This window comes from Marmota flaviventris, chromosome X, assembly GCF_047511675.1.
Source record: "Marmota flaviventris isolate mMarFla1 chromosome X, mMarFla1.hap1, whole genome shotgun sequence".
Taxonomy (NCBI): domain Eukaryota; kingdom Metazoa; phylum Chordata; class Mammalia; order Rodentia; family Sciuridae; genus Marmota; species Marmota flaviventris.
Window position 1 is genome coordinate 617,501 of NC_092518.1, and position 57,901 is coordinate 675,401.

Below are 57,901 nucleotides of genomic sequence, written 5' to 3' on the forward strand. Positions count from 1 at the left end.
CCTCCTTCATCTCCTCCTCCTCCTCCTGCCATCCACTCTTCATCTCCATCTCCTCCTTCATCTCCTCCTCCTCCCTCCATCACTCCTCCTCCCTCCTCCTCTCCTCCATCCTCCTCCTCCTCCATCTCCTCCTCCTCCATCTCCTCCTCCTCCTCCTCCATCTCCTCCTCCTCCTCCTCTCCTCCTCCTCCTCCTCCATCTCCACCTCCTCCATCTCCTCCTCCTCCTCCTCCTCCTCCTCCTCCTCCATCTCCTCCTTCATCCTCCTCCTCCTCCTCCTCCTCCATCTCCTCCTCCTCCTCCATCTCCTCCTCCTCCTCCTCCTCCATCTCCTCCTCCTCCTCCATCTCCTCCTCCTCCTTCTCCTCCTCCTCCTCCTTCTTCTCCTCTCCTCGTCCTCCTCGTCCTCCTCTTAGAGCTCAGAGCGCAGTCAGCGGGGACCCAGGGGTCCCAGGACTTGGAAGAGTCCCTTGCAGCTGGCTGTGATATCGTGCAGGGGACCTGCAGTGTTCAGGGACACCCGGGGGCGGGAGGCAGGATTAATCAAGCACTGGACTCTGACCTTGCTTTTGCGTTGGTGACCGCAGGTGGCCCAGCCCCACCCCGGGGGTCTCACCTTGAAGAGGAGCCAGCCGAGGACCCTCTTGACCAGACGCGTGCCCCAGAAGACGTGCCTGTAGAGGTCCGTGTTGACCACCCCGGGTCCACCACGTTGGCGGTCACGTGGCTCCCCTGGGCGGCCAGCAGCCTCTGGAGCCGGTAGGTGAAGAGGACCAGGGCCAGTTTGCTCTGCGCGTAGGCTCCGTGCGGCGAGTAGCACCCGCGGCTGCAGAGGCCACGGAGAAGACGGAGTCAGAGGACATGGTGCTGAGTGCGAATTCCCCAGCAGCCCATGCCCTGCCCACGTGGACACTGAGCAGGTGCACGCCCAGCTGAAGGGCAGCCTAGGGTCATGGACAATGAGCAGGCCACCAAGAGGTGGCCCAGCAACAGACCTGGCTTATCATTAGAATTATCTTTTTTTTTTGCAAACAACCAAGAACCTCAAGATGACGTTTTTGTAGCAACTACTACAGCTCAGCCATCCCCGGCTTCCCAGCCCAGGAAGGAAAGCCTGAGAAACCTCGTTTCCTAATCATTTACAGAAGCCAGGCGCGGTGGCACATGCCTGTCCTCCCAGCGGCTTGGGAGGCTGAGGCACGAGGATTGCAAGGTGGAGGCCAGCCTCAGCAACTTAGCGAGGTGCTTAGCAACTCAGGGAGACCCTGTCTCTAAATAAAATGCAAAATAGGGCTGGGGACGGGGGCTCATGGGTCGAGTGCCCCTGGGTTCAATCCCAGGTGCCCTAAAAAAAAAAAAAGTAGTCATTCGCAGACATTTCTCAGGCCTAATTAAGCCCCAGGACCTTGGCTCTGTCCTCTGCACATACGAGAGGTCAGCTGGCCTGTCTGTGCATGCCCGTCTGATTTGAAACTGGACAGGATTTGATTGGGTGTGCCCACGTGGAAATCTGAGATGGTCTGGGGTAAAATGTGCCATATAGTCCCGGTATGGGTCAGCCATCCGTCGCTGTGACAAAAATCCCTGAGATCATGTACAAGGAGGGAAGGTTTATTTATGCTGGTTCATGGTTTCAGACAAAATCGCTTGGTCCTCTGGGTTGGGCTTGTGGTGACGAGACAAAGGGGGGTGGACACAGGACTCAATTTATGCTGCTCAGGATGTAAAAAGAGAGAGAGAGAAAAAGAGTCTGGGGTCCCAGAATTCTCCTCAAGGCCACGCCCCCAAAGACCTAACTTCCTCTCACTAGGCTCCGCCTCCTAAAGGGTCCCCCACCTTCCAACACCACCACGTTGGGGAACCAGCCTCACAACACAAGCTTTCGGGGGCCCTCAGATCTGGACTATCCCATAGAGAGGGCTCTGCTCAACAAAGACAAAATATGGACCCTAAAGTGACCCGCCTCCTGCAGTCACACCCTGCCGATCTGCAATGAATACCGGTTAATCCATGCAAGTGGATTAATCCATTCAAGTGGATTCAAGTGCTGAAGCCCAAGGACAGCAAGAAAGGCAACTGGGCGGGGGGGTGGGGGTGTCATCAGGACATGAATCCATTTCAGGGCAAATCCACTGGCCCGATCTGAGGTGTAGCCTGGGCTCCGTTGGATTCCTGATGGAAAATAACTCGCAGATCCCCTGCCTTAGAGACAGACGGGGACTGGTCAGCAAAGGGCCATAAGGATGGCCACGGGCTGGTGCTAAAAAGGGAAAAATCACATCTCAGCATAAATGATTCGGGAGGATGAGGTGGAGGGTGTTTAGGGTTGCAGACTGTGCAATTCAGAGAAATAGGGCAGGAAGGACCTCCCGGGTCCCAGGAAGCCCTCCAATTATTCCCCTGGGGGGAAAAAAAGCCCCCAGGACACAGGACACATGCTGGGGGAGGGGGACAGGGGGGACAGGCGCCTCCTGCTGCTGGGGTCATTTCCATATCATCTCAAGCCACTGGCTCTAAATCACAGGGTTGGCTGGGGGCGAGGGGGAGGGTTCCTGGATCCTTTAAAAAGCAGAAAGTGACTCATAAAGGCAGGTTTGTGCCGGGGAGAGGGACGGCTCTGCAATTATGTGTGTTTGTCACGGTGGGACGGCCGCGGCAGGAACAGAAGGTCTTCAAATGCCACATCACGGCCTGCGCCGAGCTGTCTTGGAGACAGGGACCCAAGGGGACAATTAATTCCAGGAGACAGTCCCCCGTGGGTCTGGGAGGAGCAGGGTCAGATCACAAGGGGGAAGGGAGAGGAGGAGGAGGAGGAGGCGCAGGTCCCAGGAGCCGGGCAAGTGAAGCCCCAGGAGGAGGCGGGGACCGACGGGAGGCCCCGCCCCCAGGCTCAGCCCCAAGGCCCGCCCACTCTGCCCGGCTGTCAATCAACCGCCTCTACAGCCGCAGCCTCAGCAACAGGGTTTCGAATCCCAGGGAGCCCCCCCCCGCCCCGTTCAGGGCCGTTGCTCCATGAAATATCACTTTGAAGCCCTGAGGGGGACAGACGCGTGCAGATGGTGGACACGAGGTTCAGGCGGACAGTTCTATCAGTGGCCCAGTGCTGACCCCACAGCTTCCTTCCCAGAAGCCCTGCACCTGCAGCCCTGCCTGGCCTCCGGGCACAGCCTCCACCACCTTCCTCACACACCACCTGTGACCTGCAGGGGACATGCAGGCGGGAAGTCACGTCCCTGAGAGGAGCCAGGTGACCCTGAAGGGGGGACTTCTGGGACCCTGACACAGACCAGGTCCCAGGACCCAGGGACACGAGGATCCTTCCTCCAACCAGATAGGTTCTGTCTCCAGGTGGCTTAGGGCCTCGCTATATCGCTGAGGCTGGCCTCCAACTTGGGATCCTCCTGCCTCAGCCTCGCAGCCGCTGGACGCCAGGGCTGGCCCCGGCACCTGCTGCGTGTGCGAGCGTCCCAGACCTCCCCCTTGCGGGGAGGAGGAAGGAGCACCATGCCCCTCCGCCCAGCACAGCCACGCCCCCACCCACGTTCCGCACAGGACCGTTTTAGGCTGCAGAAGTCCCGTGAAGTCATTTTTGCACACGACGCACTCAAATCTGAGGACCCTACAGGCTCTGCATACCGGGGCGCGGTGCCTGGCCCTGTGTGGCCCCGGGGGACCCCCGAGCAGCCTGGGGGCTCGGAAATGCTGCCTGCATCTGAGCACAGGGACCAGCACAGAGAAGCCCATGGCGCAGCCCAGCGCAGCCCAGCATGGCCCTGCCCGGTGCGCACTGACCAGGCGGAACCCACCTGCCCTGAAGGTCATCCAGGTCGAGCTCCCGACGTAATGGGTGGCCGAGGACACGGTGACCACCCTGGCGCTGCAGCCCGGGGAGCCCGACTCCTTCAGCGTGTCCAGCAGGAGGTTGGTCAGCAGGAAGTGGCCCAGGTAGTTGACCCCCAAGTGCTCCTCGAAGCCGTCCTTGGTCTGCCGCTGGGGGACCATCATCACGCCAGCTGGGGGGACAAGGATTCCTGGGGACAGTCAGATGGACCGAGTGGCCCTTGGATGCTGGGGACTAGCCACGAAGTCTGTGCCTTCGTGTGTGCGTTTGGAACAAGGGACACTTTTTGCTTTTGGGGGGATTGGGGGATGGAACCCAGGGGTGCTGACCGGCTGAGCCGTGTCCCCAGCCCTTTTTATTTTTTATTTTTATTTAGCGACAGCGTCTCCCGGAGTAGCTGAGGGCCTCATTCAGTTGCTGAGGCCGGCCTCCAACTTGCCATCCTCCTGCCTCAGCCTCCCGAGTGGCCTTTGCTGAACACACGGTAAATACGGAGCCAGTTCTCCGCGAGGTGCACGATGCATGATTCTGGCATTTGATAAATGACCAAGGGAACTGACCCGGCCGCATCCAGCAGAGCCAGGAAGAGAAAACGGGGGTCTATAAATATAAAATGCCACCCAAAGGGGACTCCAGGTCCCGTGTGATCTGTTTAGTGTTTGCCAACGTTCGATTGTTTTCTGGAGGCATTAAAAAGACTCAAAAATAGAAAAATCTGGGTTCTGGGAGGCTCTTAGAAGTCTACTTCCAAGGTGCACACTTCTAATGCCGGGGGCATCGGAGGCTGAGGCAGGAGGATCGCAAGTTGGAGGCCAGCCTCAGCAACTTAGCAAGGACCTAAGCAACAAATAGAGGTCCCCAGGCCTCACTGCGGGGCCAGGTGTGCAGAACCCAAGAGAGAGCCACCCGTGGGCATCTGGGGACCCCACAGGACTGGTCCCACAGCAGCATCGTTAGGATGTCATGAGATTTGGGATCCAACTCCTAGTGGGTCCCCAGGCACCACACAGCCCGAGAGGACGCGTCTAAACATCCAGCACACCTGACGCCGGGGCTGCAAAGGACATTGGGGACACGGAGCCCTGATGTTCAACAGGCAGCCAGCCTCGGGGAAACTTTCCGGCACCCACAGGGAGGTGCCGGCCATCACGTCAGCATCCACCTGGACGCGACTTACCGTTGTTCACCAGGACGTGCAGCGGGACGTTCTTCATCTTGAACTTGTGGACGAACTGCCGGATGGATGTCATGGAGCCCAGGTCACAGTACAAAAACTCGACTGCAGGGGAACAGAGACACGGGGTTACCGCCAGCCTGCGCACCAGGCTCATTTCCATACAGGTTGGCCTCTCTCCCATTCGGAATCAGCCCTGGGTCAGGAAAAGTCACGAACAGTGAGACAGCCATGTCCCAAGGTGACCCCCAGCGAGGGACACCCTCTTCCTGAGCGTGGGAGAGAGAGGTGGGTTTGCCTGTGATTGACAGGTTGTGGACTGCACCATCTTGTGTCCAGGACGTGAGCGTTCGAGGATTTGGGTACCCCCAGGAGGACGGGGGACCAATCTGTGGGGACAGATGCCGAGGGACGATGTAAGTCTTTAAACTGGGAGACGAAAAAGAGGAGACTGGGTTCTGAGTGGACCCCAAGAGAAGAGTCTTAGGCCTGGTGGGGAGGGGCAGGGAATGGCCTCCTATTTGGGAGAAGTTGAAGGGAAAACTGAAAATTGATGCTGATGTTTCCGGGAGGGTCACATAAGGTGCAAGAGATTCTCCACACTCAGCGTGGAGAGCTGTGCACCCGTCGGTCCCGTCTGTGAAGACACGGAACACGCTAAGGCACCTCCCAGGGCATTTCTTATTGCCAAAAGGACATCACCCGCCGATTCGCTGACGCACGTTGCTTTCGACCAACTTTTCCCTTAAAGGCAAGCAACGGGGCCGGGGACAGGTCCCCGGTTTGCATGCTCTAGGGACAGGAGCCATTTTTAAGAGACGCGTGGAGACGCAGGACACAGGGCACTCTCGCCACTTTGCGGGTCTCTAGAGCTGGGGATAGAAGGATCGGTGGACCCACCCGTGCGGCCCCCAGAGGGCAAAGCGACTGGATTTTCAACCTCTGGCAACAGTGTTTCCCCGGGGCAGAGTTTTATACCCAGCCAGAGTGGCCGGCGCCACCTTCCAGGTGGAGAAATGTCACGTCCAGCTCTGCAGCCGGGAGTGACAGGGTGACCTGTGTGTCAGGGTGCCCAGGAAGGGACAGGGGGAGGGGAGGGCTGGAGGGGGTTTTGCATAATATATTAACGAGGCTAAAAATGCAAATGTACAAATCGGAAAGAGGACCCCACCACACAGCTAGCACCGCCCGGTCCTGACGTCCATTTCCTATATCATCTGATGAATGTCCCCAGCGTGTCCTTGACGGTCGTCAGCGCTCGGCTGCTGCAGAGTTCAAAGGAGCTGGCTGAGAGACGGTGGCACGTCCCTTCCCCACGGCGATGGTGAAGCGCGAGAGGTGACAGACGCACCAAGTGTCCCGATGGGGTTGGGATGTGACACGTGACTCTCTCAACCAGACATCCGAGTTCTTCTCAGTAAACACGAATGACGAAGTGACGTTGAGAACAACAAGAACAAACCCCAAAAACAAATTAAGAAACGAGGGTAAGGAACTGAGGGGTCAGCTCCGCGGCAGAGCAGTGGCCCTTCCACGGGTCTGCGTTGGTCTCCGAGCACCGTCACGGTCACCCCTGGGACACCGACCCCTAAGGACGAGAGGATCCCGGCAGCTCGAGGGTGGGAGGGTTTCATCCCCTGGTCTGGGAGATACTTGTGCTTCAGGCTCCATGGAAGGGATGGACTCATGGTGGACAGCGGGTGGGCGGCCACTCCCGCCTCCGAACTAGGTCCTGTGCCCAGGTTTGGGGATTCAGTGTGGAATTGAGTTTGGAGAGAACCAGCATCAAATCTGCTACGACTGGACACAGCGCCCTCCGCACCAGGTCCTGGGTCCAGAGGTGGACAGGACCCGCCTCTTACCATGGCGTCCAGCTCCCTCCAGGGCTCCAGGGGCTCCTCCTGCCTGTCCAGCTCCTGGGCTCCAGGTGGCCCTGGGCGGGTGGCCCCTCACTGCAGTCTCTGCCTCCGTCTCCACGGGGTCCTCCTCTGGGTCTGTGTCCCCTCCTCTGTCTCTTGGGAGGACACGGCCATTGCATGAGGGCCCCCTGACCCAGGAGGAGCCCATCCTCCACATGAGATTCCCACCCGAGGTCCCATCAAGGTCAGGCAGGTCCAGCACGGGATTCCTTAGACCGTCACCATCCTCCAAAGTGACGGCGTGGTGACCAGAGGTGGCTCAGGGCCCGCATCCAAGATGAGAAAGCTCAGACTCTAAACAGGAGCTTAGTGACCCGTTGGGTCAGAGCCTTGCCCCGGTCACCTCACTGTGTCGTCAAAGCGCAACCCGCAACGGCATCTCGGAGTCACCTTTACCGGGCCATCGTCACCCTGGACCTTCACCGGATGTCCCAGGGCTGGTTCTATTTGTAGCCCCTGGGCGGGAGGTCACCGTGGCTGGCGCTGACCGGCGAGCCCATCTGGCTGGCTCCTCTCTGCCTTTGGGGACAGTGTGGCCTTCCTTCCAAGTCCCCGAGCACAAAAATAGCTCCCAGGTCCACTCAGCAGCTGAGAAGCACAGGAGCCGTTCACGTCCTTCCCTGGGAACTCATGGACGCCCGGGCTGGACCCAGAAGGGACGCTGCCTCCCACGTGGCCCTGGGGCTCCATGTGCCAGATCAGCTCCTCCCCGTGTCCAGCCTGATGGCCGCCCGGCAGATGGAGGACGTCCCTCTAGGACTATCCCACGAGCCCACTTCTTTCCATAGACACACGTTTAAGAAATCTGTCCCTCTAGGGGACAGTGACCCATGCACACGGACCCTGCTTCCCTGGGACATCTTTCTGCAAAACCCTCATTTCCTGACATCGCTGTCCCTTAGGACATTGGGTCAGAGGGAGGTGACTGGGAAGAGTGAATCCTCCTGAGATGGGAACGTCCTTTGCTTTCTGCAGAGTGGACGGTTGTCCAGTCCCTCTGCGTAAGGGACACAATGAGCCATCGAGGATCCAACGCGTGCCCTCCGGGTCCTCGGCGAGCGCCCACCATCTTGTGGGCAAACGGGTGACCTTTCCACCACCCGGTTGTCCTGCCTGAGCTGCCCGCTGTCTGGCAACTGCTGTCAAAGCGTCTCCCCGAAATAGCACAAGTCCCTCCGTCCTCCTCTGGTGACCTCCTCCAGCTGCTCATCACCCTCAGCCTAAGTCATCCAGAAGGACGTCCACCCCCGAGTCTAACCCCTTTGTCACTTCTTCCCGAGGGCAGACAGAGTCACACAGCGTCGTCTCAGTACCAACGTCTCTGTTGCATATCACGGGTTCAAGGGCAGCCCCTGACCCCAGGTGGACCGTGAGCTGCCCATGGGGTCCTCCGTCCTCGTGGACCATTGCTCTGGTCAACGGGTGACCCCTCCTGCTTCCCCAGCTTCTCCAAGGGAGCGAGGGTCCCCACCGGTCCCTGCAGCTGAAGGATCTCAGAGTCGCACCTGCTGGAGATGCCCCTGCTCTGGTGGAGGTCGGCTTTGGGCCCAGGCTGTGTAGACGGTGGCTGGATCATGCAGGTGATGGGGGGGGGTGGAAAGGGATTATTCGGGTTCCTGTGAGACCCCGGCTGTGAGCAGACGCACCAAGGGGTGCTCAGCAGGGCAAAGTGGCATCCAGTGCCCTGCTCTCGACCTTCCTGAACTTCGAGCTAAAAAAAACCATTTTCTCTACACATGAAGGGGTCTCGGGTATCTTATTATAGCAACAGAAGGTGGACAAAGGGACCCACCAATTCCAAGCCCAATATCAGGCATGGAACCAAATCCAGGTCCACCCAGAAAAGACGGAGAGGAGGTCATCAGAAGGACGGGGAATGGGCATCCTGGGGGGCTTGGCTCTCAGGTCCTGGAAGTGGACATGGAGCTAGGGGAGGAGCTGACCTGCATGCAGGGGCCATGCCGCCCACCTTCTGGTTCCACGTGGGGTCAGTCCCTTGAGTTCTGACGCCCGCTGGGGACAGGCGGGTCTGTCTATTCATTTTCGTTCACTGAAAAAAGTGGAGGCAGCCTCAGGAAAATGGCAGCCAGAGGACCTCCCAAATTTTAAAAAAAGGAGCCGGCAGATGTTGTGTGGGAAGAGGCACAGCCCAGATGGGGATCCAGCACGAGAAGGGGCCAGATGTCACCCACGGTATAATTTTCTCCCCCCTCGCGAAGAGAGAAAAACAAGAGCCCTCGCAGGTACATTCTCACACAGCGAGGTGTTAGGAGAGGGGAGCTGACGGGAAAGGTGTCGTCTGCAGGGACGTCTCAGTGCGGGGAAGAGAACAGGGCGCTGTCACCAGGCTCTCGAATGCTTCCAGCTGCATCCAGAAAAATCAGATACTTGGGGATCTCTCCCAAGGACACGAGATCCAACGATGAAGACACATCTGTAGTCCCCAGTCTGCGGCTGCGCTATTGCAGATGGCCAGGACATGGACGGACACTCAGCCAGTGTCCGTCACTGGATGAGTGGATAAAGACAAGGGGGTACGAATACCCAGGGGAAGACGACTGAAGTTGATCTGGGGCTCGTGGATTCAGAGGTTCAGTCTGTGGTGGCCGACTCCATGGCTCTGGCCCAAGGGGAGCAGAACAAGATGGCGGCAGGGCCTGGAGGAGGAGAGCAGCTCAGGACAGGGCACCAGGGAGCAGAGACAGCTCTGTCACCAGGGACAGGACAGAGACCCCAAAGGCACAGCCCAGGGACCCCCTCCTCCAGCCACACCCCACCTGCTGCAATCTCCACCCAGTGAGTCCACTCAAGTGGATTAATCCACTATTAGTCTACACCTCTCGCAACCCAATCATTTCACCTCTGAATGTTCCTGCACCATCTCACACATGAGCATTTAGAGGAGGAAAAGTTGATTTGGGCTCCTGGTGTCCGAGGTTCAGTCCCTGGTGGCCGACTCCCTGGCTCTGGCCCAAGGGGAGCAGAACAAAATGGCGGCAGGGCCTGGAGGAGGAGAGCAGCTCAGGACAGGGCACCAGGGAGCAGAGAGAGCTGTGCTCACCAGGGACAGGACAGAGACCCCAAAGGCACAGCCCAGGGACCCCCTCCTCCAGCCACACCCCACCTGCTGCAGTCCCCACCCAGTGAGTCCATCCAAGTGGATTAATCCACTATGAGTCTACACCTCTCCTAACCCACTCATTTCACCTGTGAGCTTTCTCACATGGTGTCACATGTGAACCCTGATGGAACACCTCGTATCTACACCCTAACATGGATGATCTGAAATAATCAAACTCACAGAAGCAGAACCATATTTGTCAGAGACCAGGAGGAGAGAAGCGAGGTGATAAATAGGTAGTCAGTTAAGCAAGATGGAGAATGTGAAAGACCCTCCGCACACCATTCCTAGGTTGACCGTGGCGCGGTGAGCCTGACGTTTTTTCCCTGTTGAGTGTTGCTAACAAGATAAAATAGAGTCTAACAGAACAGGAGAGGTCAAAGGAGGTCCCGTAAGCACTCAAGCACACCACGCAATTCGAGCGAAGGCTGGTCACCGTTCCTTATCTGCTTTGACGAGGACACAGGGACGCTTGCTCTGCAGTATCCGTTACTGAAAATATCTTCCCGCTCCTATCAGGTGCCTTGACAGCTAGCGAGGCTGAGCCTGTGGCTGTCCCTGTGGATGGAGGGAGCAGCAGACACCACAAAACTTGTAGTGGGGAAAAAAACACCATTCGCATCCTTTGAGTAACGGGATCCAAGATGGCAGCCACCGCACGCTTGGACCATTTGGGACTACTGGGCACACAGCCTTACAATGGAATGCGGCCCCAAATACCTCAAAATACTTCCATTTGTTAACATTTTTAACCAGAATTAGGAGGCATGGTGTTGATGATTCTCATAGAATGGGTGGACCCAAGAGCCATATCAGTACCATCAAAATGGCGGAACTGAGTTACATCAGCGCTGTCCTGCGAGAGTAGGACACCCGATGACATCTAATGAAAACAAGGAGCTCTCTGTGAAGGACAGGATGACAATAATTAATCCAGAAAGAATAAATACAGACCCTTTCCATCCCTCACGCCCATTCAATAGAAGCACAGTGGTAAACTGATGTCTCCTAGACCTCAGAACATTAGACAAGATCATCAGAAGGACAGGAAATGCTTCTCAAAATACTCCTCGAGACTCTAGAGAAGATCATCAAGGACGGGAAATTGCCACCCGAGTATCTTGTCACCCCAGTGTCCTGTCCAAGAGAATGTCATCCAGTGGATCTATTTGTCTGTTTTGTGTTGCTATAACACAATACCTGAAGACGAGTACTCATAAAGGAAAAAGGGTTCTTAGCTCATAGTTCTGAAGGTCCCTGAGCACCCACTCGGGGACCTACTGGCTACACCACTACATGGCAGATGGCATCGTGGTAGGGAATGACCACAAAGAGTGACAAAAGGCCCTAATTATCTCCCCGGGGCTCCATCTCTTAAGGATTCCACCACGGGTCCATGGATCATCACGTCTGCAGCTCATGAAACACGCTAACCCACCACCCAACCCCATCGGTGGGTGTCATGTACCAGTCAGCCTCGTATCATTGTACCCAAGACACATGACGAGAACTTTGAGGAGGACAGGTCCCATTTTGGCTCTACGCCTGAGGTGACGCTGAACATCATGGCAGAAGGGCTTGGGGGAGGAGAGCTGCTCAGCTCTTGGTAGCCAGAAAGACGAGGGGGGACAGAAAGAGGGGAGAGAGAGAGAAGCCAGGGACATGATATAGTCTCCCCAAAAGCCAGGGACAAGATATAGTCCCTAAGAGCATGTTCCCAGTGACCTACTTCCTCCAACTATAACCCACCTGCCTCTGGTTTCCACCTTCTCCCAGTTGTGCATTCGAATTCTGAACCCATCAAACACACTGAGGAGGGCACCGTCCAATTATGTCACCTCTGAGCTTTCCTGGGCTGCCTAACCCGGGAGCTCTTTGGAGGACACCCAAAGTGCCAACCATAACCGGGACCCAGTGTTGGGGGTACGTAGCGTGAGTCGTCCTTGTTCCAAACCCTGAAGAGAAAAGCCATGCAACCTGAGCTGTCATCCTTCCCAGAAATGTGACAGTCAGTGCTTGTCTGGTGACCCCTTTGGGTCTTATCCCCGAGGGGAAGGGTCCGTTGAGAGTGTCGGTCCCGGGACTTATCTCGCAGGCTTTGTGACTAAGCAGATCCTTGTGCCTCAGTAAGACGATAACTAAGCCCTAAATTCCGCGGGATTTTCCTTCTCTGCACAAAATGACCAGAGTGCATGAAGCCATCGCCTAAATCCCCGGGACTTTGTTACATAATCACGTCTATGAAATCCCTACAGAGTCGAGTGTCTTTTTTTGCAGCCACCAACGACATAACGTCCATGGCTCTAGGGAGACAGTCGGTTGCCCTCTTGAACCTCGATGGAGGATTAGGTGGACTCATATAGACCGCAGGGGGATTGGCGATTTGGTGGCTTTAGCTACAATTCTATTCTTAGCTCCCTTGATGGCTCATAAAGCTCTAAATCTCTTGAGCTGGTCACTGCCCTCCAGGTCTGCCATGGTTTTTGCACGTGTGGTCTCTGAAATGAGGGTCCTGGAGATGCCCACCTGCCAGGTTCTCAACTTGGGCATGTTTCAAAATGGCGCCCAGGAATGGATGGCTCCAAGAGACTTGTTGGACAGGACGGTGGTTTGAATATAGTTTGCTGGAAGATGGGTGGGATTGAGGTGGTGGGACCTTGAAGAGGTGGATTAATGGTGTCCCAAGGGACGGTGTCCATCTCCTATGACGGAATTAGGTCTCATAAGAGTGGGTTGCTGTCCAGGGAGGCTGTGCCATGCACCACACTCCTAGTACCTCCTGAATGTACTTGGTTACGTTCCTCCTTCTCCGCCATATTGTAACACAGCTGGGTGGCCCTTGACACAGCCTGAGGAATGCCGTTGTGGCCTTCCAACCATCAGAATCCTGGGGTCTACCTTTTTTCTTTTTACTTTACCCCGCCTCAGGTATTTTGTGATAGCAACACAAAATGGATTATAACTGGTCACAGACAGTGGACGCGGGCAGCCACGGCACATGTTTCACTCCCTGCCCGCTGTTCCCACGTCGCTCAGAGACCCGAGAGATAATGCAAAGACCTCAAAACCACAGAGCTGGGTGGTCCCACTGGAGGACGGCTGAGCAAGGAATTAAAGAGTACCAACCCACATCCTCCGGGGGGCAAAGAGTGGACGTTCGAATAACTGCCCGAAAAGAGAGGGGGGAAAGTCATCTGGGAGCCCAGGAGAAAAAAAGAGACAAAATATAAAAAATAGAGAAATAATTGTATGTTAAAAATGGGTTCAGTTCACTGAGTCCAATGAAGAAAAGAGTGAAGGTGGATATGGTGGATCCCAGCAACTTGGGAGGCTGAGGAAGGAGGACGGCAGGTGTGAGGCCAGCCTCAAGCACTTTGCCAGACTCTGTCTGAAAATAAAAAGGGGTGGGGGTGTAGCTCAGTGTTAGAGCACCCCTGGATTCAATCCCAAGAATAATAAGAAGAAGAAGAAAAATTTAAAAATAGATTGAAAAAAACATCAATGGAGTCTTGAATAACAAGTAACTCTAGACCCAGTGGATTAACCGTTCAGATAAAAAGTAAGATATTCTGAAATACGTCGGAGCTCAGTCAACAAAAGCAATCTATTGCTTCTCCAAAAAAAAAAAATAAATAAAAAGAGTATCAGGAATATCGATGCAAATTGAGACCTCGCTTTTGGACAATGTCGCGCCCCGGATGAATGACTCACCTCAATAGCAGAGGTGATGGACTAGATGACGGACAGCCGTGTCCGTGTAGCTGGGGTGAGGCCGAGAGGCGGAAAACAGGATTGCTTTTCAGAAAAGAGCCTCGTGACCCCAGCGACGGAAGTGGCAAGCACCTGGTGGAAAGTTCTCCAAGTTCTGACTCTTAGACTCGAGGTTATGGGAGAGTCAGAGCGATGGGGTTTGGTGGTCCCCCCGAGATTGACTCAATAGATAAAAAAAACTCAGAAAATACGTAACGCAGAAGATCTAAAAGATAAAAGAAGAAGAGAGAAGGATCCCGATGCGTATTTCTTCAAAGTGGGTGAGATAAAGGCGCTTAGTCATAGAGAATCAAATCTAAATTTATTCTTAGTTGTAGAAAATCAAATTTTTTACGTAGATGGATTCAAACTCTCTTAAAGAGACTATTGAGGACGTTCAGAGAAGGGGGTGATTCTTGAGAGGACTTAAGATACCGGATGCACACGCTACCTCATTAAGAGACCTCATTAAACGACACTCGTTAGGAGACCAGGACGAGGAAGGATTCTGTGCACGTTCCGTAGAGACGATTTTCTTTTTGTTTTTTCCAGATATTTTCTCTCCGAGGTTGGTTAGCTCCCCGATGCGGAGGGTGGAATATATTTCATGGCTGAGTGACGGAGTGAGGATCTGAGCTCAGGAATGGCAGGTCCCAGGGCACTGGGGTTGGAATCTCCAAATGGGAAAGGTGCTTTCCCCCCCGTCACTGTCTCCTCTCGGTAAGTGATCACGAGGGCGAACCAGTCCTCCCAGCTCCTAATGGCTGGAGGCACACGCTGCAGGGGTGTTAGCTTCATGGAGGAAAAAAAAATCACCAATATTCACGGAAAGGACAGTTTTTGCAGGGACCTTGTGATAAAGGTTTTTAAAAGACTGTTAAGTGATTCTACTAAGGACACTACCGTGTTTGTGCCATGCACACCTTCTAGAACCTTCAGCTACCTGTCCATGCCTCCGTTTATCTGTTTATCTACCTACCCTACATCATTATCCATCCATCCATCCGTCTGTCCATCTCTTCATCCATCCATCTGTCCATCAACCCACCTACCCACCTACCTGACATCATTATCTCTCCATCCATCCATCTGTCCATCAACCCACCTACCTACCTACCTGACATCATTATCTCTCATCCATCCATCTCTCCATCCATCCATCTATCAACCCACCTACCTACCTACCTGACATCATTATCTGTTCATCCATCTCTCCATCCGTCCATCTCTTCATCCATCCATCTGTCCATCAACCCACCTACCTCCCTACCTACCTGACATCATTTTGTCTCCATGCATCCATCCATCCATCCATCCATCCATCCATCCATCCATCTGTCCATCCATCCATCTTTCCATCAACCCACCTACCTCCCCACTACCTGACATCATTATCTCTCCATCCGTCCGTCCATCCATCCATCAATCCATCTGTCCATCCATCCATCTCTCCATCAGCCCACCTACCTCCCCACTACCTGACATCATTATCTCTCCATCCATCCATCTCTCCATCCATCCATCCATCCATCCATCTCTCCACCTACCCTCCTACCCCCCTACCCTCCTGACACCACTATTGATCCATCCATACATCTACCTACCTACCCACCTCTCCTGCGTGTGGTTCTCCATCAGGAGCAATTTCGCCCACCGTGAGGCCATCTGGCACCAGCCAGACACGTCATGGAGTGTCACACTGTGCTGATTCCTACACGTAGAGACCAGATGCTCCTCAGCACGCTCCCGGGCACCCAGCGGTCCCCGGGATGAGATTTAGGCGGCCCCAAATGTTTGAAGCGTAAGGTCAGAAACGCTGGTCTGCAAATATTAACAGGTAAAAATCCACGCTTTCCAAACGCGCTCTGCGTGGACCGTCGCGGAGCCGCCCGAGGAACACACTCTACGGAGCAGTCGCCTCCCATCTGTTTGGACCCCGTTGCTTCTCGACTGGGGGCTTGTGTCTGGCGTCTGGTATAGGAGGTGAAGCCGTCTGGTCAGGTTCCACTCTGTGACGGAGGCTGAACCCTCCTCTCTCCCATGACCACAGATGGCGCCCGAAACTCAGACCGACCTTCTGAATGCACAGAGCTTTAACTTTTGGGGGCCGAGGTGCGGGTTCTACATTGTGAACGACGCCGGGCAAGGACGACTTCTCTGTCCCCTTCCACGTCACTGAGAATGGAGGCTAACGAGAGACCTGGCCGACCGCCACCCAACCCCAAGGACTTCCCCTGCTGCCATTTTGCATGGTGTAGACTCATAGTGGATTAATCCACTTGGATGGACTCACTGGGTGGAGACTGCAGCAGGTGGGGTGTGGCTGGAGGAGGGGGTCCCTGGGCTGTGCCTTTGGGGTCTCTGTCCTGTCCCTGGTGAGCAGAGCTCTCTCTGCTCCCTGGTGCCATGTCCTGAGCTGCTCTCCTCCTCCAGGCCCTGCCGCCATTTTGTTCTGCTCCCCTTGGGCCAGAGCCATGGAGTCGGCCACCAGGGACTGAGACCTTTCTAAAGCTGTGACCAGAACAGACTTTTCTTCATCTTCATTTCTCTTGCTGGGTCTTTTGGTCCCAGTGATCAAAAGGGTGACGGAAGCAAGTCCCATTGGCCACGTGCCACCTTTTACCTCGATAAGGTCTCCGAGGTCTTCTTCTAACAGACTGGAGAGCGCCTCCCTGGGTGCAATCTTAAAGCCTCTCCAGGTCACTTTTGAAACAACCTGGTGACGTGCCAACGCGATGTGTGCCCATCCACTTTCCACTAGTGGAACCCTGACCTCGGATGATTGACGTACAAAAGAGAAAGGGTTGAAGGCGGCTCTCGGTTTCAGAGATTTCAAAGTTCCTCGGAGCCATCGCTCTTAAGGATCATCGTGGTGGGAAGGATGGGGTGCAGGAGATCATTCACTTGTGGACAGGAAGTCGGGGAGGAAGAAGAAGGCACTGGAATCCCGCACATACACAATGGAATATTACTCAGTCATGAAGAAGAATGCAATGATGGCATTTGCAGGTAAATGGGTGGGCCTGGGGAATATCCTGCTCACGGAAATAACCCGGACCCCCCAAAACCAAAGGCTGAGTGTCCTCTCTGTGATATGTGGACGCTGACTCATGCAGTCACTGCCAGAGGCGGGCAGCAGGTGGACACTAGAGCTCTATCAACAGTGCACAGCAGGACCCTTCCTGTCTGCGTTGACAGACAGCATCTCCTCACCGCTTTCCCAGAGCCGTCCTGCCTGGGAGTCCCCCCAAGGTCCACCAGCGAACCCTCCTCTAAGCCCACGGAACCCACAGGGGTCCCCTCCCAGCCCCGCGAGGCCAACAAGAAAATCATCAAAAGGATCCTCAAGAACCCTATTTCTGCAGCCCGTAAAGAGACTCTGTAATACCGTTCCCACCCTTGACACATGTCCAGCTTACGGGGAGCCCAGGGCCGGCTCCTTTCACTCAGAGCAAACCTGAGAAATGACCGCAGCATCCCCCAACCCCAGTCCAGCGTCTCAACAAAGATGGCGCGACCCACTGTGGATGGGAGGTGCTCGAGGGACCTCCCAGGGACTCCCAGAGACGCTGGCTGGGGAGGGTCATTCAGGGCCCTGGCCAGTTGCCGGCCACCTCGCAGAGGGGGCCGTCGAAGTTCCAGTCCTCAAGATTGAGGACTCAGCTTGTGCAACGGCTTGCACACGTCCACCCAGAACGCTGTCCACCAGCATTTGACCAAGTTCTCGCACTCCTCAGCTTATACCATGAGGACTTAAAATGGGCACTGTCCAGGGACATGGCCACATCCATCTTCACGGCAGCTCGATTCACAGCTAAGCTACGGCCCCAACCTCGGGGCCCTTCAATACAAAAGTGGATAAAGAAACTGTGGTATGCATACTAAGTGGAATATTACTCGGCCATGAAGAGGAACGAAGTGACGGCATTTGTAGGTAAACGGACGGAGCTGGACACTCTCATGCTCAGTGAAATAAGTCAATCCCCCCCAAAAAAACAAAGGCCGAATATTCGCTCTGACATGCGGCCGCTGATTCACAATAAGGCGGAAGGAAGCGACAGAGCCTGACCTTTGCTGTTCAGGGTCTCTTCTCTTATCTTGCAGATGACTTCTTGGGCTTTGGCGTCATTGTTCCCAGCTACAAGGGAAAAGGAAAGAAAGAATTACAAAAAAAAAACATGCAAACCGTGAGTGACATGGCCTCCGACTTGTCATCCTCCTGCCTCAGCCTCCAGAGCCCCTGGGACGATAAAGATGAGACACGGGTTGGAGCTGACAGGGAGCTTTGACGGACAGGTGACCAGAAGCTCTTGGGGGCCTTCAGAGGGGCAAGGTGGCCCGGGACACCAGCCAGAATCGTCTGAACGGAAACCTCGGCCTCCATGAGCCGACCCGAACCTTTCCTCTCTCTAAGCTGCGGACCTCGGGTGTTTTCTCACAGCTCTGTCTCCATCACCACTGAGAGGCGGGAGCCCCGGCCTCGGGATCCCAGGTCCTTTTACTGCGCAGGAAGTGTCTGCTGCTTCCTTGTTCCTGTTGGGAGGACTGTGTGGATCTCGGTCAGGACGGCCGCTGTGGAAAACCGCCAGGAGCTTCCTCGATGAATTTAGGGTAGGTCGACCATGGGAGCTACCCATCTCCTCACCGGGCATCCAACCCAAATGGATCAGCGTGCGGGGGGTGGGGGGGGGGGAACACAGGCTCCGCCATATGCATTTCAGCAAGGTGCAGAAGCCAGTGACCTCGGTGCCTATCAACCACAGAAAGGACAGAAGTCGTCTATGGGTGGAATACTATACAGCCATGCAAAGGGACGCTGCTCTGTCATATCTCAGCAGCACGGGAGGATCCGGAGGGCCTTCCGCTAAGTGAAATAAGCGAAGTACGGAAAGCAAACGGGCAGGGATGTCCCGAGACTGTATCACAGTAACGAGATGGCAGACATTAAAAAGAAAAAAAAAATGTTAGGCGGGTGCACACCTCTCATCCCAGCAGCTTGGGAGGCTGAGGCAGGAGGATGGCAAGTTGGAGGCCAGCCTCAGCAACCGAGCGAGGCTCCAAGCAGCTCGGCGAGACCCTGAAGCAGATTGTGCATCCGCACGTCCCAAGGAGCTCGCCGGCCTCCGGGTTTCCCTGTCCCTGAATATCCACTTCCCGGGGTTTGCTCTACCTGACCGCTGGGTCCACCTGGAAGTGGCCACCTACAAGAGAAATCCCGAGTCCCCTCCCCGGGGGACAAGAGAAGCAATCATAAAGGTTCACCTATGATGACGTGCATGCCCAGCCTGGCCAGGTACTTGGCGGTGGCGAAACCGATGCCATCCGTGCCTCCCGTCACGATGGCCACGCGGTCCGGCTGCCGGCAGAAAACTGAGGAGGAAGCAGAAAAAAAAAAAAAAGGTTTAAAAAGCAGCGTCCAAGCCGGGAGGGTAGCACCCGCCTGTCATCCCAGGTGCTGGGGAGGCTGAGGCCGGAGGATGGCAAGGTGGAGGCCAGCCTCAGCCACTCAGCGAGGCTCTGAGCAATTTGGTGACATCCACACCCCTCCAGCTGCCCAGGTGACACTCTGGAACCCGACCGTGGGCAGCAACAACCCTTCCTTGTCCACGCCCTGGAGCACCCAGGTGCACACCCCCCAGGACCAGGATCCACAGAGAAGCAACGGGTCCCCACTTTGTCCCCGTCCTGAGCATGCCGGTCCTCATAGGAAATGGGCTGGCCCTCTGGGAGTTGGGTGGGCCTCACCCAATCAGTCGACGCAATGAAACGGGGTGAGGGCAGAGTGGGGCTCTCGAGCCAGCGGAGCAGTGCCCGACGCTGGGACCCGACCCACAAGGGAGCAATAGGAAGATGGATCGTGACTGCTGAGGAGTGCAGTCGCTCTTCTGGCACAGGGGACCTGGGACGCTCGCTGCTTCGGGGACGAGGACCCCGGGTCTCGCGCGGATGGGGGGTGGGGGTGACTCTCCTTTTGCTGCTTGTGGCCTGCGAATGAGCGAATCCGCGAGTGCAGAACGTGCAGCGCAGAGCGCCGACTGTATTCCCCCGCGTGCACTGGCGGGGTGCACCCGGGCGGGGTGCGCTGTGTGACCCCCAGGGGCAGCTCAGACCTCACTGATGGGACTGGGGGGTCAAGACGCCCCGGGATGGGATGGGGGGGGCAGGTCAAAGCTGGACACAGGGAGAGGGGACGCGCAGGTCCCTGCGCCAGGCCTGGAGAGCCACTGGGCAGCGGTGCCCTCCCCGGTCCCTCCCGGGCCTCCTGGCAGATTCTGTCACATTGTCCCCGGGGCTAAAGCCTCCGCGCCTTTCCCGCCTTTAATCTTGGGTTAATCCCGACTCCCAGATGTCGGCTCCTGTCGGGGGAGATCAGAGGGGACCGGCGGCTCTCCCAATTGGGGGCCAGCCCTGGCCACCTCCCCCAGCCCATCATGCAGCTGGTGTCCGGGGACTTCAATCTGCAGGCTCTGCGCGCCCGCCCGCCCCCAGGACCGTGTGCAAAACGATCCCCGATCCCCGGGCTACATTGGCGCTGGAGGCAACCGTGCAACTGGACAGACAGGAGACGCACCCACGGCCCCCCTCACCCGGAGAAGCCCGGGCAGGTCCCCTGCTAAGTTTAGAACCCGCTGAGGTCACGCCCCTGGGGCCAGTGGCTAAGCTGGGGGGCTGACCTCATGCCTTCCTGGAGGCCAGCCTCAGCCTGGGCGAATTCCCGGCACCGAGGGCTCCGCCCACCTGCTCCGCTCCCGCCTCCCTCTCCTCTGTGGGAAAAGAGGTCTTTGTAACCACCTCCCCGCGTGCAAAGGAGCAGAAAAGGAGCAAACAGTCCCCAGGTGTGCAAGGAAAACACGGGCAGGGGACATGGTGTGCAGCCGGCGCTTGTGTGTCATTCCAGGGGTCTGGAGGCTGAGGCAGGAGGACGGCAAGTTGGAGGCCAGCCTCTGCAAGTTAGAAACACCATTTCTCAAAATAAATAGTAATAATAATAATACTAATACTAATAATAATAATAATAATAATAGGGCTGGGGGTGTAGTTCTGTGGTTCAGCGCCCCTGGGTTCAATCCCTACCACAAAGAAAGAAATAAAAATGAAAATAAATAAAATTTCTCTGAGACCGCCCATCCGCGGGAGCCCCAGACGGGCATGGCCGTCACAGCAGAGGGTGACATCTATTTGAAAAGGACGAGAATGTTTGGAAACCAGGAAATCAGGATGCTCATGCACGTCTGCAAACGGGTTTAAAAAAAAAAAAAAAACAGCATTTTACAAAGTCCTAGGGTCTCCTAACTGGAGGTGAGGCCTGGGGGGGAGGGTAGTGGGATCCCCTGAGGTCCTGAGGGTCACCATTGGTGGCTCTGTAAGAGGAGACCTGAGGCAGCACGAGTGCGCCTCTCTCTTGGCCTTCCACCCTCCAGAACCTTCCAACCAACCTTCATTCTTTATAAATCACCTGGTCTCGGGTGTCTTGTCACAGCTACAGAAAACGAACCAAGAGGTCCAGGTGGGCCTGGGGGGGTCTGCATCTACCGGGGCGGATGGCGCATGCGCTCCCAGGGCAGGAGAGCTGGTGAGTGACAAGGGTCCCAGACGTCTGTCCAGTCTCTACACAAAGTCCTCGGGGACAGGTCCTTTAAGCAGCTGCTTCTGAGACACAAAGAGAGCAGGAGGGGGGCGGAGGCCCAGGCGCAGGGTCTGCAGAGCCTCAGCGGCTGCTCCCTGACCCCCGCAGCCAGAGCCCAGCCGCTGACCCCCAGCTGGCCTCCTGACCCCCACCAGCCTCGCTCAAAAGCTCAGCGGGCGGGCGCAGCTGGGATCCGGGCCTCTCTGCAAAAGCAGGAAACCGGCCTCAGCTCGGGAGGGAAGCGAGAGGCAGGAAACAGTGCAGCTCCTGCTGCTGCAGCCCAGCGCGGCCCCTGGACGCTCCGCTCCGCCGGCAGGAGCTGTGGGCGCTGCAAATGCCCGCGGCGGGCTCTGAGCATGTGCAGGAGAAAGAAGAGTCTGAGGTCCGGGAGGCCCGCACCACCACCGCCTTTGCCAGCTACTGGCTGCTTCCGGTTGTTGGATGTGTGGTTGGTTTTATTTTTTTCCCCCGTGTCCCTTGGCAGGGCAGGTCGGAATTTGCAAGTGACAACTGAGAACTAAAGAAAAATGCTAGAAAAAAAAAAAAAAATACTTAAATGAAGGTCTTGTGCACACGGATTTTTTTTTTTTTTGAGTGCTGCAGGGCTCCCTAAGAGTCTCCTGTCACAGTCACGTCGGGGCCGGACAGATTTGGTGCAAAATAGAAGAACTAACAGGGGGAAAGGAAGGGGGAAGCGCTTCCTCTGGAACCTTGGTGCAGCCTGAGTCCCTACACCCTGTGTCCCCAAGCCTCTACCCACCGTCACCTGTTTGTTTTTTTGGCACCAGGGATTGGACCCAGGGACACTTAACCACCGAGCCGCGTCCCCAGCCCTTTCTATATCTCAGTTTTAGAAATAGTTCTTGCTAAGCTGCCTAGAGTCTTCCTCATGCAGAGGCTGGCCTCCACCTGGCGATCCTCCTGCCTCAGCCTCCGTCTCCCAAGCTGCTGGGTTTATAGGCATGGATCACCACGTCCAGTCCCAAGTTCCCTTTAAAAGGACCCCGAACCCCCAAATGCCCCGATCCCTCTCAAGGTGGCCTGCGCTCTGCCCCACAGAGAGCCCCTCTGGATCTCCTAAATAAATCTCCGGGCATCAACAAGTGACCGGTGCCCACATGAGGTCCCCCTGTTTGGGACCTCCTTGGGCTACTGCACCCACCGAGTCCCTTGGGTATCTGACGCCAAAGAGAGAAAGAGAAAAGAAAAACGCAAAAAAAACCACATCTGAACTCAAGGCTGCAAGACCCAGGGCCAGACCTGAACTGTGAGTGGCCGGGACAGGTGTCCTTTAAGGCCAGCGAGGACCAGCCTGTGGGCAGACCCGAGGGTCCCGGGGACGGACGCCCGCGCAGCAGACGGAGCCCAGGAGCAGCGGCGGCTTTGCGTCTCTGGTTTATTGAGCAGAGTCCAAGGTCGGAGCTTCCAGGAAGGCAAGGGGAAACCGGCAAGAAGCGCAAAATCCCAACATTGTCGCGAGATACAAAAAGTGCCGCTGTCCACCTGAGCCTGTCCCTAGCCCAGCCCCGTGGGCACCCTGGGCGCTCCCAACTCGCACAAGGAGCTGGGTGCCTGGGGACCACGGAGCTCTGCGTTCCCTCTCTTACGGAATGGAGCAACGTCCCCAACGGGAAAAGCGGTCCTACATTTAGCAGCGCCTATCCAGGTTCCCGGGGAACCCTTCCCGTCAGCCAATTCCGAAAAAAAAAAAATATATATATATATATATTAAGTTTTATTTTTATTTTTTTGCAAATTAAATGCTCCCCCACGAGCTTGAGTTTTTTTAATAGAATTCAAACGTCTTCTCCCATCCGAGAACCTCAAATTCCCACCTCCATGGCGGGAAGTCGGCCTCAAGCAGGTTTAAACAAAAGCAGAAAAAGAAAAAAAAAAAATTAGGGGTCTTTTACTGCCCCCCCCCCCCCGAAGAAACCTAAAAATAGCTCACCTCTGTTCATGCGTCACAAATAAAACCCAGAACCGCAAGATGCATGAACTACACGGCTTAGAAGTGGCTTCAAGAGCAGGAACGCTTATAATCCCAGGTGCTTGCTCGGGAGGCTGAGGCAGGAGGATGGCGAGTTCAAAGCCAGCCTCAGCCACAGCGAGGCCCTGAGCCGCTCAGGGAGACCCTGTCTCTAAATGAAATGCAAAACAGGGCTGGGGACGGGGCTGCCTGAGGTCCCCCACCCTGTGTCGCCAAGCCTCTCCCCACTGCCACCTGTTTTTTTTTTTTTTTTTTTTTGGGGGGGGGGGGGGGGGTGGGCACCAGGGATTGAACCCAGGGACACTGAACCGCTGAGCCACGTCCCCAGCCCTTTTTATATTTCCCTTTTAGAAACAGGTCTTGCTAAGCTGCCGAGGGCCTCGCTGGTCGCAGAGGCTGGCCTCCAACTCTTGATCCTCCTGCCTCAGCCTCCCAAGCTGCTGGGATTATGGGCCCTGACCACCGTGTCCAGTTCTCGGGGTGGAAATCAAGCATCAGCCGTTGCCAGGCTTTTGAGGAAGCTGTGGCCGTTGGTTTGTGGAAGGTGACCGAGGACAGGGCACCCCCCCGTCGTGTGCGTCCTTCCTTCTCGGCTGGTGACTGTCCAGTGTCCACTGAGGCGGCCCCTAGAGGAAGCCCCCGTCCCTGAGCCCGAAGAAGCCGCCGCTGGCCGGGTCCCCCAGCGGGAACAGCTGCTCCGGGTCGAGCCCCCACTCGCCCTCGTCCTCGTCCTCGGGCTCGGCCTCGACGGCGGCCGCGGCGGCCCGGCCGTTCTCGTAGAGGAACACCTGCTGGTCCACGTGCGCGGGGGCCAGCCGGTTCCGCTTGGCGCTGACCACGTTGGCGGCGGAGCCGAAGAGGCGCTCGGGGGGGAGGCGCGTGGCGGCCACGCACCAGTACTTCTGCAGGACCTGGGGCAGCACGGGGAAGAGCGCCAGGCGGTCGGACCACCACTTGAGCGGGTCCTCGTGGAGGCCGAGGACCTTCTGCGACTTGAAGTTGCTCAGCTCCTCCAGCAGCTGCGCGTGCACCTCCTCCTGGTCCTCGGCGCCGGCCGCCGGGCAGAAGATCTCGGCCATCAGGCTGTGGATGGCGCTGGCCGGCCTCTTGGCCGGGGGCTCCTCAGAGCCCGCCGACGGCTTGTCCTCGGCGGGCAGCGGTGGCGGAGGCGCGGGGCAGCCGCTGTCCTTGGCCTTGTCCAGCAGGCCCTTGGCCTCCTCCACGACCCGGTTCTCCACCTGCTGCCTCTCGAAGGCCGAGAGGAAGGGCAGCCTCTTGTAGCGCGGGTCCAGGAAGGTGGCCACGTTGAGGAACAGGTCGGTCTCGGGCGCCTCCTGGTAGGTGCGGCTCAGCTCCTTGGCCATCACCTCCTTGGCCATGCTCAGGTCCTTGGGGTCGCCGTCCTTGGCGTGCAGCGTCGTGTTGAGCAGCATGTGCAGCAGCGGCTTGACCATGCTGATGGTCGGGTGCCGCGCGACGGCCAGCACCTCGGCCACCTGCTTGAAGGGCTGCAGCAGCTCCACGAGGCCGTCGATGGTGGCCCACTCGGCGGCCTCCAGCAGGAGGTGGTGGTTGTTGCTGTCCTCCACCAGGACGCCCGCGATGGCGAACTGCTGCTCCCGCAGCCGCTGCAGCATGGCCAGCGTGCTGCCCCAGCCGGCCACCCGGTTGCTGACCAGCATGCAGCGCGCGGCGCCCTGCAGCCTCTGCTTCTCGGCCAGCATGGACCTGGCCACCGACGACTGCTGGAAGTAGGCCACCAGGCGGCGACAGCGCGCCAGCAGCGCGGCCAGCTTGGGCAGCCGGAAGGCCTGCTGGATGGCCGCGTCGAAGGCGCGGCCCAGGCACGGCATGTGCACGGGGACGTCCAGCAGCGAGCAGGCCTGCGCCACGTCCTTGCCGCAGTCCGTGGTGGCGCCGGAGACCTTGGCGCTGACGCCCCACTCGATGAAGGTCTCGTAGAGGACGCGCGTGATGGTCTCGGCCGCGTTCTCCTCGGGCACCTCGAAGGTCTTCAGGCACCGCGACGCCACCGACAGGCAGTTGGGCGACGCCAGGCCCAGGAAGTGCGCGGCCAGCGTCACGTAGGCGCGGTTCTGGTTGTCGCTGCGCCACAGCTCGGTGGACACGCCGCACCAGGCGGCCTCCGCCAGCTCCTTGCGCACGGCCTCGCGCACCGCCCCGTAGCGCGCGGGCAGCGCCCGGCTGCAGAAGAACCGGGCGCTGGGCAGCTCGTAGCGGGGCTCGGCCGCCCGCAGCAGCGCGCGGAACGCGGGCTCGTCCACGGTGGACGCGGGGAAGAGCCCCTCGCAGAGCAGCGCCAGCACCGCGCCCGTCAGCTCCTGCTGCCGGCGGCCCTCCAGCCCCGGCTTCCCGGCCAGCGCGTCCTGCGCCCCTGGCAGCTGCGACGACGACGACGGCGGGGGCGGCGGCGGCGGGGGCTGCGACGTCGAGGGGGACGAGGACGAGGCCGCGGAGGAGGAGGCGGCGTCGGGCTTGAGCTTGGAGAAGGCGGTGGCGAAGGCCTCGCGCATCTGCTCCGTGTTGCTCTTGATGAACTCGCAGAACTCCTCGGGGTGGTTCTTCTCCAGGTGGTAGGAGAGGTTGGACGTGTTGCCCGAGTAGGCGATCTGCGACATGCAGATGCGACAGTAGATCTTCTTCCACTGCAGGATGCACCCCTCGGCGTTGGTGTCGAAGCCGAAATACTTCCACACCTTGCTCTTGGCGCGGGGGTGCGCCACCAGCTTCAGGTCGGCCTGCGACGGCTCCCCCGCCTTGCTCTCCATGGCGTCGTCGGCACGGCCGGCCGGGCGACCGCTCAGGCGCGGGCACCTGCTAAATAAGCACCAAGACAAACACAGCGTGAGAAGAGACGCGCGCCACGGCCCCCCGCCGGGGACACAGCCAGGCGCAGGGCAGGGCCGAGCGGGCATGCGCGGAGCAGCGCAGCCGTCCATCAAAGGCACCGCGCATGCGTCTCGCTCGCTTGCAGAGCTGGGAGCCCGACACTAGGGGGCGCGGCTCGGGTCACTGCAGACGCCCCAGGCAGCCCATCCGGCTCCAGGTCCCTGTCCAAGGCCTTGGGCCAAAGACCCAGAGGGTGCACCATGGGGAGGGAGTTCCGAGCGCAGGACGCGGGGAGACCCACACCCTTCAGGGCCCGCGGGGAGCAGCAACCAGCCCCCAAGGTCAACAGAGGTCAGTCCTGGGCAGCCCAGAAGCGGCAACGGGATGCTGCTTTGGCTACCAGGGTCTTGAGTCTGGCCACGAAGCGTTGGACCCCAACTTTTCATGCTTCCAAACGAACGCCGCAGGCTCAGGAGCAGCCTAAGTGCATCTGTGCTTGGGGACACACATGCACCTAGGAGCTCTTGGAGCAGAAGATTGGATGATCCGTGAGACAGCCACATCCCCCGGTCCTTGGAGCCGCCACCCAGGGTCCCCTCTGTGCGCAAGGACCTCCAACACAGCTCGGTTTTCTTAAGAGACACTGGGGACCCCTAAACCAGGCGCGGTGGCCCACGCCTGTCATCGCAGCAGCTCAGGAGGCCCAGGCAGGAGGACGGTGAGTTCCAAGCCGGCCTCAGCCAAAAGGAGGCTGGGAGCCACTTAGCAACGCCGCCACGGTCTCTAAATGAAATATGCAAACGGCTGGGGATGCAGCTGGCTCCGTGGTTAAGTGGCCCTGGGCTCAATCCCGGTTTAAAAATGAATTAAAAAATAAGTTAAAAGAGAGACACAGGCTGGGGACACTCACAAGCTGTCAGCGCTGAACTGAAGCCAAACCACAAAGCGGACCACGGAACCCACGACGCAGTGCTCAGAGCCAAGCCAAGAAATGTCCCCCACGGCCCAGGCAGGCTGCAGAGGACCCACCTCCAACCCAAGACCACGGCCACGAGGGAGCCGGGCCTCGGACCTCGTGTGCAAACAGGGTCTCTGCAGAGGTGGTCAGTGCAGGGCCCTGAGATGGGCTCCTCCTGGGGCAGGTGGCCCTCGTGCCATGGCCGTGTCCTCCCCAGAGACAGAGGAGGGGACACAGACCCAGAGGAGGAGCCCCGTGGAGACGGAGGCAGAGACTGCAGTGAGGGGCCACCAGCCCAGGGTGGGGCTGAGGACCAGGTTCCTTTGCAAGACCCCAGAGCCCTGCTTGTGCCGTGCTGGGGGGTGGGGAGAAGCACTCAGCAGGACACGCAGGTGGACTTCCAGAGAAGGGGACCCCTGAGCTGCTCACGACTAGGCCAGCGAGGGTAGCATACCCAGGGCGGAAACGTGGGCCAGGTGCTGGAGATGCCTTCCTGCTGGCCCAGGGCCACTAGTCTGACCCCTGCAACAGCGTGGGGCGGTACGGGCACTGCCCACTGGGTCCTCGTCACCACTGTTGTGTTCCTATAGAGTGACCACCAGGGCCACTTTTATGTTTTACATAAAACATGAAAGTTTTACATCCGATTTATTATTATTATTATTATTATTATTATTGCTATTATTATTGGGCTGAATAGGTCCCTGGTACCTGTAGGAAAGTTTCATATTTAATATTTAATTTATTATTATTATTATTATTAGGCTGAAGAGCTCCTGATACCTGGGAGAAAGTGATATTTCAATTTATTATTATTATTATTATTATTATTATTATTATTATGAGGCTGAAAAAATTCTGGTATCGGGAAGAATTTATTACCTGGTATTCAGTAATTATTTATTACTTACTCTGATCACCATTACTATTTGGCAGAAAGAGGTCGCAGAACATGAAGGAAAATTTTTAATATACAAAATTGGTTATTAACTTTATTATTTGTTATGATTTTTCTATTTGTTGCCAAGTGCGGTGGCACACACTTATCATCCGAGTGGCTCCGGAGGCTGAGGCCGGAGGATCGCAAGTCGGAGGCCAGCCTCCGCAACTTAGCAAGGCCCTAAGCAACTCAGGGAGACCCCTGTCTCTAAATAAAATATAAAAAGGGCTGGGGACGGGGTTCCAGGGTGAAGCACCCCTGGGTTCCATCCCTGGTACCCCCCAATAAATTATTTATCATTTTTGTTATTATTTGGAAATGAGAAGGCCTGGTACCCGGAGGAAAGTTTTGCATTCGATCATTCTTACTTTTATTGTTGTTATTGCTCTTATTTAAGTCCTGAACTTGGAGGAAAGTTTCCTACATTTTGTCATTATTGATCATTTATTATTCTTATTATTATCCCTTTTATTAATTAGGCTGGAAAGGTCTTGGCACCCAAAGGAAAAAACTTTTTCAATTATTATTATTTATTATTACTGATGCTAATATTTGGCTAAAAGAGATTCTGGTGGCGGTTATTATTATTATTATTAGGCTGAAAGAGATCCTGAGAGAGTTTATTATCATTATTATTAATTTTTATTGCTATTTTTATTAGTATTTGTTCAAAAGAGGCCCTGGTACCTAGAGGAGCATTTTATATTCATTTTTAGTTTCTCTGTTTCTTTTGGGGTATCGGGGATTGAACTCGGGGGCCCTCCACCCCTGAGCCCCGTCCCCAGCCTTATTTTGCATTTTATTTACAGACAGGGTCTCCTTGAGCTGCTTTGGCCTCGCTTTGGCGGAGGCTGGCTTTGAACTCATGATCCTCCGGCCTCAGCCTCCCCAGCTGCTGGGATGATAGGCGTGTGCCGCCGCGCCCGGCTTATATACAATAATTTTCAGCGTCATGATTATTCTGAACAGGGTCCTGAGGCCTGCAGGGCAGCGTGGGATTCGACTGTGGTCATTACTGTCATTATTGCTCCTGTTTGATTGACAGGCGCTGGTAGCTAGAGAATGTCTTATCAGCAAGTTACAGATAGGACCCGACGATGGCCCTGGGCCTGGAGCACGCCCCTGTCCTCGACCCAGCTTCCAAGGACCCCGCCTACAGGTGCCACCTGTCAGTTCCCCAGAACCTGCTGCCACAGGGACCCGGGAGCCCCAGCTGCAGGTACAGTTGGCTCCAGGCGCTCCCAGGCTGGTCTCAGGGTCCCTGAGCGGCTGCCCAGGCAACCCCCCCCGGGGTCTTGCCTTTTCTGATTCCTCATGTGTGAGCCAAGGGCTGCATTTTCCACATATTGTCCCCCAGACCCAAGCAAAGCCACAGTATTTCCTCAGGGACGCGGTGACCTTGAAAACCAAGTCAGGAGACTGCACCAATGAATATTGCCTACAGGGAAAGAGGGAAGGGTATAAAAAGATATCCCAGGAAGCTCTGGTGTCCATCACATGGGGAAGGAAGGAAGGGAGGGAGGGAGGGGAAGACACAGTGGCTTGGGAGGCTGGGGCAGGAGGACGGCAAGTTGGAGGCCAGCCTCAGCAACTTAGCAAGGCCCTAAGCAACTTAGCGAGACTCTGTCTCTGAATAAAAAAATAAAACAAAAAGGCCTGGGGATGTGGCTCAGGGGTTAACACCCATGGGGTCAAACCCCAGCACCAAAAAAACTAACAAATAAGCATTATGTCCTGTAAAAAAAATACATATTTTTTTTGGTCTGCGCATGAAAAATAAAATACACGTCTGCAGGGGTCGCTCCCTGGTCGCTTTGCAAACCTGAGGCCCTGGGTTCTGGCCCAGAACTGCAAAAATAAAGCAAAATTTAGAAATAAAACCAGTACAGAAAAAATGAGCATTAAAAGATGCTCATCTGCAACATAAAAAATGGGTCCTTTTCTCCCACTTTTGGAAATATTCACCTTATACAAAGGTCTGCATTCTTCACAAAGCCCCGTGTTTTCGGGCTCTTTATTAAGCGCCGTTGGCATACGGGGTGTGAAGTTTGTTTCCCTCAGGGTCACGTTGGGTGATTGACAGGCCTGCACCCCACACCTCTGCACCCGGATGCACTTTGGGCTACAAAATGCAATCATTCACCTCCCGCCTCTTACGATGTGATTGACAGGCCTTCCTTAAAAGGTGGGCCATTTAGATGCGGCCTCCAGGAGGTGGGGACAGACCCTAACTTGCCCCGCCAACCCCTCCCAGCTGAGGAATGCCATTCCTTTGCAATTAGTTTGCTTCTCGGCAGAACGCAGTTGAGCTGGGCTTGCAGTCAGACTCCAGGGTGGACTTTCCCCGCCCTCAGCCACACCGGAGGGCACAACCCAAGCTGGATGCAGCCCCTTTATTAAAAAAAAAAAAAAAAAAGACTCTGAAAGCCCGGTTTGTTTGCAATCCTCCTGCAAAGCCCAGGGTAAAGGTCAAGCTTTGCACGTTCAGAACGAATCAGAAGCTGGATCCACGGCACAAAATGAAACAAAGTGACATTTTTGAGCGGGGACGGAACATGGAGGCCTCAGGCAGAGAGGGCAAGGCCCGGCCTGCCCTGCCAGCTCCAACAATGGCCCAGGCGACCGGAGGGGAAGGACGTCACTTGGAGAATGCAAAAACTGTCAATCAAGGTGCACGAGAAGGGACCTCCCTCCAGGTGCCTGGGGCCACCGGTTCCTCTCCACCGAGAGCTTTTTAACGACTTTTTTTTTTTTTTTTTTGATCCACAGGTGGGACCCCCAGTGGCCCAAATGGCAGCTGCCCAGGTTCCCCGAGGCCGTGTCGGGCAGGCAGCAGCCCTCGCTGAGCTCAGCTGAGCGCATTCCCGCGCAGGCGACGCGGCTGTCGCCAAGCAAAGCTTGCACGGACGAGCACCGGCGGGCAGGCTGCACCTGGGCCCCGCCAGGGACTGCCCCTGGCAAAGGGACCTTGCCTCGCAGCTCCCTCCCAGGGCCAGTTCCTTGCACCACCCTCTCCCGTCACTCCCAAGCGGCTCAAAAATACTGAAAGTCACTTTTTCAGGAAGCAGAAAGGTGACCCCAGGCGACATTCAAATGGACCCTTCCCCGGGCTGCCAGGCCGAGCGCCCCACGTGGCTGTGCCTTTCAAGAGCGCGCGGGCCCCGGGAAATCGAGTCATTTCGTAACCACACGCGCCTGCCACCAGCCCGGCCCGCCCCGGGGTCGCAGGGGCGCCCTGCGCAGTTGGCCAGGCCGAGAGGCAGACCTGGACCCGCCCGCGAGACGCCAGGGTGCACGCTCGCGCCCGGAGGCCGGGGAGTGACTTTGCTTTGAGAGTGAAGCTGTCCTTGGGGGCACCGCCTCTCGGTGGCCTGTCACGCCCCGGGACTCTGTCCCTACAAACGCGCCGGCGCTGGCTCGGACCCCCGCGCAGAGCCGTGCAAATGCCCGGTGCGCGCGCACCCCGCGGCCTCCCCCGGGCCTCGCAGGCGGAGGCTGCGCGTCCCCCGGGCGCTCCCCGGAGGCCCCGGAACAAAGTTGCGCCGGCGGAAGCGCCGCCCCCCGCAGCCTCCCCGCGGCCCGCTGCGCCGCCGGCTCCACCTCCCGGAAGGCCCGGGTCCCCTCCCGGGGGGGACCGAGGGCTCGGGGCGCCCCCTGCTCCTGCCCTCCCCTCCCGGGACGCAGGGGGCGCGCGGCCTCCAGCAGACCCCCGGCGCCGAGCGCCAACCACAGCCGCCCGAGGTCGGGCGCGCACGGGCCCCGGGGGCTGGGCCACGGTCGCGGGGGACGCGGGCCCCTCGGACGACCCCCGCCCGGCCCCCCGCAGGGGACACGGCGAGCGCGCGGCCGCCCGGAGCAGGAGCGCGCGGGGGGCGCAGCTGCGCGGCCCCGACCCGCCGCCCCCGAGCGCGCGCCGCGGACCCCAAGGTCACCCCCGCCCCGCGCCCCGCTGACCTGGCTCCGCGAAGCCCCCGAGGCAGCGGCGCAGCAGCTGCGCCACCAGCACCGCGGCCCCCGCCGCGTACACCCGCAGGGCCGCCCGCGCCGCAGACAAAGGCGACATGGCCGCCCGGCCGCGCCACCGCTCCGCGCCGCCCTCCGCCCGCCCGGGACACGGCGTCGCCCAGCGGGACCCGGGAACGCCCCGCGCCGCACGCCCTCCGCGCGCCCGACCCGGAGCGCTGCCGCCCCGCCCCGGCCGCAGAGCCCACCCGACCCCGGGACCCCGACCCCGACCAGATCCCCTGCAGGGCCCCCAGACCTCACCCCGGGACCGCAGACCTCACCCCGCCCCCAGACCCCACCCGGACCCCGGGACCCCAGAACCCCTCCAGGGTCCCCAGATCTCCACCCCCCCAGACCCCACCTGACGCCGAGACCCCGGGACCCCGACCCCAACCAGAACCCCTCCAGGGTCCCCAGACCTCACCCCACCCCCTGAAACCCCAGGACCCCAGACCCCCATCCCGACCTCCACCTGGACCCCAGACCACCACCCAGGACCCCAGACCTCCACCCAGGACCCCAGACCTCCACCCCACCCCCAGACCCCACCCCACCCCCAGACCCCAGAACCCCTCCAGGGTCCCCAGATCTCCACCCCCCCCACCCCACCTGACGCCGAGACCCCGGGACCCCGACCCCAACCAGATCCCCTCCAGGGTCCCCAGACCTCACCCCACCCCCAGACCCCACCCGGACCCCGGGACCCCGACCCCAACCAGATCCCCTCCAGGGTCCCCAGACCTCACCCCGGGACCCCAGACCTCACCCCACCCCCAGACCCCACCCGGACCCCGGGACCCCTCCAGGGACCCCAGATCTCCACCCCCCCCAGACCCCACCTGACGCCGAGACCCTGGGACCCCAGACCCTGACCAGAACACCTCCAGGGTCCCCAGAGCTCCACCCCACCCCCTAGACCCCCAGGACCCCAGACCCCCATCCCGACCTCCACCTGGACCCCAGCCCACCACCCAGGACCCCAGACCCCCCCACCCCACCGGAAACCCTGGGACCCCAGACCTCCACCCCACCCCCTAGACCCCCGGGACCCCAGACTCCCATCCCGATCTCCACCTGACCCCAGACCCCCACCCTGGCCCCCCGGACCCCAAACCCCACCCATATCCCGGGTCCCCAGACCCCCATCCCAACTTCCTCCATCCCGTCCCCCAGACCCCCGGGACCCCAGACCTCACCCCCCAGACCCCTGGGACCCCCAAGACCCCAGACCCCAACCAGAACCTCCCCAGGGTTCCCAGACCTCAACCCTCCCCCCCAAACCCTGGGACCCCAGACCCCCTCCCGACCTCCTCCACCTGGACCCCAGACCACCATCCCGGGCCCCCCACCCCACCCGGGACCCCAGACCCCCATCCCGACCTCCATCTGGACGCCAGATCCCTACCCTGCCCCCCCACCCCAGACCCCACCCAAACCCTGGGACCCCAGACCCCCATCCCAACCTCCTCCACCCTGCCCCACAGACACCCCCCCCCCAGGGACCCCAGACCTCCCCCCTGGCCACCCCGAGCTGCTCCAGCACCAGACCCTGCCCCGGACCCCAAGGACAGCAAATCTCCATCCCAGCCCCCACCGGGACCTCAGAGCCCCTGGGGACCCCAGACATCCACCCAGCCCCCACGTGCACGGCAGACCCCCGCCCAGACCCCGCCCCGGATGCAGACCTCCCTCCTGACCACCCCGACCTGCCCAACAGCGGACCTTGCCGGACACCCCAGGGACCCCAGACTCCACCCAGCCCCCAGCTGCACCGCAGACCCTCAGGGAAACGGCAGACCCCCCAAGGACCCCAGACCTCTATTGGGAGGCCCCATCTAAGCAGCAGACGGCCACCCACCCTATCTGCACCCCAGGGGCCCTGGACGGGGAGGACAGTCCCCCCTACCGCACGGTTATGCTGCCTGGCGCCCCCTAGTGGAGGGGCGGGGAATGTCACCAAGATGGCACTGTGGACCGGAGGAGCCTTCTGAGGGGCGCCCCAGACTTTGAGGGGTTCACAAAACTGCTTTCAGTTAACTTGTCTTAAAATCTGAAAATAAAATTCTATTTAATCACAGCAAATATAAATAATGCATGGTTTGGGTTTTTTTTTTTTTTTTTTAACCACCAAAGTGGCTAAATTTTTAATTGATTTGAATCGTACAAATTTAGGGGTACCCCCGTTATAACTGGATGCACGGATATAGGGTGCCATGGTTAAATTAGGGCTTTCAGCAGTAGAACCTACTCTCATTAAGGAAAGGTGTCCAGAGAGTGTCCCTTGGGGGGACAGATCATGAAGCTTCAGGGTGAGTGGGCAGTCCCCAGAAGCTCCAGATATTTATTTTTATTATTTTTTTAAAAATTTTGTTGGTTTGTGGGGGACTGGCTTACTTCACTTCGCATGATAATCTCCAGTTCCAGCCATTTATTGGCGAATGCATTGATGTCCTTCCTCTTCATGGCTGAATAATATTCCATGACCACAGTTTCCCTATCTACTCCTCTGTTGAAGGGCACCTAGGTTGGGTCCACTGCTTGGCTACTGTGAATTGAGCCGGAGGGTCGGGGATTCACGGTCCGCCCCCTTTCTTCCCTGAAAACCCACTGGGCTGGTGGCTGGGCACCCCTTCAGCGTGGGGTCTAAGGTCCTCTCCACCCTGACCGCTGGACGGACGAGGTCACTTCTGGGCGTTTTCTTAAAAACTCTGCAGAATTTGACTCGTGCAATCGCAGGCCACCCAAAGGGCAGGGTTTGGGGAGGGTTTTTGGGTTTCTTGGGGGGTTTGTGCGTGTATTTGTTTTTTTTTTTTTTTTTTTTTTTTTTTTTTTTTTTTTTTGCATGTTGCGGGCTTGGGCAGGGGGGAGGCCCCCCACCCCGGGCGCCCACACAATGGTGTTTGTGTCTGAAGTCTCGAGAGGGCGGGAAGACAGGGACGGTGCCTTTGGAATCGGTTTCTAAATCCGCTCTGCAATTTTACTCGGTTCCTTTGTGCGAGGACAAAGGACGCACGTGCATCAGTGCCAGGCGCCGGGGCTCCAGATGCAGGGGCGTGGCGGTGTCTCCGCTCGTCTTGAAAGTTGGTGCTTGAAATAGCAACGGACCCGTTGGATGCCACCAAGGCTGCTCGGCCTCATCTGAGCACAGGTTTCTGTTTTCCCCCTACCGAGGGATTCCTGCCGGTCGGACCTGTTATCCAACCACGTGCTGGGAGAAGGAAGAGAGGAGGGAACTATTGACCTAACACGGCATAAAATTAAAATATGTGCATATCTATCTAGGCCTCAATTCTCCTCCTTCCCTTCCTCTTGGATCCCTGAAGACTCTGAGATGTCCACTCGAAAAAATCAGTCCTGACCCTGTGGCTCCAGCTGGGCACCACGGTGCACACTTGTTATCGCTGTGGCTCCTGGAGGCTGAGGCAGGAGGATCTCAAGTTGGAGGCCAGCCTCAGCAACTTAGTGAGGCCCTGAGCCACTCAGCGAGACCCTGTCTCTAAATAAAATATAAAAAGGTCAAAGGACAAGGACCCTCCTGGGCCAGCTCCCCACCACCCGTCCTCCCCACAGGGCTGGCCCACCCGCAGAAGCCTCGAAGGTGGGTTTGTCATAGTCAGGGAAGGACGTGGGTCAAGAGCATCCGATCTTGGCGACTCGAATGATCCCACCTTATTCATTTATTGGTACCAGGGACGGACCTTGGGGACCCTTGACCCCTGAGCCCCCGTCCCCAGCCCCTATTTTGCATTTTATTCAGAGACAGGGTCTCCCTGAGCTCCCTCGCTTGGGCGGAGGCTGGCTTTGAACTCGCGATCCTCCTGCCTCAGCCTCCGGAGCCGCTCCTGGGATTCTGCGCTCCTCCTGGGCGGCGCTGAGTGTCATCCATCTTCTTGCAAATTAAACAGTTTCTCACGTTTTTTTCTGCAGAATCTCCTTCTCAAAGCGCCGGATTCTCCAGGTGGAGAAGGAGGGAAAAAATTTAAAATTCCGTGGTGTGACAGTCCCCAACCTGGTCTCCCAGATGCGGCGCTGGGAGGTGAGGCGGTTCCGTCCCGACTGGATTTTCCTTTCTCTCCTTTTATTTGTTGGTGTGTTTATTTATAGCCAGCCACTGCCCTATTTTCCTCCCGATGGCCATGGCGGTGATCTCTGAAAATAACATCTGGACCTTTCTTTTTTTTTTTTTTTTTTGGTGAATTTTTCTTCTCAAGGTTCAATGCACCTGGAGAGAACTAGAAGGTTCCGCGGCCACCTGCCTCCTATCCGGGTCAGTTTGCATGCAAAGAATTTCCCTTGCACAATGTCCTTCTCCCAGGGACTACTGGACGTGCTGCCCAGTGGCTGGTGCTCATGGACCTGGGGGGGGGGGGGCGGGGGTCCTGGGTTCCGGGTTAGGCTTCACCAGAGCAGTGAGCTGGAATCTCCAAAATCATGCCCCGAAGTAGAACCTTTCGTCTCTTTAGGTGGATCGTCTCGGGTGCTTTGTCACAGTAACGGAAACCTGACGAGTACATCCGTCCGCCTTTGAGAGAGAAAACCACGCGCAGGGCTTACCTGAGGTCATCCAGGCAGGAGGGAGTGACGTCCCTGGGTGATGTGTCCCCCTGGAAGCGGGCGGGACTGAGGAGGGGTTCTGACCACTATTGTGGGCCTCAGGAGGACATGGGGACCGAGACGCGTGGTTGGCCAGTTCCCTTCACCCGGTGCATCCAGGGGACCTGTTTCGGGGCTGGCATCTCCGGGACCCTAAACCGCATCCCAATGGTCACTTTGTGCAAATAAATAAGGATTTTTCCAGGATGCCATCACTGGGCCTCTGTCGAAGGCAGCCGCTCTGGTACCGGACATGTCCACCCTGCACCCCGGGCTGCGCGGGGTCGCCCCCAACTCGAGAAACATTGGCACAAAGAAGAATCTCGTCGAGGTTTAAGGAGTTTCCGGGGGGTGGTAGCCCCTGACCTCGTGCCCTGGGCGGTGATTTCTGCATCAGAGGGAAGGTCCCTGGGCCTGATGCCCAGTCAGAGCGGCTCTTGCAGCAATGACCCCACCTGATGATTGGCAGGTCACTGTCCCCAAGAGGGGTGTCCTCTTCTCTCTCTCACACATGCACGGAGCAGGACATTCACTGGGGGCTGTGACTGGGACGAATCGTTCTCTGAAGAATTCTCAGCGCCTGCAGGGATGGGTCACGGCTTTCAACTGTGTCCCCTGGGCCCCGAAGGACGGACTGAGATCTGGACCCTGGGCCCCTGTGTGTGTTCTATGAGGGACCGCAGCCCGTGCACATGGTCTGGGGCCCCCAAGGTCAGCCCGCTGCATGGCACCAGCAGGTTGGTCCTCTCTGCAGGATGCTGACCCGGGTCCCCGGTGTCCACCCCGGGGACCAGAAATCCGTATGTGTTCCTCATGCATCGCGAGGTATATTGCTAAGATCCCCCCAAACCCAAGTGCGCACTAAGGAGAGAAGTAGCATCTCATTTAATGTAATGGTGACACCAGGGTTTTATGGTATAATTATATGTTAGGGTTTGATTTGGGGGACTTTGCAGAAATGTCCCCAAATTAAACCCTGAGAGCCAGTTTAGAGGAGGAGGACTTTATTGGGGGCTCACGGTGTCCGAGGTCCAGTCCCTGGTGGCCGACTCCATGGCTCTGGCCCAAGGGGAGCAGAACAAGATGGCGGCAGGGCCTGGAGGAGGAGAGCAGCTCAGGACAGGGCACCAGGGAGCAGAGAGAGCTCTGCTCACCAGGGACAGGACAGAGACCCCAAAGGCACAGCCCAGGGACCCCCTCCCCTGCTGCAGCCACCACCCAGTGAGTCCATCCAAGTGGATTAATCCACTATGAGTCTACACCTCTCACAACCCACTCATTCCACCTCTGAACCTTCTTGCATGGTCTCCCACATGAGTTTTGGGGACACTTCACATCTAGACATAAGTTCATGGGACTTTGGGGGGTCATTAAGCCACCAAATCGGGCGTGACACCTCAGATACCAGAATCGCGATGACGTCTGAGGTGTCCCATTGGCCGGTCCTCCATCTTCATCAGGGAGACTTACCGTCCCTGTTGATCTCTGTGTCCTTGGTCTTGTTTATTTTGGTCCCTGGGATCTGTCATCTATGGGAGAAAATGACTCTTCTGTCACTTTGATGGAGAGGGCGGATGCCGGGTGACGTAGCCTGTCCCCTTGGCCCCTGTCCTTACTCCGTCTCAATCACACAGGTTGGTTTGACCATCCCGGGTACCAAGGTGGTCACCTGCGTCACGTGGTTTAATAGATAGATATAAAACAAGCCACATCGTCACCCACTTTCAAGTTTTTATTTTGAGACAGGATCCCACTACGTGGCAGAGGCTGGTCTCCAACTGGCCATCCTCCTGCCTCAGCCTCCCAAGAGTCGGGGAGGATCAGCGGGCACCGTGGCGGCTGCAGATGCTGAAGATGTTCGCCGAGGCCGAGTTTCTTGGGTGCTCGGGGAGGACAAGCAAGAATCGAGTCGCGTGCATCCTCATATTTTGCATTTTATCTCCTTCCCCGGAGAGACCCGGGGTAGCCTCAGGCGTGGCTCAGTTTCCCGGCGTCTGGAATCGACCCCAGGTCGTTCGGTGGAAGGGTTGAATCTAGGCTCGGAACATGCTGTCACCCTCCCAACAGCCTCTTAGCCTCAAAAAAACAGAGCCTACAAGGATTTCCGTAAAAGAAGGAAAATCACAATTACCTTGACCTGGGAAATTCCTTTTTTAAAAAAGAAAATCGCTGGGGCTTCCCTTTGCATGAGACGCGATCCGAGCAGCTCATGATAAATCACTTTTCCCCCACGAATGACCTCAAGTCCCCTGTCCCCCAGCTCCTGGTAGGTCCTTAACGATGCATTAGCTTCTTGAGTGCGATTGTAATTCGGGATTCAGGACACAATAAACCCAATTCCCGTCAAACTCCTTCCTGTCACCTGCTCGGGTCATTTTAATCTTCAAAGGGACGTCTTCTGTATTCACACTCATTCACTTTTCCCATATAAAAGGGAATTCCTGCAGGGCGAGGTGGCCCACGCCTGTCATCCCAGCAGCTCGGGAGGCTGAGGCAGGAGGATCGCAGATTGGAGGCCAGCCTCCACCACAGCGAAGCCCTCAGCAGGTCAGGGAGACCCTGTCTCTGAATAAAATGCCAAATAGGGCTGGGGACGGGGCTCAGGGGGTTTATTCCTCAACAGCCCCGATTGCTAACCAGATCTGTCCCCAGCTGAGTCTGCAGGAGCAGAGAGCAAATGTGGTCCAGGCGGAGAGCCAGAGTCTCCTCCACAACCAACCGTGCTGTGCCCACTGCCCTTCCCACGCCAGGGGCTACTTCAACAGTAATAAATATTGATTGGGCTTCAGGGGCAGCTGTTAAAAAATGACCAAGGAAGCCGTGTGCACACATCTGTAATCCCAGCCACTGGGGAGGCTGAGGAAGGAGGATGGCAAGTTGGAGGCCGTCAGCAACGTAGATTCTGTCTGGAAAGAAAAACTGAAAAGGGCCAGAATCCAGCTCATTGATGGACTTACTATAAGTGACTCATAAGAATCAATAATAAACTGAATAATCAACTTGGCATGATTTAAATCTATGGTGTCCCCCAGAGGGTCTTGAGTTGAAGGCTTGGTCCTGGGGAGGCAGGGGGCAGTGATGGGTTCCTGGCGCTCTGACCTCATGAGTGAATTAATCCATTGATAGATCAATAATTGGAATGGAGTATTGATGGGAGGTGAGCACTCGGCATGTGGGGCTCAGTTGGAAGGAAATGAGGGCGGAGATGCGCTCCCATTGGGACTATATCCTGTCCGTGGCCCCAGGACTATATCCTATCCCTGGCCGGGATTACTTCGCTGGGCGGAGGGTTACATTCCCTGTCACCTCTCCGCCAGGCAATGCCCATTTCTCTGGGCAGCAACATAAATGTGTCACCTCCTTAACACCAATGGATCCCCCCCCCGTGGGTTCAGAAGGGGTGACTCACGCAGGTGGTGACATTTGCAAGTAAAAAAAAAATTAAATTAAAAATCAGAGACACAAACCCATAGAGAGAAAATGCAGAGCGTGACCTGTGCATAGTGCAAAGGGATTCTGTAGCTGGACCATGAGATGGACCCCGTGGGATCTCAGTGGAGCCCAGGACCTGACAGGAGGTCAAGGGGATGTTCTGGGGGTGACCTTGTAAACCCCTGTGACCTGGGAGTGTGAGTCGTGGTCTGTCATTTGTCTCTGATGGCCGCAGAGCCCCGAGGTGCTGCTGCGGATTCCCGGGGGAACTCTGTGCCGGGGCGCAAGATGCAGCTGAGTGGCCCAGAAAGGGACCAGCCCCGCTCCCTCCTTGGGGACCTCGGGAGCCCGCTTCGTGCTTTGGATGGAGTTTCCGCTACTTTGATTTTTCTTTTTGCGTTGGGAATGATTGGGTCCGGGGGCAGCTGGTTACAAGGCACTGACCAAGAGGACCTCAGGAGCCAGGAGAAGCTCTGTTCTCTGAATGACAGCAGACAGACAGATGGACGTGGGAGGTGGGACCCAAGGTCCAGGGGACAGTTCTATCAATGGCCCCCGGTGCTGACCCCACAGCTTCCTTCCCAGAAGCCCCTGGACCTGCAGCCCTGCCTGGCCTCCGGGCACAGGCTCCGCCACCTTCCTCACAGACCACCTGTGACCTGCAGGGGACATGCAGGCGGGAAGTCACGTCCCTGAGAGGAGCCAGGGGACCCTGAAGGGGGGACTTCTGGGACCCTGACACAGACCAGGTCCCAGGACCCAGGGGGACGAGGATCCTTCCTCCAACCCTGAAATCTGCAAGAACAGGTTCCACTGAGAACCAGGCAGCAGGGGCCAGGGTGACCCAGCGTGGCCATGGCCCTGGGGACTGGAGAGTGGGATGTCACCCTGCTGTCCGTCAAAGTCAGTAAGGGGACCTGGGCGGAGCTCTCTGGGAACTTCCCTGGGACCCCAATAAAACTGGAGGGCAGGAGGGGCATGCTGTCCCTGTCCTTTCTGAGAGGACCCCTCTGTCCCTTGAGAGTGTCACCTGCCTCTTTCCACCCCTTGAATACACTCCTGCCTGTCACTCTGAGTGACAGCTCTGACATCTTGCTGACTGGATGGCAGGAATCAGGGGTGTCCGATGGGCAGCGGGGCTCTGCCCCTGGAGCAAGACTCTCTGCATTTTGTGGCTGTCAACTCCCAGGAGGCGACGCGCCCTGATGAACTCAAGCGGAGGGACGTCGGGGACCGTCACCAACTCCAACTCTCTGGGTTGGCTTCGCCGGCTGCTCAGGGGCAGTCATTAGTCGCGGGCTTTGCACACGGTAATAGCTTCCAAATGCAATTTGGGTTGTAAAGATGCAATCTCGGTTCCTGGGCTGGACGTCGTGATCAGTCCTGGGTTTGAATTATTGACGACTCGCTGTAATGAGAACTGAGGAGCGATCCTCGGGGTGGGTCCCCGCGTAGGCGCCTTCAAGTCACTGGGAACCACAGCCGGAGAAGGAGGCCGACATCTTCCTGGCCAGGAGGGAGGGAGGGGGCCGGGCAGTTTTCTTTTTGTGCACCTCGAACCCGGCGTCACCTGTCACCAAAGCTAGGCTTCTGGGTGGACTGGGAGAGTCACTGGTCATGCTGGGATATTCTGTGACTCATAAACCGCTGGGGGACGGACGTGTGTTGGACTTGGGTTTCTTCTCCTGACTGACCCCCTGAGGTCTTCATGATTCGTGCAAAACCAGGCTCCACGGAGGGTGGGTTCCCACCAACCCGCAAAACAGACAGCCCCCTGCATCGTGCGTGGAGGTTGTGCTTTTATTTTAACTTGACACAGCTGATATCCTGATGCAAGAAAGCTCACAGGTGAAATGATCCACTTAGGAGAGCTGAGACTTAACCAGTGGATTAATCCACTTGGATGGACTCACGGGGTGGTGGCTGCAGCAGGTGGGGGGTGGCTGGAGGAGGGGGTCCCTGGGCTGTGCCTTTGGGGTCTCTCTCTCTCCTGTCCCTGGTGAGCAGAGCTCTCTCTGCTCCCTGGTGCCCTGTCCTGAGCTGCTCTCCTCCTCCAGGCCCTGCCGCCATCTTGGTCTGCTCCCCTTGGGCCAGAGCCATGGAGTTGGCCACCAGGGACTGAACATCGGACACCGTGAGCCCCAAATAGCACAAATGGAGGAAGAGAAGTTCACTTGGGGCTCATGGTTTCAGAGGTTCAGTCCCTGGTGGCTGACTCCATGGCTCTGGCCCAAGGGGAGGCAGAACAAGATGGCGGCAGGGCCTGGAGGAGGAGAGCAGCTCAGGACAGGGCACCAGGGAGCAGAGAGAGCTCTGTCACCAGGGACAGGAGAGAGACCCCAAAGGCACAGCCCAGGGACCCCCTCCTCCAGGCACCCCCCACCTGCTGCAGTCACCACCCCGTGAGTCCATTCAAGTGGATTAATCCACTATGAGTCTACACCTCTCATCATCATAGAAGAGATGGATAGAGAGCCAGGTGATACATTATATAGGCAGATGACAAACATGAGAGATAGACAAGTAGATCAATGGATAAATAGATGGCTACAGAGACGTGGAATAGAAGAGATGTATCCAGAGACGCCCTAATGAATCAATGACAGGTAACTCCATGGGCAGAGTCGATAGGGGGGATGGAGAGATGACAGGTTGATTGATGGGATAGATGGGTGGACAGATGGGTAGATCCATGATGGATAGACAGACGATAGCTGGATGGACAGATGATAGAAAGAGAGGTGGATGGGAAGATGGTTGATAGAGAGATATGATGGACAGATACATAGATAGACAGACATGATGGATGGATGGGTGGATGGGTGGATGGGTGGGTGGATGGGTGGATGGATGGATGGATGGGTGGGTGGATGGGTGGGTGGATGGATGGATGGATGGATGGATGAGTGGATGGGTGGGTGGATGGATGAGTGGATGGGTGGGTGGATGGGTGGATGGGTGGATGGTTAGGTGAGTTGATGGATAGATGGACACTTCTCACATGTATGAATCAATAGTTGCACAAACAAGTGGTCAGATGGATGACACTCCACCCCACGTCTTAATGCCACCTCTTCTCTGTCCCTCACCCTGTTTGCTGATCCCAGGAGATAAATACGGGTTGCTCTCTTGCAGCGCTTAAGAGCAGGAGTGCTGTTCTCAGCCGCCCCAGGCTGTGTTATCTTCAGCCGGTGAATCCACGTCTCTGTTTCCTCTGTGAAGTGCAAGGCAGAGACAGGCGCAGTGCTTGCTTCATAGGGTTGTTGGGCAGCAACCTGCGTCTTGATGGCGCCGTGAGAGCTGGGAGTGCAGAACCGTCAAGGAGTGACCGTCGAGTGTGCCTCTTCAAATGCACTTGACGATGTTCCTCTCCAGCGGCTCGGAAACGAGGTCAGCCGTTTCCCAACCGCAGGAGCCTGTGGACCTGACTCTTAAGGGACATCTCTTTCAATCCGAGGTCCCAGAGCCCACAGCTCTCTGGATGGAGACAGGTCACAAAGTGGCAGGGTTGTCATCCCCCATGGGGAAGACGAATGTCCTGTGTAAATCCCAAGGGGGTGACAAGCGGTGACGCCCCGTGATGCGCATGTGATGCTTGCTGCTGGGGACTGAGCTCAGGGCGCTGGGCAACCCAGCCGCGTCCGCAGCTCCTTTTACTTTTTATTTCGAGAGCAGGTCTCACTTAGTTGCTCAGGGTCTCCCTGATTTACTGAGGCTGGCCTCGACTTGCCATCCTCCTGCCTCAACCTCCCGAGTCACCGGGGCTCTAGGTGTGCACCCCCTGCCTGGCTCCGTGATATATTTTTTAACATATTTTTATTAAAGAGAACCTGTGCCAAGTGAAAATATTGGTGCCGAATTAATACCTTGCTTGATTATCTTAGAACCTGCACCAGGACATCGAGCCCAATATTTATTTTTTAACCTCCAGAGAGCAAATGGGGGCACATTAGCCTGTTTCTCTTCGGTTTCCCTACAGTGTTCTCAACTTCCTTAAAATGCTCTTGATCTTAAATATTTTCTTCCAAACCACCGTTTTTAATAAATAGGATCATCATAAGAATTTATTTGGGGGCTGGGGGTGGCACTCAGCGGGATAACCCTTGCCCTGCATGTGAGAGGTCCTGGGATCAATATTCAGCACTGAAAAAGAAAACAGAGTTTTCTTTTTTTTTCTTTTTGTGCAACTTTTAGCAGGAATTCTAAGCCCCGGGCAGGAAATGTAGGGTGTCCACGTCGCGGGGCGCGTCCCCCGGGATGGTGGGGGACAGTGCAAGGTTTCACCCCACCGCCATCCCTCACCCAGGGCATGGTTTAGGGACCGATGTTTCTATTTGTGTCTGGAACTTCTGCAGGAATGTGAGGTAACTGAGTGTCTTTGCACCTTCCTCCAGCTGTTCCACTCCGACCTCAAATTGAGATTTTTCATGGAAAAAAACAAAGTACTCATTTCCCACTGTGGGTTTCAGACTAGGTGGAAGGTGCTTTTTTTTTTTTTTTTTTTAATAAAAATAAGGCTGCACAGAGGCCCGCGGGCTTTGCTCTTGTCTGCTAACACTCAGGGGTCGGCTGGTCGCCGGTGACTGGTGACACAGCCCCGCCCCCGGGGTTGACAACATTCACACTTGCAGTCACACGTCTGTGGGTTCTGATTTGGTTCCTGGGGGGACTTAAAACATCCAGGGCCGAGGTGGCAGCGGAGGGCAGGTGTCGACAGCTGCTGTCCCACCCTGTCCAGCTGGGCCCGGGCTCACCCTCATTTCAAAATGGTGGCCGTAGACAGACCGTGACCTTCATGGGGCACCAGGTAAGTCACTTTCTCGGGATACCCCGGGATCATGTCCCCAGCATGGATTCCAGTCAAGGCAACTCAATCCGAGACCTCGAGGTTGGCTGGACACGGTACTGGGGGGCCCTGAGCCGTCCATCCATGGGGACTCCCAACGTCACCCATGGCTGGGGACACATGGCGGAGGGACTTTGTCCGCATGGAAATTGACGATGTATCAGGGACGTTTCTGTCCCTTTCCAAGCCGAGTTCTTCCGGGTGTCTCAGGAGCTGGGTGGTCCCAGCTCATGGGGAAGGGTGTCCCAGCCTCAAATGTCCCCCCCCCGTGCCCACACTGGGGTCCCTAATCACAGCACCAAGGCCAATACTTCTCGGCCATTGTCCCCTGTTCCCTTGGATGAGCCCCGAACAACTGTGTGTCACCTCCCAACCAAGTTCATGAAGCCCCAGAACCTGTCCCCGTCCACCTGTTCAAGCACCAAGTCATCTCGTGGCACGTGACCCAGTGGACACCGCGGAGTGGCCAGGCATTGGCCGTGGTTTCTTTCTGTCGGTTAATAAGTAGGTGACAGCTTTGGCTCCGTCCCTCCCAGAGCCACGCTGAAGCCCGCCCTCGCTGGCCCTGACCAGCTTCCAGGACCCGGGGACGTCCAGAACCAGGACTCGATGAACCTTTTTGTGCATTACCCAACCTCAAGCGTTTTGTGACAGTCACAGCAAGAAACAGAGGCCTAATGGGGGGACTTAGGAGCTGGCCTGAATTCTCCTGAGGTGCAGGGAGGGCAGGTGGCATTTAGGAAAGTGACCTCAGTGTGGCTCTGGGGCTCAGGTGACCATCAGGTGGGCGGGTGGCGGTTCGGTGTCACAGGGAGACCCAGCGCGGTTTCAAAAATATTTTATTTTCTGGAGCAGCCATGGGTGTTGGGACGCCTCAGCCTCGTCCGAGGGCCTCTCTCCGCACGAGGAGGCGGAAGCGATGGAGAGATGACACGGAGGGCCACACGTCACACCTACGAGACTCCACAAATGGCAGCTTTGGATGTAGAAAAGGCTCACGGGGGACACACGGACGGGAGGAGGAGGGGCCGGCGTCCCGTCGGCGCCGGGGACACTCCCGGGGCCACCTGCGTCCCTGCCTCTGGGCCTCCGCCGTCCAACGTGACGCACGCGTGCTCTGGAGTCCCCACGTCACCCCGGCTGGGTCTGCTCTGGGCACTTCCTGGGACTCTCCGGTGGCCCCGGGCAGACGGTCCCACCCGGGTCTCGCCCGGGGTCCCCTCCTTCCCAGGCGCCATCTCTCCTCTGCAACCGACTAGGTGACAATATCGGGGTGACGTGGCAGCGAGTCCCCAGGCGATGTCCCCGGAGCTGGTGGCCGCGTGGACACAGGAGGAAGCCGGGAGCGCGCGGGTCGCGGGCTGAGCCTGAGGATCGCGGTCGGGACCCAGGGACACGCACCCTAACGATGGCGATTCGTGGGCAGCTGATGGTCCCCCCTCCCCAGGGACAGGTGACAGGAGAAAGTCAGCACGTCCCCCAGGGGCCCCGAGGGCATGGGACCCCGTGTATTGCAACTATGGACCAGGGGACAGCCATGGAGACCTCAGACGGGGAGCGCCAGGCAGGCAGCTGGGCGGGGGTGGCTGGAGGGGACCACGGGGACAGATGGACGCTACGGACACCAAGATGGCCCCGGAGGTGACAGTGCCCAAGGCTCCTGATTGCCTGGAGATGGCTTGCCAAGATGAGTGGCGGGGAGATGGCCTTAATCCTCATGGACGGTCACCCACCCCGCGCCCCGGTGCGGCTGGACTGGCATGCTGGCCGGCTGGCGGTCCCCGGAGACGGGCGGCGTGGTGACCCGGGCCGGGCACGAGCCTCGGGTGCTGAGATGGTGCCCGCCGCGGGCTGGTCCTCCAGGGCTGGTCTCACGACTTCCCGGCTCCTGCCTGCCGTGCGATTTGGTAGAGGTCACCACCGTCACCTGTGCCCTCTGTCACATCAGACACCCTAGGTGACAGACAGAACAGAGGGAAGAAAAACAGGAATCAGAGACGGGGGATTAATGGTGGACCATGGAGACGCGCCTCCTTCCCGCTACTGAAAAGCCAATTCTTGTTTCCTGTTACCGTGTTGGACACTAGGGACGAGGACCCCCCCAGGGAAGCCCTGACACCTACAGTTTGGACCTGGAGTGTCCCCAGGAGGCCATGTGCTCAAGACTTGGCCTCCATGGTGGCCTGTGGCAGGTGGTGAGGGCTCAAGGAGGTGGAGCCTGATGGGAGGAAGTTAGGTCTTTAGGGATTGTTCTTAAAGGGGCTACTGGGACCACAGGCTCTTCTTCTTTTCTGTTTCCTGGACGTAAGAAGCCGAGCGCCTTTGCCACACCAAGTGATCCGCCATGATGTTCTGCCTCAACACGGACCCCAAGCCAAGGGAGCGGAATTGGGCGGAGTTCTCTGAAATTGTGAATGTAATATATATATATGGGTCCTCAAAAGTTGATCGTCATGGTGAGGACACATTTTTGTCACTTCTAGGACGAGGGTGTCCCTGAGCCATCTCGTAGGACCAGAAACTGGACAAATGCTCAAATCCATCCGCCCCAAAGAAGAATGTCTAAGAAACCAATATGAAGGCGTTCCCAGTGACCAAAGGTGGAGCAATTTCACCCAACAGTAAAGGAATATGGAGGAGTGACTCAAAATGTGACATAAATGTCCATCTAATTATTGACGAATAAATAAATGAAGGGGGCAAGACACGTCTCAGACCCAGATTCCACGTACTTTATGGAGCTATTCCACGTGACCCACATTCCTTCAGCCGTGGACCAAGGCCAGCGCCAACGGTGACATAATGGAATGACATAGCGCGTCCTGCAGACCACCAATGGGGTCACAACTGGTCTCCTCCACGAAACCAGCCACCCCCATCCACCGGCAAGAAAAACACACCAGACCAAGCCCAGTGGACGCCATTCCAGAGAATCCTGGTTATGTCCTTCTCGGAACTCTCAAGGTCATTGAAACTGCCACCAACCACCCAGAGTCAAGGGACTCTATGTCACCTGGGATGTTGGGACATGAAGAGAAAAGTGCAGAGTTTGGGTTGAAATGGGGAAGAAAGTCGAGCAGATGCACCTGAGCCACATTTTCCCATCGGCGGCCATTTTTGCATATGGCGGAACACGAGGAGCTCCACACGGTCTCCTAGACTCAGCGAAGCCTTTGGAGACCCTCAGCCGAGCGTGGAGGGAATTTTGGATCCCACCATCCTCGGGTCAGCCCGAGAGATAATGTTCACCAAAGAGATGGACCCGTCAGTCATGCACTCGGATGTCCCTGGGGGGTGTGGGAACGTTCGTCCACTGGGAATGATTTGGGCCACGTCTTGGGAACAAATGGATGGTTGAGGAGGAAGACGGAGGACATGCTGTGGAGACGAGGGACATGTCCTTCAGGACTGGGGCAGAGGAGTACATTTAAACAGCAAAAAGAAAAGCTTTTTGTGTGAGGGGACCAGCACGGTGGTGCACACCTGTCATCCCAGCAACTCAGGAGGCTGAGGCAGGAGGATCGCACGTTGGAGGCCAGCCTGGGCAACCTAGCAAGGCCCTGTCTCCAAAGTTCACAATAAAAAGGCCGGGAGTGCAGTCCAGTGGTCCAGCAGCCCCGGGTTAAATGGCCAGGTGAGCTGCGGCCCGTCGGCCGGAGGAGCCCGTCTCCCAGGAGGCAGTGAGGACCGTGCTGCGGAGGCTGGGGCTGGGTCTCGGGGCAGGGATCAGAATGACCACGGGGACCCATAACCTTGCCCTGTCCCCGCTGACCCCACTTTCCTAGAACCACAGAGAGGAGCTTGAGTGACAGTTCAGGGCTGGACTCGGTCCCCCACCCCCCAGATTCTGACCCTAACTCCCAGGACCCGGGATGTGACTGTCCTTGGAGACGGGGTCCTTAGAGGGATGATGCTGTCCATGAGGTCAGCAGAGTGGCCCGAGGCTGGGAGAAGAGGGGCTGGGGACACAGACGCGCAGACCGACGGACGACCTTGGGCAAACCCAGGAGAGAGCCCGCGGGAGGAGCCCGCACTGCCCACGCCTGGCCCTGGGACCTCCACCCTCCAAGACCGGGGGACAGTAAGTGTCCATTGTTGATGCCCCCCGTCTGTGAGACGTTCTGTGTTCCAACGGCTCCACCCACTAAGACCCTGAAGGAAGCAAACAGGGGCCCATCAGAATTCCACTGGCGCCATCCAATATGGCGGCCACCGGCCACATGGGCCTCCCTGAGTTTATCTGAACTCAATTTCAGTGACATTAAGCATGCAGGACCCCCCGTCACCCCATGGAACCGGAGCCTGGTTGTCACTCGAGGTTGGTGGCCCTCGTGCTACAAGTGCCTCTGGGCTCCCTGGTCCATCTTGGGTTGGATCCATCTCTTGGTCCCAGGAAAGAAGATACCACTGGTCCTAGCAGACCTCTGCACCAAACAACCCTCGAAGCTACTTGGACGTCCTTGGATGTCCTTGAAAGGGTGGTAGTTCTGTCCCCTACGGGGTCACCCTTCCGAGGTGCCAGATGGCCAGTTCCGTCGAGTTGCCATGCACCCGCCAGTCACCGCTCTCCCTGGCTGCCCCGTGACGCTCAGATCCTTGAGTCCCCTTGAGACAGGAGGGGACACCCACCACTTCTCTCCTCCAAAAGACCTTGTCCCAGGCGCCATTTTGTTTTTGCCATTGGGTCTGAATCTCCCCCTCCCCGTCTGTCTGGGTCCCCTAAACCTTTGGGGCCAAGAGCTGACTCCTCACGGGCTGCGATTTGGGATCTGCCATCGCACCCAAAGCCGTGTCATTAGCGGAATCTAGAACTTGGTCTACCAGCCCCATGTCCCAGGGAAGGTCCTCGTTCCTGGGAGCCTGGGAGACGTGACGGAATTCCGGGGCTGAGCTGCGTTCGGAGACTGCGTTGGAGAGACCAACAGGGACCCCTCTGCAGGATCCACACAGTGTCCACCCGGTGCTTCAAGGGGACGGCCAGACGCCGGGCCCCGCCTCTTCCAATGATCCTTTGGCAGCAGGGCTGGTTCCTGAGGTCTCATGACCTCGACCGCACCATGTCCAAATCGGAGCTGTCATTCCTGCGGGGACGAGGCCCTCCTGCCGAGAGTCCCCGAGGTGCACCCACTCCTTTTCTCCCTTGATAACATATGCCAAAGCCAGAAGCCGGGCGCAGTGGCTCACGCCTGTCATCCCAGTGGCTGGGGAGGCTGAGGCAGGAGGATCGCAAGTTGGAGGCCAGCTTCAACAACTTAACCCTGAGCGACTCAGCGAGACCCTGTCTCTAAATAAAAAATTAAAAAGGGCTCGGGATGTGGCTCAGTGGTTAAGCACCCCGGGGTTCCACCCCTGGTACCCCCCAAAAACCTACCTATCCAGGGCAGTTTTGCATCAGGACCCGTGAAGTCCAGCTGACCCAGACCTTTCCTGAAAAGCAAGACTGAAAAGCTCATTCACACGACCCGTCTGCCTTCCACTTACAGCGATTGCTTGGCTTTCCATTTGGAACCAAGCGTTCAAATTTGCAATCACGGGGACCCACGGGGAGGGGACACAGAAATGTCACCGGGTGGGACTGGCCAGCGTGCACCCAGATGGAGCAGTTTGGGGTGCAGGGGAGGCCACATCTGTCTCACCCGTGGATCTGGTGGCATCAGAGCTCGGAATGGCTGAAGCCAGCCCAGCCAAGTCCCCTCCACCAGGGAAGCCACAGAGGACCAGGGAAATGGAGGCCCCGAAACAGGTCACCCGGTTCCGACGGGAAGTAGCCTGTCTTTAGACTAAATAAAACCCGAGGCGTGGCAGCACGGACCTGGGGGACGTTTTTAATTCCGGTGGAAGAATAATTATCTGCTAAATATAACGCCTGCGGGGAAAGGGAGCCCCTCCTCCTCGGTCTGCACCCTAGAAATAACGGGAAACCGAGAGGATTGCAAATTGGCAGAGTGGACACCCCGCTGTGCATTCCTTTAAACTGAGGTGTTCGTCTACACCAAGCGTGAACATGTGCATCCAGAGCCCTTCCCATCCTTCCCGGAGGAAAACACAAAAGCAATAAAATTATAACAACAGTCGGACTCGGTGGCGGACGCCCGGTCGCCCCACCGAGGCTGAAGCAGGAGGATCGCAAGTTGGAGGCCGGCCTCGGCAACTTAGCGAGACTCTGAGCAACTTACCAAGACCCTGTCACTTGGTAAAAAAAATAAATAAAAATAAAAAGGGCTGGGGGGATGTGGCTCAAGGGGTGAAGCACCCCTGGGCTCAATCCCTGCTACCAATAATAATAATAATTTAAAAATAGGAGAAAAAAAAAGCCAATGTTTGATTGCAGTCAGTTCTACTGCAAAGCTACCCATATGTTGGTGCAAAGAACTGAACTAGGGAAAAAGAAAATAGAAAAAAATAACCCAGGGGTCAGGGTGACAGTCCACACACCAGCAACACACAAATCTTGCTCCCTGCCCAGATGACTCCCTGCCAGAATCGGGTGGCCACAAATCTGCGCTTTGCCAACAAGCATTGAGCGGAGGCCCCCGGGGCCGGCTTATTGATTCTGTGACCTGTTTCATGACTGGTTAATCTCCTGCGTGCATTTGGGTATTTATCAGTGGTTTTTTTACAGCCCGGAGACGTTCCTGGGGGACAAGTCTCTTTGTAAGCGTCTTTGCGGGAAGCGTATTATCTGCACCACTTTGCACTTAATTGCTTCTACCATTTTGGGGACAGGGGGTGTACAGCAGGTGCCTAATAAATGCACAAGTCCTAAACAATGCTGCTGAGGAGATCAGTCTGCAAAAAACACATTGCATCTGCCCCCCCCCCCCACCTCCCTGCTCCCGATTCTCTTCTCTCAGCTCTTTGGGACCTGCCTCCCAGGGCCAGCCTCGACCTCACCTCATGTTCACGCTATTTTGAGCTAAAAGCTACACTTATTAAATTGGTTTCTAAAGTTAGTGCCCAGACTTGGCTCCAGAGGAAGCTTAGGTCTTTCCAAAATCCCCGGCTGCGTGGACGGACCACGGCTTGGAAGGTAGTTTCCATTCTTGGCCACGGGCAGAGGCCGGGGGTGGAGGCCCGCCCCGGAAGGCCACAGAGGCCGCTGGGCTCAGCTTCCCTCCCCGCTGGGCCTCGCTGATTCGAGCACGGCCACGAGGTCCCCCGTGCTTTGGCTGGCACGTCGTCCTCTTTGAATGGACACAGTGCCCGCTGCCAGACCAAGTCTGCGGGGGGTGGAGAGGGGAGTAAAAATAACTGGTGGAGACCAGATCTTTTTAGAAATGGGATTCCTCCCTCCAGCTCAAAAGGCAGGCCGGATTTAGAAGGCTTCTCCGCGCCACATCTGTGCACGGAGGCTCCGGGGGAGCCCCCAGCCTGGGCGCCGGCCTTGGAGACGTGCGTAAAGGCGCGCACGGCGCAGGCGCCCCTTCCTGCCAGCCGGCTTCCTGCGCCTCCTCCACCTGGCACCCTGAGTCCAGCCCAGTCCTGGGGCAGGTCCCCATTCACATCTATCCCCCAGGTCTCCAGACGCAGCTGCACCTCGGGGACCAACCCCCCCCCCCAACATCTCGCAACTCCGTCTCATCTTTACGCACACGCGCCTGCATCTGGTTTTTCAGATGCTTGTGCAAAACTGGGCGAGTGTGAAGTCCGGCATCTGTGGGAATGGGGCCTGGACAGACAGGCGATGGGCAAGACGCATCGTGACAGACAGACAGACAGAAGCGCAGGCCTGGCCCGGTTTCGGGGAGCCGAATGGAGCTCCGGACACAGGAGTCGGGTTTTTCCCACGTAGCTGTTTCCCGCCACGCGCCATTTATCTACAATTGCACCATGTTTACCTTTGCATAATAATAATAATAATAATAATAATAATAATAATAATAATAATAATAATAAAAGAAAAGTCCCTTGTTTGGTTCTCTAGATTTGGAGAGGCACCTCAGGGGACCCGGGAGGCTGCCCTCAGCCGAGTGGAGGCTCAGATAGTTCTCTTGGTGGGGGGGGGGGGGTTGTGACCACTTCTGAAGGGGGCTTTAGGGACGCTCTTTACCCTCAAGGGGACTCCAAGCACTGACCACTCAGCATCTCTTTTCTGTCTGCAGGACGCAACCTGCAGCTGATAGCTTTGGGGACGCTCTTTACCCTCAAGGGGACTCAAAAGCACTGACCACTCAGCATCTCTTTTCTGCAGGATGCAACCTGCAGCTGATAGTTTCTCCCCCAGTGCACGCCAGACACCCCGGACTTTGCTCTTGCTGGGGTCCGAGGGTCCACACCCACCGAGGACGGCCCTGGACCTCTGGGATCCCGAACACGTTACGTAACCTCGCAGCTCCCGGCCTCCGGTTTGGGCTCGGAGCTGGAGGATGTGCCGGGGCTGCAGCCAGGAGGAGAGAGCACAATGTCAATAACTCCGCAGCCGCCCGCCCGCCGGCTCCGTAGCACACGCCGCAGAAATACTAGGTGAAGTGGCTATTTATAGGACGCCAGGGGTGTCTGGGTTGTAAGGCACCCGGCTCTTGTATTTTTATTTTATTTTTTTGCTTCTTGCCCAGAGCAAATGATAAAGGTGCTGGTAGCTCCGGTCTCTTTTTTCTTTATTTGACTCTGTCTGTGCAGGGCTGGTCACTCTGCAGGCTGACCCTTAGCGCCCAGTCCCATTTCAACAGCCATGAACTGGCCTCTTGCGGAGGCCTGAGATGCCCAAACGGCCACGGTGCTCTGACGGCTCCCTGGCAGCTGTGAGGAGCTGGGGGACAGGAAGCAGAGCCACACACACTGGATTCCCGACCCCCGGGGACGGTCACTTGTGTCCAGAAAGGACCAACACCCCCCACCCCCAGCATCTCCAGCACCACAGCTCGGAGGTCACGCTTCTCCGTCAACGCCCCGGCTGTGTGACCTTGGGCAAGAACCACCTCTCTCTGTTCCGGTGCCTGCACCCCAAGGGGACAGAGCTCTGCTCTGCCATCTCCCAGGACAGCTGCCTGGGTGCTGGGGTGGACCCCGTGGGGGGGGGGTCTTTGTAGGTCACAGAGGGATGCGTGGGCCCCAGTCACTGATTTCCTGTTGTCTCAGACATTCTGCTTGTTCCCTTGTCTGCTTGGGCAGGAACCCATCCTCCATCCATTGGTACATCTTATCTGTGTATCTATCTAGCCATCCATCTGTCCATCCTCTCTATCCATCCACCCATCATCCATCCATTGATACATCTTATCCTATCTATGTATCTATGTATCCATCCATCCATCTGTCCTATCTATCCATCCATCCATTGGATACATCTTATCCTATCTATGTATCTATCCATCCATCCATCATCTACCCATTGATACATCTTATCTATCTATCCATCCATCCCTCCTATCTATCATCCATCCATCATCCATCATCCATCCATGGATTCATCTCATTGTGCCTACCCATCTCATCTGTCTTTTATCTATCCGTATGCATCTATCCATCTGCCTATCAGTCTACCATCTTATCTATGCAGCTGTCCATCCACCTGTCTTATCTAACCATCATCAATCATGTATCTTCTGTCACCCATCTGTGTCTATCCATCTTCTCTATCCACCATCCATCATCCATCCACTTCCTATCTTCTATGATCTATCAATATTATCCATCTACCCATCTACCCACCTTATCTATCTATCCATCCACCATTAATTCATCATTTATCATCTATCTTCTATCATCCATGTCTATCCATCCATCCATCACCCAGCCACTGTGTATCTTCTGTAATCTCTCCATATCTGTCCATATCACCTATGTATCCATCCATCCATCCATCCATCCACCCACCCACCCACTTATCCATCCATCCACCCACCCACCCACTTATCCATCCATCCATCCATCATCTGGGTCCCTATACTTATCTATGTATCCATCGTACATACCCATTCATCCATCTGCCTATCCGCCAATCCATCCATCTGTCCAGTAATCCATCCATCCATCTACCCATCCACCCATCCACCCATCCACCCATCCACCCATCCATCCACCCACCCATCCACCCACCCACCATCCATCCACCCTTTGCTGACCACTTATCTATGTCTATCTGTCTGTCCACAGCAGGCCTTTGTGTCCTGTACCAAGAGTGACCAGACCCGTGGGCTCCATGCCCTCTTGGACACCTTGCCATTTGAATCCGGGGTCCCTAGACTTGGTTCTGGTTGGGTGACGAGTCTTTGCAGCAGAGATGGTAGGGACCACCGGGCAGGAGATAGAAGTAGCCCTGTGGGGGGCTACCTTCTCATCCCGGGAGGGATTCTCGGCCAAGCAGGACCCACACTTCCCAACCAGATTGGACATCACAAGGGAGGAAATCACCCGAGAGGGGCGGGGATGGCCCCCACTCCAGGAAGCCACCAGATTCCAAGGGAGCTCGACGCCCACCAGCACAGGGGGCAGAAGTAGGTGCCCGGCACCGGCCCCCGACCCTGTGAGGCTGGCGTGGAAGGTGTGTGAGTCACGAAATGAGTTTGAATCCTGCTTCTTCGGATCCCACTGGTGGCGGAAGCCCACAACCCGATTCTGCCCCAGTGCTCAGGACAAACCGGCTTCTCGTGATGTCTACCTCCCTGCGAGGGTGCCCTGCATATGTCTGCCTGTCACTCGGGCTCCCAATCCCCGTGCTTTGTGTCTGGCTTTGGGGTGCTGCGAAGCTGGAGTGGGGGAGAGGCTCGGTCCCCGGTAGGGGACTGGCATTCACCCTTGAGACTGGGACCTGTCACGCTTCTTGCAGTCCCTTCCCAATCACGTGGGACGTGTTGGTACGTCCTGTTGCCTGGGGATGCTTTGGGGACCCAGGCGGCTCAGGGTTCTGGTGCCCAGTCTCGGGGAACCAGCCGGGAAGGTCAAACACACGGCTGGACGCTCAGGGGGGTTGCAGACACGCTCCCCCGAATGGGGCCACCCACTCCGCACCTCTGGTTCCCATGGTGGCTCCTGGGGACAAGCTCCATAATTGCTGTCTCCACACCAATTTCAACTCCAGCCCACAGCCGAGGAAGCCTGTTCCCATCTGCAGATGTCCCCATCGCCAGCCCTGGGCGCCTGGGCGTGTTTTCTCTCGGTCCCTCCCGATCCCCGGCTTTTCTAGAGGAACATTCAAAGGGAAAGCGATTCTTTTCTCTCGCGAGCAAAATATTTCCTTAAGTCACAGATGTTTCTCGGCAAACTTGCCAGGAGCACTTGGAGGGGGGACAAGGCTCCGTTCTGGTCACGTCTGTCCTTCTCCTCAGGGGACAGGGGACCTTGGAAGAAATCTTTCCGGTCCCCGGCATGTGGCTCTTCTGGGGTCACCACTACTAGGTGACCCCAGACCTGTTTTTCATTGGGGTTCCTACTGTCCCCTGGAGGGGTCCCTGTGGTGCGCCTGGCACTGGCCCCCAGCACCGCGCTACCCTTCTGTGGCTCAGCACCGGGGGACCTCGGCTGGGGGTCCTCGCGCCTGCCTGCGGGCACAGGGCTGGGGACGGGGTAGCGCCCGGTGCGCAATGGCACAAGCGGACCTGGCAACCCGCGCCCCAGTCGGCACCGTGCTGCCCCGCGGCTGCCACCAACCACCTGAGCGCAGTCACATCCTCGGACCCAAGACACCGGTGGGTGGGACGGACCCCGAAGGGCACCCCTCTGCGTACCCACCTGCAGCTTCCCCCCCAGGTCCTCGCGCCCGCAGGGGGCGTGCGAGGCGCAGTGCGGACCCCGGGGGACAGTCCCATCCCCGGCTCCCGCGCCCTCCCCAAAGTTGCGTCTCCCGCACCCTCGCCCCGCAGAGCGGCCGCAGGAACTCACCCACTCGCCCCGGTCCATCCCTGAAGGTCAAGGCCAGGTGGCGGAGGCGGGCGCGCGGCGGGGCCCCGGCTGGGGGTCGCGGGCGGCGGGCGGAGGACCCCGCAGGGCGGCTCAGTCCCCCTGCCCCGCGCGGCGGCCCTCGGGCCGGGGGCGCCGTCCGCGTGGCGGGCCGCGCGGGCCGCGGCGCTCAGATGCCGTGGTCGCAGTCCACATCGCGGCAGATGTACCAGAGGATCACGTAGAGGATGAGGAGGATGGCGAAGATGAAGAGGGCCACCAGGATCGCCTTGGTCACCGGCGAGATGAGCGACTGCATGGCCCCGGCGGGGCGCACGGGCGGGCGGGGGGCGCGTGGGGGCGCGGGGCGCGGCGCTCACGACCCCCGAGCGCGCCCGGAGCCCCGCGCCGGCCCCGCGCCGCATCCGCAGTGCCCGGTGCCAGGGACGGCGCTCGCGGCTCGGCGGCGGCGGAGCTCGGGCTGCTGCTGGGCGGCCGCGGCTCGGCGCCCGGCGCGCTCGCTCCGGCGCGGGCGGCTGCGCGCGGGGCTCCCGCCGCCCGGGCCCCGGCTCCTCGCCCTCACCGCGCCCGGCGGCCGCGGGGCTGGGCGGGCGGCGCGGGGGGCGCGGGGCGCGGGCGGGCCGGGGCCGCGGCCATGGGCGAGGACGGAGGCGAGGACGCAGGGCCGCGGGGGAGGCGCGCGGCAAGTCCCCGAAAACTTGGGTGGCGGCGAGACAGCGGGCGCGCGGTGACAGGTGGAAGCGCCGGCCCCGCGGGGCGCAGCGCGCAGCCGTCCACCCGCGCGGGGGGCGCGGGGGCGGCCGAGGAGCGTGTGCGCGGGAAGGCGGCGCGGGGGCGAGCCCGGGGGAGGGGCTGCGGCGAGGGGGCGCCCTCCGCAGACGGGGGAGGGGAGGCCCCGCCGGCGCCCCTGCCGGTCACCCCGCCCACCGCGCTGCCCTCCCGGATCCCCCGGGTCCTGCGCGCCGGCGGCTGCCTCCGGTCCACCTGCCCCCAGATGCCACCCGCTCCTCCCCGCGC

General features: G+C 57.6%; 1 protein-coding gene and 1 long non-coding RNA gene across 2 annotated transcripts; both read right to left on the reverse strand.

The window, feature by feature from the left end:
* Nucleotides 1–14,105: 14,105 nt before the first annotated feature.
* On the reverse strand, nucleotides 14,106–15,289 carry LOC139703250 (uncharacterized). The gene is made up of 2 exons (XR_011705649.1): nucleotides 14,919–15,289; nucleotides 14,106–14,861 (listed from the first exon to the last, which is right to left on the reverse strand). It is a non-coding gene; the product is annotated as an uncharacterized lncRNA (long non-coding RNA).
* A 7,861-nt stretch (nucleotides 15,290–23,150) lies between these two features.
* Nucleotides 23,151–32,206, reverse strand: LOC139703247 (E3 SUMO-protein ligase ZBED1-like). Its single transcript, XM_071606322.1, has 2 exons — nucleotides 32,125–32,206; nucleotides 23,151–26,260 (listed from the first exon to the last, which is right to left on the reverse strand). The coding sequence occupies exon 2, from the start codon at nucleotides 26,209–26,211 to the stop codon at nucleotides 24,049–24,051; it is 2,163 nt and encodes a 720-aa protein (XP_071462423.1). The 5' UTR covers nucleotides 26,212–26,260; nucleotides 32,125–32,206; the 3' UTR covers nucleotides 23,151–24,048.
* Between the last annotated feature and the right edge of the window lie 25,695 nt (nucleotides 32,207–57,901).

What these genes read in the sequence shown, in the direction of transcription:
- LOC139703247 (XM_071606322.1), bottom strand. Translation starts at nt 26,211, where the DNA reads ATGGAGAGCAAGGCGGGGGAGCCGTCGCAGGCCGACCTGAAGCTGGTG.